The sequence below is a fragment of the Notechis scutatus genome, chromosome 3 (genome assembly GCF_049901735.1).
Source record: "Notechis scutatus isolate UNSWTSFEM ecotype Mainland chromosome 3, rNotScu1.2, whole genome shotgun sequence".
NCBI lineage: Eukaryota > Metazoa > Chordata > Lepidosauria > Squamata > Elapidae > Notechis > Notechis scutatus.
In genome coordinates, this window is record NC_142011.1 from 489,484 (window position 1) to 556,975 (window position 67,492).

Genomic DNA, 67,492 nt, shown 5'->3' on the forward strand with positions numbered 1-67,492 from the left:
CCAGATTGGTGGGGACCATTGAACAAGGGAAGAGATGCCATTGGACCAGCTGAGAGATGCCTTTGGACCAACTGGGAGGTTCCATTCGAACATCTGGGAGATTCAGTTCAACCAGTTGAGAGATGCCATTAAATCAGATTGGAGGATACCATTGAACCAAGTGAGAGATACCAGCTGCAAGACGCCTTTGGACCAGCTGAGGGATGGCATTGGACCAGCTGAGGGATGGCATTGGACCAGCCTAGAGATGCCATTGGACCAGCTGAGAGATGCCATTGGATCAGTTGATAGATGCCATTGGACTAGCTCAGAGATCCCATTGGACCACTTGAGGGATGCCATTGGACCAGCTGAGAGATGCCATTGGGTCAGATGAGAGATGCCATTGGAGCAGCTGAGGGATGGCATTGGACCAGCTGAGAGATGCCATTGGATCAGCTAAGAGATGCCATTGAATCAGCAGTGAGACGCCATTGGATCAGCTAAGAGATGCCATTCGATCAGTTGATAGATGCCATTGGACCAGGTAAGAGAAGCCATTGGACAAGGTAAGAGAAGCCATTGGACCAGGTAAGAGAAGCCATTGGACAAGGTAAGAGAAGCCATTGTACCACCTTGGTGATTACAATCTACCATCGGAGTTTCCATTCTACCAGTTGAGAGATGCCCTTCGACCAGATTGGTGGGGACCATTGAATAAGGGAAGAGATGCCATTGGACCAGCTGCGAGATGCCTTTGGACCAGCCTAGAGATGCCATTGGACCAGCTGAGAGATGCCATTGGGTCGGCTAAGAGATGCCATTGAATCAGCAGTGAGACGCCATTGGATCAGCTAAGAGATGCCATTGGATCAGTTGATAGATGCCATTGGACCAGCTGATAGATGCCATTGGATCAGCTAAGAGATGCCATTGGACCAGTTGAGGGATACCATTGGACCAGCTGAGAGATGCCATTGGACCAGCTGAGAGATGCCATTGGGTCAGCTGAGAGGTGCAATTGAAACAGCAGTGAGACGCCATTGGACCAGCTTATAGATGCCATTGGACCAGCTGATAGATTCCTTTGGATCAGCTAAGAGATGCCATTGGATCAGCTGATAGATGCCTTTGGACCAGCTGAGAGATGCCATTGGATCAGCTGATAGATTCCTTTTGACTAGTTGAGAGATGCCATTGGACCAGCTGAGAGGGGACCATTGAATCAGGCAAGTGATCCAACAAGAAAACCATGTAAGAGATCCCTTTGGACCAACTGTGAGATTCCATTCGGCCATCTGGGAGGTTCTGTCCAACCAGTTGAGAGATGCCATTTGACCAGATTGGAGGGGACCATTGAACCAGGTAAGAGATGCCATTGGACCAGGTAGGAGATGCCATTGGACTAGGTGAGAGATGCCATCGGATCAGCTGATAGATTCCATTGGATCAGTTGATACATGCCATTGGACTAGCTGAGAAATGCCATTGGATCAGTTAAGAGATGCCATTGGACCAGTTGAGGGATGCCATTGGACCAGCTGAGGGATGACATTGGACCAGTTGAGAGATGCTATTGGACCAGGTGAAAGATGCCATTGGAGTAGCTGGGAGAGGGCTATTGGACTATATGAGAGATCCCATTAATCCAGTTGGGAAGACACCATTGGACCAGACACAAGATGTCATTGAACCAGGTAAGAGAAGCCATTGGACAAGGTAAGAGATGCCATTGTACCACCTGGGGATTACAATCACCATCGGAGTTTCCATTCTACCAGTTGAGAGATGCCATTGGACCAGCTGAGAGATGCCATTGGGTCAGATGAGAGATGCCATTGGAGCAGCTGAGGGATGGCATTGGACCAGCTGAGAGATGCCATTGGATCAGCTGAGAGATGCCATTGAATCAGCAGTGAGACGCCATTGGATCAGCTAAGAGATGCCATTCGATCAGTTGATAGATGCCATTGGACCAGGTAAGAGAAGCCATTGTACCACCTGGGTGATTACAATCTACCATCGTAGTTTCCATTCTACCAGTTGAGAGATGCCCTTCGACCAGATTGGTGGGGACCATTGAACAAGGGAAGAGATGCCATTGGACCAGCTGGAACTTGCTATTGGACCAACTGGGAGATTCCATTCGAACATCTGGGAGATTCCATTCAACCAGTTGAGAGATGCCATTTAATCAGATTGGAGGATACCATTGAACCAAGTGAGAGATACCAGCTGCGAGACGCCTTTGGACCAGCTGAGACATGCCATTGGACCAGCTGAGAGATGCCATTGGGTCAGATGAGAGATGCCATTGGACTAGTTGAGGGATACCATTGGACCAGCTGAGAGATGCCATTGGATCAGCTGAGAGGTGCAATTGAAACAGCAGTGAGACGCCATTGGACCAGCTGATAGATGCCATTGGACCAGCTGATAGATTCCTTTGGATCAGCTAAGAGATGCCATTGGATCAGCTGATAGATGCCTTTGGACCAGCTGAGGGATGCCATTGGACCAGCTGATAGATGCCTTTTAACTAGTTGAGAGATGCCATTGGACCAGCTGAGAGGGGACCATTGAATCAGGCAAGTGATCCAACAAGAAAACCATGTAAGAGATCCCTTTGGACCAACTGTGAGATTCCATTCAGCCATCTGGAAGGTTCCGTCCAACTAGTTGAGAGATGCCATTTGATCAGATTGGAGGGGACCATTGAACCAGGTAAGAGATGCCATTAGACCCGGTAAGAGATGCCATTAGACCTGGTAAGAGATGTCATTGGACTAGGTGAGAGATGCTATTAGGTCACCTGAGAGATGCCATCGGATCAGCTGATAGATTCAATTGGACCAGCTAAGAAATGCCATTGGATCAGCTGATAGATGCCTTTGGACCAGCTGAGAGATGCCATTGGATAAGCTGATAGATGCCTTTTGACTAGTTGAGAGATGCCATTGGACCAGCTGAGAGGGGCCCATTGAATCAGGCAAGTGATCCAACAAGAAAACCATGCAAGAGATCCCTTTGGACCAACTGAGAAATTCCATTTGGCCATCTGGGAGGTTCCGTCCAACCAGCTGAGAGATGCCATTTGACCAGATTGGAGGGGACCATTGAACCAGGTAAGAGATGCCATTGGACCAGGTAGGAGATGCCATTGGACCAGCTGAGAGATGCCATTGGACCAGCTGAAGGATGACATTGGACCAGCTGAGAGATGCCATTGGAGTAGCTGGGAGAGGGCTATTGGGCAATATGAGAGATGCCATTAATCCAGTTGGGAAGACACCATTGGACCAGACACAAGATGTCATTGAACCAGGTAAGAGAAGCCATTGGACAAGGTAAGAGATGCCATTGTACCAACTGGGTGATTACAATCGACCATCGGAGTTTCCATTCTACCAGTTGAGAGATGCCATTCGACCAGATTGGTGGGGACCATAGACCAAGGGAAGAGATGCCATTGCACCAGCTGGAACTTGCTATTGGACCAACTGGGAGATTCCATTCGAACATCTGGGAGATTCCATTCAACCAGTTGACAGATGCCATTCAATCAGATTGGAGGATACCATTGAACCAAGTGAGAGATTCCATTGTACCAGCTGCGAGATGCCTTTGGACCAGCTGAGAGATGCCATTGGACCAGCTGAGGGATGGAATTGGATCACCTGAGAGATGCCATTGGGTCAGATGAGAGATTCCATTGGATCAGCTGAGAGGTGCCATTGGACCAGCTGAGAGACGCCATTGAATCAGCAGTGAGACGCCATTGGATCAGCTAAGAGATGCCATTGGACCAGTTGAGGGATGCCATTGGACCAGCTGAGAGATACCATTGGATCAGCTAAGAGATGCCATTGGATCAGCTGACAGATGCCTTTGGACCAGCTGAGAGATGCCATTGGGTCAGCTGAGAGGTGCAATTGAAACAGCAGTGAGACGCCATTGGACCAGCTGATAGATGCCATTGGATCAGCTGATAGATTCCTTTCGATCAGCTAAGAGATGCCACTGGATCAGCTGACAGATGCCTTTGGACCAGCTGAGTGATGCAATTGGATCAGCTGATAGATGCCTTTTGACTAGTTGAGAGATACCATTGGACCAGCTGAGAGGAGACCATTGAATCAGGCAAGTGATCCAACAAGAAAACCATGTAAGAGATCCCTTTGGACCAAGTGAGAGATTCCATTCGACCATCTGGGAGGTTCCGTCCAACCAGTTGAGAGATGCCATTTGACCAGATTGGAGGGGACCATTGAACCCGGTAAGAGATGCCATTAGACCCGGTAAGAGATGTCATTGGACTAGGTGAGAGATGCCATCGGATCAGCTGATAGATTCCATTGGATCAGTTGATAGATGCCATTGGACTAGCTGAGAAATGCCATTGGATCAGCTAAGAGATGCCATTGGACCAGTTGAGGGATGCCATTGGACCAGCTGAGGGATGACATTGGACCAGTTGAGAGATGCTATTGGACCAGCTGAAAGATGCCATTGGAGTAGCTGGGAGAGGGCTATTGGGCTATATGAGAGATCCCATTAATCCAGTTGGGAAGACACCATTGGACCAGACACAAGATGTCATTGAACCAGGTAAGAGAAGCCATTGGACAAGGTAAGAGATGCCATTGTACCACCTGGGGGATTACAATCGACCATCGGAGTTTCCATTCTACCAGTTGAGAGATGCCATTCGACCAGATTGGTGGGGACCATTGAACAAGGGAAGAGATGCCATTGGACCAGCTGAGAGATGCCTTTGGACCAACTGGGAGGTTCCATTCGAACATCTGGGAGATTCAATTCAACCAGTTGAGAGATGCCATTAAATCAGATTGGAGGATACCGTTGAACCAAGTGAGAGATACCAGCTGCGAGACGCCTTTGGACCAGCTGAGGGATGGCATTGGACCAGCTGAGGGATGGCATTGGACCAGCCTAGAGATGCCATTGGACCAGCTGAGAGATGCCATTGGATCAGTTGATAGATGCCATTGGACTAGCTCAGAGATCCCATTGGACCACTTGAGGGATGCCATTGGACCAGCTGAGAGATGCCATTGGGTCAGATGAGAGATGCCATTGGATCAGCTAAGAGATGCCATTGAATCAGCAGTGAGACGCCATTGGATCAGCTAAGAGATGCCATTCGATCAGTTGATAGATGCCATTGGACCAGGTAAGAGAAGCCATTGGACAAGGTAAGAGAAGCCATTGTACCACCTTGGTGATTACAATCTACCATCGGAGTTTCCATTCTACCAGTTGAGAGATGCCCTTCGACCAGATTGGTGGGGACCATTGAATAAGGGAAGAGATGCCATTGGACCAGCTGAGAGGGGCCCATTGAATCAGGCAAGTGATCCAACAAGAAAACCATGCAAGAGATCCCTTTGGACCAACTGAGAAATTCCATTTGGCCATCTGGGAGGTTCTGTCCAACCAGCTGAGAGATGCCATTTGACCAGATTGGAGGGGACCATTGAACCAGGTAGGAGATGCCATTGGACCAGCTGAGAGATGCCATTGGACCAGCTGAGAGATGCCATTGGAGTAGCTGGGAGAGGGCTATTGGGCAATATGAGAGATGCCATTAATCCAGTTGGGAAGACACCATTGGACCAGACACAAGATGTCATTGAACCAGGTAAGAGAAGCCATTGGACAAGGTAAGAGATGCCATTGTACCAACTGGGTGATTACAATCGACCATCGGAGTTTCCATTCTACCAGTTGAGAGATGCCATTCGACCAGATTGGTGGGGACCATAGACCAAGGGAAGAGATGCCATTGCACCAGCTGGAACTTGCTATTGGACCAACTGAGAGGTTCCATTCGAACATCTGGGAGATTCCATTCAACCAGTTGAGAGATGCCATTCAATCAGATTGGAGGATACCATTGAACCAAATGAGAGATTCCATTGTACCAGCTGCGAGATGCCTTTGGACCAGCTGAGAGATGCCATTGGATCAGCTGAGGGATGGAATTAGATCACCTGAGAGATGCCATTGGGTCAGATGAGAGATTCCATTGGATCAGCTGAGAGGTGCCATTGGACCAGCTGAGAGACGCCATTGAATCAGCAGTGAGACGCCATTGGATCAGCTAAGAGATGCCATTGGACCAGTTGAGGGATGCCATTGGACCAGCTGAGAGATACCATTGGATCAGCTAAGAGATGCCATTGGATCAGCTGACAGATGCCTTTGGACCAGCTGAGAGATGCCATTGGGTCAGCTGAGAGGTGCAATTGAAACAGCTGTGAGACGCCATTGGACCAGCTGATAGATGCCATTGGATCAGCTGATAGATTCCTTTCGATCAGCTAAGAGATGCCATTGGATCAGCTGATAGATGCCTTTGGACCAGCTGAGTGATGCAATTGGATCAGCTGATAGATGCCTTTTGACTAGTTTAGAGATGCCATTGGACCAGCTGAGAGGAGACCATTGAATCAGGCAAGTGATCCAACAAGAAAACAATGTAAGATATCCCTTTGGACCAAGTGAGAGATTCCATTCGACCATGTGGGAGGTTCCGTCCAACCAGTTGAGAGATGCCATTTGACCAGATTGGAGGGGACCATTGAACCAGGTAAGAGATGCCATTAGACCCGGTAAGAGATGTCATTGGACTAGGTGAGAGATGCCATCGGATCAGCTGATAGATTCCATTGGATCAGTTGATAGATGCCATTGGACTAGCTGAGAAATGCCATTGGACCAGGTAAGAGAAGCCATTGTACCACCTTGGTGATTACAATCTACCATCGTAGTTTCCATTCTACCAGTTGAGAGATGCCCTTCGACCAGATTGGTGGGGACCATAGACCAAGGGAAGAGATGCCATTGCACCAGCTGGAACTTGCTATTGGACCAACTGGGAGATTCCATTCGAACATCTGGGAGATTCCATTCAACCAGTTGACAGATGCCATTCAATCAGATTGGAGGATACCATTGAACCAAGTGAGAGATTCCATTGTACCAGCTGCGAGATGCCTTTGGACCAGCTGAGAGATGCCATTGGACCAGCTGAGGGATGGAATTGGATCACCTGAGAGATGCCATTGGGTCAGATGAGAGATTCCATTGGATCAGCTGAGAGGTGCCATTGGACCAGCTGAGAGACGCCATTGAATTAGCAGTGAGACGCCATTGGATCAGCTAAGAGATGCCATTGGACCAGTTGAGGGATGCCATTGGACCAGCTGAGAGATACCATTGGATCAGCTAAGAGATGCCATTGGATCAGCTGACAGATGCCTTTGGACCAGCTGAGAGATGCCATTGGGTCAGCTGAGAGGTGCAATTGAAACAGCAGTGAGACGCCATTGGACCAGCTGATAGATGCCATTGGATCAGCTAATAGATTCCTTTCGATCAGCTAAGAGATGCCATTGGATCAGCTGATAGATGCCTTTGGACCAGCTGAGAGATGCCATTGGATCAGCTGGTAGATTCCTTTTGACTAGTTGAGAGATTCCATTGTACCAGCTGCGAGATGCCTTTGGACCAGCTGAGAGATGCCATTGGACCAGCTGAGGGATGGAATTGGATCACCTGAGAGATTCCATTGGACCAGCTGAGAGACGCCATTAAATCAGCAGTGAGACGCCATTGGATCAGCTAAGAGATGCCATTGGATCAGTTGATAGATGCCATTGGACTAGCTGAGAAATGCCATTGGATCAGCTAAGAGATGCCATTGGACCAGTTGAGGGATGCCATTGGACCAGCTGAGAGATACCATTGGATCAGCTAAGAGATGCCATTGGATCAGCTGACAGATGCCTTTGGACCAGCTGAGAGATGCCATTGGGTCAGCTGAGAGGTGCAATTGAAACAGTAGTGAGACGCCATTGGACCAGCTGATAGATGCCATTGGATCAGCTGATAGATTCCTTTCGATCAGCTAAGAGATGCCATTGGATCAGCTGATAGATGCCTTTGGACCAACTGGGAGGTTCCATTCGAACATCTGGGAGATTCCATTCAACCAGTTGAGAGATGCCATTAAATCAGATTGGAGGATACCATTGAACCAAGTGAGAGATTCCATTGTACCAGCTGCGAGACGCCTTTGGACCAGCTAAGAGATGCCATTGGACCAGCTGAGAGATGCCATTGGACCAGTTGGGAGAGGACCATTGAACCAGGTAAGAGATGTCATTCGACCATTTGGGAGAGGACCATTGAAACAGGTAAGACATGCCATTCGACCAGTTGGGAGAGGACCATTGAACCAGGTAAGAGATGCCATTAGACCAGTTGGGAGAGGACCACTGAACCAGTTAAGAGATTCCATTCGACCAGTTGGGAGAGGACCATTGAACCAGGTAATAGATGCCATTCGACCATTTGGGAGAGGACCATGGAACCAGGTAAGAGATGCCATTGGACCAGCTTTGAGATACCATTGGACCAGTTGGGAAAGGACCATTGAACCAGGTAAGAGATGCCATTGGACCAGCTGAGAGATACTATTGGACCAGTTGGGAGAGGACCATTAAACCAGGTAAGAGATGCCATTAGACCAGTTGGGAGAGGACCATTGAACCAGGTAAGAGATGCCATTAGACCAGTTGGGAGAGGACCATTGAACCAGGTAAGAGATGCCATTGGACCAGCTGAGAGATACCATTGGACCAGTTGGGAGAGGACCATTGAACCAGGTAAGATATGCCATTGGACTAGCTGAGAGATACTATTGGACCAGTTGGGAGAGGACCATTAAACCAGGTAAGAGATGCCATTAGACCAGTTGGGAGAGGACCATTGAACCAGGTAAGAGATGACATTCGACCAGTTGGGAGAGGACCATTGAACCAGGTAAGAGATGCCATTGGACCAGCTGAGAGATACCATTGGACCAGTTGGGAGAGGACCATTGAACCAGGTAAGATATGCCATTGGACTAGCTGAGAGATACCATTGGACCAGTTGGGAGATGTCATTCGGCCATTTTGGAAAGGATCATTGAACCAGGTTAGAAATGCCATTGGACCAGCTGAGTGATACCATTGGACCAGTTGGGAGAGGACCATTGAACCAGGTAAGAGATGCCGTTGGAGGAATTGGGAGAGGACCATTGAACCAGGTAAGAGATGCCATTAGACCCTTTGGGAGAGGACCATTGAAACAGGTAAGACATGCCATTCGACCAGTTGGAAGAGGACCATTGAAACAGGTAAGACATGCCATTCGACCAGTTGGGAGAAGACCATTGAACCAGGTAAGAGATGCCATTAGACCAGTTGGGAGAGGACCATTGAACCAGGTAAGAGATGCCATTCGACCAGTTGGGAGAGGACCATTGAAACAGGTAAGAGATGCCATTAGACCAGTTGGGAGAGGACCACTGAACCAGTTAAGAGATTCCATTTGACCATTTGGGAGAGGACCATTGAACCAGGTAATACATGCCATTGGACCAGCTGAGAGATACCATTGGACCAGTTGGGATATGTCATTCAACCATTTGGGAGAGGACCATTGAACCAGGTAAGAGATGCCATTGGACCAGCTGAGAGATACTATTGGACCAGTTGGGAGAGGACCATTGAACCAGGTAAGAGATGCCATTAGACCAGTTGGGAGAGGACCATTGAACCAGGTAAGAGATGACATTCGACCAGTTGGGAGAGGACCATTGAACCAGGTAAGAGATGCCATTCAACCATTTGGGAGAGGACCATTGAACCAGGTAAGAAATGCCTTTGGACAAGCTGAGAGGTACCATTAGATCATTTCGGAGAGAACCATTGAACCAAGTAAGAGATGCCATTGAACCAGCTTTGAGATACCATTGGACCAGTTGGGAGAGGATCATTGAACTAGGTAAGAGATGCCATTGGACCAGCTGAGAGATACTATTGGACCAGTTGGGAGAGGACCATTGAACCAGGTAAGAGATGCCATTAGACCAGTTGGGAGAGGACCATTGAACCAGGTAAGAGATGACATTCGACCAGTTGGGAGAGGACCATTGAACCAGGTAAGAGATGCCATTCAACCATTTGGGAGAGGACCATTGGACCATTTGTGAGAGGACCATTGAACCAGGTAAGAAATGCCTTTGGACAAGCTGAGAGATGCCATTAGACCATTTCGGAGAGGACCATTGAACCAGGTAAGAGATGCCATTAAACCAGCTGAGAGATGCCATTGGACCATTTGTGAGAGGACCATTGAACCAGGTAAGAAATGTCATTGGACCAGCTGAGAGATACCATTGGACCAGTTGGGAGAGGACCATTGAACCAGGTAAGATATGCCATTCGACCAGTTGAGAGAGGACCATTGAACCAGGTAAGAGATGCCATTCGACCATTTGGGAGAGGACCATGGAACCAGGTAAGAGATGCCATTGGACCAGCTTTGAGATACCATTGGACCAGTTGGGAGAGGACCATTGAACCAGGTAAGAGATGCCATTGGACCAGCTGAGAGATACTAGTGGACCAGTTGGGAGAGGACCATTGAACCAGGTAAGAGATGCCATTAGACCAGTTGGGAGAGGACCATTGAACCAGGTAATAGATGACATTCGACCAATTGGGAGAGGACCATTGAACCAGGTAAGAGATGCCATTGGACCAGCTGAGAGATACCATTGGACCAGTTGGGAGAGGACCATTGAACCAGGTAAGATATGCCATTGGACTAGCTGAGAGATACCATTGGACCAGTTGGGAGATGTCATTCGGCCATTTTGGAAAGGACCATTGAACCAGGTTAGAAATGCCATTGGACCAGCTGAGTGATACCATTGGACCAGTTGGGAGAGGACCATTGAACCAGGTAAGAGATGCCGTTGGAGGAATTGGGAGAGGACCATTGAACCAGGTAAGAGATGCCATTAGACCCTTTGGAAGAGGACCATTGAAACAGGTAAGACATGCCATTCGACCAGTTGGAAGAGGACCATTGAACCAGGTAAGAGATGCCATTAGACCAGTTGGGAGAGGACCATTGAAACAGGTAAGACATGCCATTCGACCAGTTGGAAGAGGACCATTGAACCAGGTAAGAGATGCCATTAGACCAGTTGGGAGAGGACCATTGAAACAGGTAAGACATGCCATTCGACCAGTTGGGAGAAGACCATTGAACCAGGTAAGAGATGCCATTAGACCAGTTGGGAGAGGACCATTGAACCAGGTAAGAGATGCCATTCGACCAGTTGGGAGAGGACCATTGAAACAGGTAAGAGATGCCATTAGACCAGTTGGGAGAGGACCACTGAACCAGTTAAGAGATGCCATTCGACCAGTTGGGAGAGGACCATTGAACCAGGTAATAGATGCCATTGGACCAGCTGAGAGATACCATTGGACCAGTAGGGAGATGTCATTCAACCAGTTGGGAGAGGACCATTGAACCAGGTAAGAGATGCCATTGGACCAGCTGAGACATACCATTGGACCAGTAGGGAGATGTCATTCAACCATTTGGGAGAGGACCATTGAACCAGGTAAGAGATGCCATTGGACCAGCTGAGACATACCATTGGACCAGTAGGGAGATGTCATTCAACCATTTGGGAGAGGACCATTGAACCAGGTAAGAGATGCCATTGGACCAGCTGAGAGATACCATTGGACCAGTTGGGAGAGGACCATTGAACCAGGTAAGAGATGCCATTGGACCAGCTGAGACATACCATTGGACCAGTAGGGAGATGTCATTCAACCATTTGGGAGAGGACCATTGAACCAGGTAAGAGATGCCATTGGACCAGCTGAGAGATACCATTGGACCAGTTGGGAGAGGACCATTGAACCAGGTAAGAGATGCCATTAGACCAGTTGGGAGAGGACCATTGAAACAGGTAAGACATGCCATTCGACCAGTTGGGAGAGGACCATTGAACCAGGTAAGAGATGCCATTAGACCAGTTGGGAGAGGACCATTGAAACAGGTAAGACATGCCATTCGACTAGTTGGGAGAAGACCATTGAACCAGGTAAGAGATGCCATTAGACCAGTTGGGAGAGGACCATTGAACCAGGTAAGAGATTCCATTCGACCAGTTGGGAGAGGACCATTGAAACAGGTAAGAGATGCCATTAGACCAGTTGGGAGAGGATCACTGAACCAGTTAAGAGATTCCATTCGACCATTTGGGAGAGGACCATTGAACCAGGTAATAGATGCCATTGGACCAGCTGAGAGATACCATTGGACCAGTTGGGATATGTCATTCAACCATTTGGGAGAGGACCATTGAACCAGGTAAGAGATGCCATTGGACCAGCTGAGAGATGCCATTCGACCAGTTGGGAGAGAACCATTGAACCAGGTAAGAGATGCCATTGGACCAGCTGAGAGATACCATTGGACTAGTTGGGAAAGGACCATTGAACCAGGTAAGAGATGCCATTGGACCAGTTGAGAGATGCCATTCAGCCATTTTGGAAAGGACCATTGAGCCAGGTAAGATATACCGTTGGACCAGTTGGGAGAGGACCATTGAACCAGGGAAGAGATGCCATTGGACCAATTGAGAGATGCCATTTGGCCATTTTGGAAAGGACCATTGAACCAGCTAAGAGATGTCATTGGACCAGCTGAGAGTTGCCACTGGACAAATTTAGAGATTCCATTAGACCAGATGGCAGATGCCATTGGACCAGCTGGGAGATGCCATGGGACCCGTTGAGATATGCCATTGGACCAGCTCAGAGAAGGCCATTGGACCAGGTAAGAGAATCCATTGGTGATGCCCAGTTTCCTCCATAGCCAACAAAGCCTCACGTTCCTTCAGCTGTTCGTCTTCCTCCTCGGATTCAGACTGCAAGAGGTGCATTACACCATTCCCCCCTCCAGCAGGGCCCCATCCCCCAGGACCATGCGGTTGGGGATGTTGAGGAAACCAGGCATGGAAGTCACTGACCAGACAAACAGCATGGACATCTGTGGCATCTACCCAGGTGAGGTCCTTTGGCCCATAATCTTTCCATACCACCAGATACTGAAACCGACCCCACAACTGGCTGAATCTCGGATGCTGTTCACTTCATACTCCCCCTCTCCCTGAGGGCTACTGGGTCTGGCGGCAGTGAAGCTGGCCTATGAGGACTGTCAGCCATTACTGCTTCTAACAAGGACAGGGATCGGCAAAATGGCACAGGATTCATCACTGCCTCGACTGGAAATGGTCCCAAGTAGCGGTGATAGAGCTTTTTCAACAGCTATGTCAGAAACGTATCCACTGCCGGCACCAGGGAGTCAGACGGGGCCAAAGGGAAGAGTTGTGGATGAAAGCCGTAGTTGGTAAAGAATGGGGACATGTGGGTGGATGCATGCTGGGCATTGTTATAAGCGAAATCTGCAACAGCCACCCAATTGTCTTGTTGGGTGTTGCTGAAATAGCAGAGGTACTGCTCTAAGATAGCATTCACTCTCTTTGTACCCTATCAGTTTCGGGGTGATGGGCGGACAACAGACACACCTGTACCTGCAGTTCCACAAGTAGAATCTGCCAAAAGCATGGCATAAATTGAACCCCCCCTGGTCTGACACTATTCGGTCCAGTAGTCCATGCAATCAGAATACATGATATAACTGGGCCGTCATCCTTGCTGTAGGGAGACCCGAACATGGAATAAAGTGGGCCATTTTGATCAGCATGTCCACCATCACCAAAATGGTTTGGCGCCCTTTGATGGGGGGCAACTCAGTTATGAAGCCCAATGAGACTGCCCCCCAGGGTCTTTCTGGCATGGGTAGCGGCTGCAAGAGACCAGGGCGTGCACCCATAGTGTACTTGGCCTGTTGACAGATCCCACACAACGCCACATATCTCGATACATCATGCCGGAGTTGCGGCCTCCAAAACATCCTAGAGATGAGGTGCAGCATTTGAAGACCCCAAAGTGACCTGCTGCCGGGCTGTCATGGCATTGGCATAGAGTAACGCCATGAAGATGACCTCCAGGTACATAGATGTGATAACGGAACTGCAGCAGGTCCCCTGTATATGCCTAAGGAATGTCCCGTCTCGCATCCTCATCCAGTTCTCAACAATGAGCTGCTCCGAATGGATCCTGCCACTGCGCCTCCTGAATCCTGCCTTGAAGGTCCACAGGTTCCTCAGTGCCGCAAACCACTCCAACGGGATCACCGTCTGAGGCAAGAGTTTGTCCTCCCTTTGGGTATACTTGGGCTTCCGGGACAGTGCGTCAGCGTGCTGATTCCATCCACTTGGAACATAGGTCACCCGAAAATCAAATCGAGCAAAAAACAGCGACCATTGCACGTGATGCTGGCTCAGTGTCTGGGACGTACATAAGGGTTCCAAGTTGCGATGGTCCGAACCTCGACCTGGTGGCGAGCCCCCTCCAGATGGTGCCACCATGTCTCGAAAGCGACCTTAACCACCAATAGCTCCTTGTCCCATATCGTATAATTTCTCTCTGGAGCCAGCGGCCTCTGGGAATAATAGGCACACGGGAACAAGGTGCCTGCAGGGGCACAGGCCAGGAGGAGCACTGCCCCAGTGGCTACATTGGAGGCATCAGTTTCCACCACGAATGGCAGGAACAGATCAGGGTGTTTGAGGATGGGCTCAGAGGCAAAGGCGGCCTTCAGGACATTGGAGGCTTCCTGCTCCTCAGCATCCCAATGGAACTTCTCCCCTTTCTTCAGCAGATTAGGAAGGGGAGCAGTCAAGGCAGCAAAGTGGGGAATAAATGTGCGGTAGTAGTTCGTAAACCCCAACAGCCGCTGCACATCTTTGACCCGCTGTGGAGGTTCCCATGCCTGTAACAAGTCAACTTTTTCTGGGTCCATTTCCACACCGGCAGGTGAAATATGATGATCCAAGAAGTCGATCGTGGTTTGTGCGAACTTGCAGTTCTCGCACTTAGCAAACAGGTGGTTGTCCCGCAAGCATTGCAACACCAGCCGCCCATGTTGCCAGGGTTCCTGCAGGGATGCCGAGTTGATCAAAATGTCTCCAGGTAAACGACCACAAACTGATCTAATAAGTCACGAAAGACATCGTGCATAAAATGCATAAACATGGTCAACTGAGAGGCTGCCCTGCAGCCTAGCCAAGAGTGGACTTTGAGGCCCAGAATAATAGAATTAGAAGGGACCTTCGGGGTCTTCTAGTCCAGTGGTCACCAACCGATGGACTATGGCCCACTGGTGGGCCATGAGAAAATTTTGGTGGGCCGCAGAGAAATCTCACCCCCAGAGCACCCCCCAAAGCAATTAATCCTGGCTGCGCAGAAACATAAGGCTGCACCGCCCACATGGCCCGCAGGAACCCTCTCCTCCCACTCACTCCTTACCTGGTAAACTTGCCTGCTAAATTGCTATTTTTCCTTTTTCCGACCATCATCTGTTCTGCTGTGCCGGGAGATTGAGATTAGGTAGGAAGCAGGAAATGGTTGGATTTCTTGCTTTCTAGCTAGTCTTTAGATCTTCGGCTCAGCACAGCCGAACCTCTCTTAGGATTGAAGGTTTGCTTGCAAGCAAATTCAGTGCAGACTCATGGCAAGCAAATTTGAGAGACTGAGCTAGCTGATAGCAGATAGATAGATCACTGAATGATTCTGTGAGCAACTCAATGTGCCTGTCTGCTTTTCCTGATTTTGGGTAAAAGTTGCTCTTTTTTATAAAAAATTCAATATTTACATGCATGGTGTGTTGTGAGTTAATTTTGTGAGTTTGCTTGCAAGTAAATTTTATGTGACAGATTGAGCTAGCTGATGGCAGATAGATAGATTTCTGAATGAATCTGTGAGCAACTCAATCTACCTGCCTGCTTTGCCTGATTTTGGGTAAAAGTTGCTCTTTTTTTAAGTAAAAAATTCAATATTTACATGCACAAATTAGGCCACGCCCACAGAACCGGTTAGTGGTCCCTGGGATCTAAAATTATGGGTTTGGTGGTCCCTGAGGTCCAAAAGGTTGGTGACCCCTGGACTAGTCCAACCCCCGGTCCAAGCAGGAGACCCTATACCGTTTTAGATAGATGGTTTTCCAGTCTCTTCTCCAAAACCTCCACTGATGGAGCACCCACAACTTCTGAGGCAACTTCTGTTCCCCTGGTTAATGTTCTGTCAGGGATTTTTTTCCTTAGTTTTAGGTTGCTTCTTTCTTTGTTCAGTCCCCATCCATTGTTTCTTGTCCTGCCTCTTCTTTTTCTAACAGCCCCTCGATCCTGGAAGGCTGCTCTCGTGTCCCCCTAGTCCTTCTTTTCATTAAACTAGACCTACCCACTTCCTGCATCCGCTCTCCATTAGGTTTTAGCTTCCAGCCACCAATCCTCGTCGTTGCTCTTCTCTGCCCTCTCTCCGGAGTCTCCACAAGACTCTGTTTTATATTGTGGTTACCCAAACTGGATGGGATATTCCAAATGGGCCTTACCAGGGCATTTTAAAGCCGTCAGGGCAATGATGATTTAATAGCTGCTGTGACGTTGTAATACTGTGATGCTGCAAGGATGATCAGCAGGAGGATCCCACCTGTTCCACTACCGGTTCAGTGATTGCGCATGCATGGGCACCTAATGCGCCCACACTTAATGCGCAGCTTTCCCCACACCAGCTGAGACCAGCAGCACCAATCAGCTGAGAGGAGAAAGAAGAGAAAAGTGCAGGGGGGAGGGGGGGTCAGAGGCCAATCCTGCGCTTTTCTCTTCTTTCTCCTTTCTCAGCTGATCATCCGAGCTTTTTTTTTCTGCCTCTCAGCTGATCGTGGGAGGCTTTTTTTTTTAACACCGGTTCGGCTGAACTGGTAGGAATATTTGCTACCAGTTCAGCTGAACCGGGCCGAACTGGTTGCTTACCACCACTGATGATGATGCAATGGTAGAGGCCCTGTTGCTTCCCTGCTGTAAAAGCTGATTGCTGTTTGTTCAAGGCCTGCCTCAAAGTACCTGTATGTGTATATCCGCTTTTGTAGGGATAAAACCACTATATCTAAATACAGACCTCCGTGTATATTTGCTCCTGGGTTGTCTCACCTAATCACACAATGCACAATCTGCCAAAAACCGTATGAACACTTCATGTTAATGTCTGTCCCTCCGTTAATGCAGCCTAGGATTGCGTTTTTTGGAGGCTGCAGTACACAGCTGGCTCCTGTTTAAGGGATCGTCCACTCGGACTCCAAGGTCCTTCTCACAGTTACTGCGATTGAGCCACATTTCACCTAATCTGTATCTGTACATTTGGTTCTTCTTGTTAAGGATAAAACCTCGCTTTTCTCCCCATGGAATTCATTTTGCTAGATGGTGCCCAGGGTTCAAGTCTGTCATTCAAGTCTGTCTTCTGGGATGCGGCCTATTCCTGGCAGCTCGTGTCATCTGCAAATTTGTCTGAAATGGTCTAAGCCTCCCTGCTGGAGCAGCTTTTGGTCGTCCGCATTCATGAAGTCAGGATTAGAGACAGGAGCTGGCATCGTTTTTCCGGTGCTGCTGTGACCCTGAGGGAAAACTTCCTGTTCGAATTAAGGATCAGCCAATCTCTCTGAATGCTCCAGGAGCTCTTGATGAGCCCCCCTCATTTGATTGAATCATGATTATCACCATCTTTACTTGCCTTCTTTTTCCCTTTCCTCTCCTCTCCTCTCCTCTCCTTCCCTTCCCTTTCCTTCCCCTCCCTTCCCTTCCCCTCCCCTCCCCTCCCCTCTCCTCTTTTTGGTTTGTCTTCTAAAGATCCCTTTATGGGAGGTAAATCTTTTTATTGCCAATAAGCCAAGGTTACAAGGGATGCCAAAAGTGACCCACAGGGATGGTCATCACAAAAGGTGGGGGAAAGGAGGCCGTGTGGCAGCCACTCAGAGATGGTGACGAAGTGCTAAGAGAGCCAGAGAGGGCAGGATCCCTCAGCCAGCAGCTCTGTGTCCCAGGAAGAGTTGAAGGGCAGGACTCGGGCTGATGCGATCAATGGAAACAAGATCCAGGGATCTCCAGGGCAAGGGAGGGCTCCAGGCCGGCCTTGCCAGCATCTCTCGGGGCATCGGAGTCCGTGGAGGAGGTGCAGAGAAGGAGAGGAGGGCAGAGTTGCCCTCCTCTTTGGAAACTGGCAAAGGGAGCCTCAGCCACTTTGGCCTCAGTGCTGGGCAAAACTCCCAAACATGGGTCAACCGGTACCTGGGGGCCACCTGTGGGGGGCTTCCGTCTCGTCCCAGAAAGCAGGACAGGGAAGAAAGGGCCGAAGTGCCAGGGAGGCAACCTCTGGCTGAGCTCCAGAAGGAGAAGGAGAAGTTGGACTGGGGGGATGCGATTTCCTGGGAGGGGCTGGGAATGGGTTTAGGGGAGGCCGGACGTCTCCTTTGGCTTCCTGCACTGCCCAGGGATGGTTCTCTGTGGCTCTGGGGCAGGGATGGGGACCCTAAGGCAGATGAGTCAAAGGGGACACACCACAACGATTGGGGTGGCGTGCCAGCCTTCCCCAAGGCCTTACACTGAGTGCCCCTCTTCAGGGAGAGGAGGCAGGCCACTTTTTCCTTGTGTGTGTGTGTGTGTGAGAGAGAGAGAGAGAGAGAGAGAGAGACTGTCTGTCTGTCCTTCTGTCTGTCTGTCTTTCCAGATCCTGGATCGGAGGGGGCTTTGCTCTGCCTGCTTGCCAAGCCAAGGGCTGCTTCTGGAGACACCGGACCCTGTTTACTTTTCCCGCTTCACCTTCATGCCACCCGCCTGACTATCCAAAGACCTCTGCACCCATCTAAGCTGTTCTCCTTCCGCAGGACCCCCAGCCTCGTCCAAGAGGAAGGTGAGAGAGAAGGAGGTTGGTGGAAGGAGAGGACCCCTCCCCGTGAGCCCCGCTCTCCCTACTGTCCTTTCCCTGACTTCCTCTGCGAGCCTGGGGGGTTGCCTCCCCAGGGGCAGAGCTGCAGGGGGGGCTGAATCCCAGGGCTTCAGGAAGGGCAGGTTTCCAGAGGGGGGCGGGTAGAGGCTTGGCTGCTGGGCAAGACGGGCGATCGAGTCGTTCTGCCACCTGCCAGGAGCTCCTTGGCTCATGTCATCGCACAGTAACCCTGATCTTTGGGGGGGGGATGGAGGGGTCAACCTGTTGGGGACCCAGAGGTTACTCCCGTGTTTCATGTGGTTTTCCATCCAGCTGCCTGGGGGGCTGCCTGATTCCCCAGCCCCCCTCCCTGGGCAGACGCTGGGGCCACCCAGCCCACCTGAGCCACTTTGGGGTCTGCGGGGGAGGGGTGGGATGGGTGAAGGCTGGCAGCGGAGGGAAGCACCCCCCTCGGCCCAGGGATGGGCGGCCTTCTTCGGGGGCCACAAAGTGGGGACCCTGTTTGCTGGCTGGCCCTGAGGGTGCAAAGGGGGCTGGAAGGGGGGGACCAGGCGGAATCCAGCCGCCCCAGGAAGGGACGGAGGAGCCCCAAATCTAGGGACTCTTCGGTTAAGCGCAGTTTCTCTTGAGCTTCTTCACCAGGCCAGGACTGGGTCCCTGACTTATGACCACAATGAGCCCAACATGAATTTTGCCCCATTTCACGAACTTTCTTGCCACCATTGTTAAGTGAAACACTGCAGTTGTTCAGTAACATGGTTGTTAAGTGAATCAGAAGGTTGCAAAAGGCAATCACGTGACCCCGGGACACGGTGATCGTTGTAAATATGAGCCACTTGCCAAGCGCCTGAATTTTGGTCACGTGACTGTCGTGTGAAAAATGGTCACAAGCCACTTTTTTCAGTAATTTCGGTCACTAAATGAGCAGTTGTAGGTTGTGGGCTCCTATAACACAATTTGTGGAGCCATTTAATGTAAAATTTTCTAGTTTGCACGGCTGAACTTTTCTTTTTTTAAATTAAAAACGTGGCCTTTCTGAGCTGCAGGTTCTTCCACACGAGGCCCAGACTGGAGACCGGCACGAACCCCCTGAAGTGTGACGGACAGGACCTGGTTCCCCACCCGAGGGAGCAGTTACAGCCGAATGGACAGAAAACGTGCAAGAAATAAAACAAAACCAAATGTTTATTTCCAAAAAGACAGCACCGGGGATACGATGCAGGTTGCCCAATTTACAGCAGTCCAGGCAATGCTCCAAGCGAACCCCAGCAGGCCCTCCCCCAAATAAGGAGGGGGGAGGGAGGGGGAGGGAGGGAGGGAGAGATGGCACGGAAGCCGGGCATCAGCCCCCAAACAACCAAGGGAAAAGTAAACCCGGAATTTAGCCTGGCATCAGTTTGCTCAACTTCTGCAGGGAGAAGCGATCGAAGCTTCTCGGCCGCCCAGGCAGAAGGACGTTAAAATCTCCTCCACACGAAACGGAGTCAGAGCCCTTAAGGCTCCGCTCTGTCGCCTTCCTTAGCCCCAAAATTACTGGAGTAATTTCAGCAGGGGGCCGGACTAGATGACCTCCAAGGTCCCTTCCAACTCTCTCATTCTGTTTAAGCCAGATATCCAAATCACCCCCGATGGGAAGCAGCTCTTGGCAAGGCAGAGCCTGCGTTGGATTCCAGGGCAAAAGGCAGCAAAGTGGGGGGCAGACAGGAGCCCCCCCCTTTCAATAGCACATACTTAGTTCCAAAGCGGCAAAGAGCCCCCCCACACACACACACCCATGAGGTCTCCCTACCAGAGGCTTCCGGGGGAGGGGAGGGAGGCAAGGGGAGGGGCTCGTGGCCGGAGCTTCGCATCTGTGGATTTCCCCCCACCCATGCAGCCCCTCCCTGCTCCTGGCAAGTCTTCCGGAGGCCATGGGGGCCCGAGGGGCCAGGGCAGCGTTTGGCCCACCGATCAGAGAGGCAGCCCCATCAGCTGGCCAGCCAGGCAGGGGTCAAAGCTGCGCAGCGATGCCGCCTCCGTGTCCAGAGGCCTTTCGAAGCAGGGGGGGTGGTCCAGGTGGGATGCGTCTCACTGTTCAGGGCACTTCAGGACGTCCTGCTTGAAGTAGCCCACCCGGGTCACCTGGTAGCGGGGGCTCATTTGCCAGCAGTAGGGGTCGCGGCAGAAGTGGAACCGCCCTGGAAGAGGGGAAAGGGCTGGTGAAGGCAAGCAGGCACCGCAGAGCGGCCCCAAGGAGGGAACCTCAGGGGCCCCCAGAGGTCATCTCCTCGTGTCCAAGGAGGCCAGGCAGAGGAGAGGTGTGGGGTTCAGGGCAGCACCCCCATTACTGCAAAGGCTCCTGGGAGGGAGGGAGACACCTCAACCAGACCCAGAGCTCCCGGCCTGGGCTCCACCCCGCCCCCACCCCCTCACGGTGTCCCCCAAGGCTGCCTTATTCCCTTGGGGGGAGAAAGGCCCTTGCCCCCACAGCTTCCCCAGGGCCAGGCGTGGCCAGCAGACTCCTCCCCATCTGCTTTGCATCCCAGAAGGGAGTCAGGGATGGGGGGGCGCAGAAAGAGCCCCCAGACCGCAACCACCAAGAGTAGGAGAGGAAGGGGAGTTTCCCCCACCCCACACCCTGGAGGGTCTCTTGGGGGCTCTTCCACCGAATTCAGGCACTCAGGCATCCCCCTTTCTCTCCCAGGAAAGCCCCCACCTAAGAGGGGGTGCTCCAGAGCCAAACCAGAGGAGCTCCAGCAGCCCCACAATGTGTGTGTGTGTGTGTGTGTGTGTGTGTGTCAGTGCCCCCTACATGGGGGGTTCCCCTCCCCCCTCCTGCTTGGGCAGAACCAGCCAGCGGGCCAGCGGGGGTCAGGGATGCTCTTGCCCGCTGCTGCCCTCTAGTGGCCGACTCCCTCCTGCAGCCCCGATTCCCCACAGCTGCTTGCTGGGGGGGGGGGGGGAGAGTTCCCGGGCTGCCCCTGGCACAGGAGCCATGAGGAGGGGGCTGCTTGGGCCCCACCTGAGGCGGCTCCCCCCCCTCCCGGGCCCCTCCTGCCCCCCTTACCTTTGTACTGGAAGACCAAGTTAGAATCAACGGGGACTCCAGGGAAGAGGCTGTCAAGGTAGCGCGGATACCCCTTGTCCACCCGCTCCTTTTTCACGTCCAGCCTGGGGGGGGGAGGAAAAGTTAGCAAGGCCCCTAAAGATGCCCTCTAGATGCCTCTGAGGGAGCCTCTTCTCGGGCCCAGACTGAGAATCCCAGCTCCGCTTTCCTTCTCCCTGGGGCTCCAGGCGGTCTAGGGGACGCAGCCTCCCACCGGCCCAGGCAGGCCAGGCAAAGTAGCCGACGGGGCTGGGTGGGGGCAGCTCCGGCCAAGGAGGGGCTGGCTGGGGCTCCTGGAGGCTCCCAAAGGAAAGGCCTGGTTGGGCAGGGCCCCCCCACATTCAGCCCCGCCGCCCCCCAGACCACGCACCTCCAGAACTGGTCTCCGCTGAAGAGCAGGACCCTCCCCTTCGTCCGAATCAGGCTCCCCACAATCTTGCGCACGTCTCTCGCGATGCCCAGCTTGTCCAGGCTCCGAGGGCCGACCAGGCGTGGCCCCTGGGACACCCAGAAGCGCTGGCCTGCAGAGGAAAGGGTGGGAGGGTGGGTGGCTGAGCAGGGGCCCCTCCGCAGGGAGAGAGGCAGGGGGCCTCCTGAGGGTCCCTTGGGTGGGGAGGGGGCCTCACCTGAGAAGAAGAAGCGCTTCTTGGTCAGAGGGTCCTGGAAAGCCGCGTCAATCACATCCGGGAGGGCCGGCCAGGTGCTCTGGATGCGCAGGGGGCCCTCCAGGGGGCCGGCCCCAGTGCCCGACATGCGCCAGTATTGCCTGAGCAGGAAAGGCAGCTCAGCCTGGGCCCTCCGTGGGCACAGAGAGACCCCCGCCCCCAGCTCCGCCCGGCCCCTCCTGCCTCGCCTCTCACCCGTCCTTGAAGAAGTGCAGCACCTTCTGGATCTCGCCCACCCCGTCGAAGCCCCCCAGGCGGCAGGCGCTGCTCCGGCCGTCCCCAGCAGGGGTCTCGGTCACGGAAGAGCCATCGTCGTCCACGGTGGAGGAGTCCCCAGCTTCGGTGGGGTCCTGGGGAGGGGGGCTGGGCGGCGTGGGCTGAGGGCCTGATCCTCGACCTAGTGGGGGGGGCAGCACAAGCATCAGAGGCACAGAGTTCCCCTCCCCTGGTGCGGAAGCAGCTCAAGAGTGGAGCTCCTTTGATTGTGGGGACTGCGGTGCTTTGCAGGGGTGGGCTAGAGGACCTCCAGGGGTCCTTCCACATCATGCTAAAGTAATTTGGGCCTCCTGTTTTTCCTGGAAACGGCTTCCAGACCAAGGTCACTCAGGACACGGTCTCTGAATAGCCCCCCATTCCCTCGGGAGCTCCCAGGCAGGGCCAGAGGGCTGCCTGTTCCAGGGACCCCCCCACCTGCTCACCATAGAGATACTGGATTCCGTCCACATCATCTGAATGCAGCTGGAGGTCGGCCAGGTAGGTGTACATGGGGTACATGAGGGCTTCCCGGATGCTGGAGTGCTCCAGGCCCAGCGAGTGGCCGAACTCGTGTGCCGCCACCAGGAAGAGGCTGTAACCTGGGGGTGCAAAGCGGCAGCAGAGGCTGGACCGGGGCCCTCAGTCCCTGGGGCCCCTGGATCTTCCTCTCCCCCCCCCACCCTTCTTCTGCTGAGGAAGGCAGCCATTCCCCTCTCTTGGTGCGTGTGTGTGCGTGCACAAGTGAAGGGTACCCTGCCCGGTCATGTTCCGGGGCCACGGTGCTCAGCCCTGCCTGAAAGGCTCTTCTGGGGCCAGCCCAGGTGTGTGCCAAAGGCGCATGGAAATGGTCCCTATTTATCCGCTATTTCTCTACTACTCTGCCTGCTTTCAGACAGGAGCTGGGGCAAGGAACGGGCTGCTCTCCGCCTCGCCTGGCACTCGGGTGGGTGGGCTGAGTCCCCACCCCACCAGGAGGGCGGGGAGGCGGGCTTCCCCCTTACCTTGGTCAGGGCAAAGGCCCCACTTCTTGTCTGCATCGTAGTCGCTGGTGGTGGCGCACCAGAGCTTCCCATCAGTGCGTCCCTCGGAGGTGCAGCTGCTGTACGTCTGGCCCAGGAACTTGAAGGGGAAGGAGCAGGGCTCGCCCTGGGAGTTCCCTCCAGTCACGGCCGTGTCTGGGGGTGGGGGGAGAGGGAGAGTCAGCCTTGGCCCCCAGACCCAGAAGTCTGGGCAGCCCGAAGGCCTCAACGGCCAAGCAGAACCGCCTGGAGCGGAACAGGAGACGGTCAGGGCTGGTCTGGGGGCTCTGCAGCTTCAGCCCCCCAGTAATGCCAGGGCGTGTCCCTGGGCACAGGCAGAGGGCTTTCCCCACACTGCACCTCCTCCTGACCACCACCTGCCCCCCACCCCACCTACCTCTATTCGGGCAGAAGCCATATTTCTTGTCCTGGTCAAAGTTGGCGGTGGTGGCACACCAGCGGTAGCCGTCTGTGCGCCCATCGGTGGTGCAGCCCTGGTAGGATTTGCCCTCGAAGACAAAGGGGAAGACGCACTTCTGTCCGTCGCTGTTCCCGTCGTAGGTGAAGAGGACTAGGAGAGCCGGCAGGAGAAAGGAACTCAGCCAATAGTCCCAGGAGACCAAACTCCCCCCAGTTCTCTTGGCTATTTATTACATTCAATTGATACGCCACCCACCAGGGGCTTAAAGCTAAACAAGGACCAGGGGCTCCCAAATGGGTGGAAGGGGACACCTCCCCCAGTTAGAGTCTGAGTGGGGCCTGCTTGCTTCCCCCTCCCCTTTTCGCTTCTGCCCCTGGGAGGGGCTGGGCAGGTGCCCACTTTTGGACGCCCCCCATCTCCCCACACCCCGTGGGGGCAATCAGGGTCTCAGTCCTGATCAATCCACTCACAGGAGATTCCAGCCACTTCTCTGAAATGGTTTTGGGCAGGGGCCCCCAACCCCAGGCCACGGCAGGCCGGAAACCGGGACGTGCCAACCAGCGGAGCCCCTTCCAGCAGCATTCGAAACCAGGCCCCCTCCGGCCCACTGAAGAACCTCTCGGCGTGGAACGGCTCCCTGGGGCCCAAAGGTTGGAGCCTGCTGGGCCAGGGCCTGCTGCTTGAGCAGGGGGCTGGACTAGAAGACCTCCAAGGTCCCTCCCAGCTCTGTTCTGTTCTATACTCTGTTCTGCCCTGTCCTGTCCCGTCCCGTTCCACTCCCCCCTCCCACTTCCCGAGCATCGGCTGCTCACGTTCGCTGGGGCAGAAGCCGTATTTCTTGTCCCGGTCAAAGTTGGGGGTGGTGGCGCACCAGGGCAGCCCGTCATCTCGCCCGTCGGTGGTGCAGGAGGCATAGCTTCTGCCCTCAAAGGTGAAGGGGAAGCGGCAGGAAGAGCCGTTGGCGTTGCCAAAGTAGGTCTTCACCACTGCTTGGAGAAGAGGGGAAGCGGCCGTCAGGCGGGCAAGGCTCCGGGGCCCAGAGATGCACCAGCCAGCCCGGGGGCCACTCACCTATGCCCGTGCCCAGCGTCCAGAGCTCGTCGTCGTCAAAATGGGCGTCCCCGCTGAACCGGTCTTTGCCGGGAGGGAAGGCGTGGGCCAGGAGGTTGTCCTTGCCATCAAAAGGGTAGCCATCACCGTGCTCTGGGGGGGAGAAGGGTCACAGTCCCGGCGGGGATCCTGCCAAGCTCGGAGCCTCCAGGCAGGCAGACAGGGGAGGGGGATCCCAGCTGCCCCCAACCCTCTTCTCCTCCCCCAACTCACCTCCGGTTCCAAACTGGATGAGGATGTCCACCTCCCCCTCCTGCCGGCGGGTGAAGGTGAGGGGCGTCACCTGGCTCCACACCCGGAAGGCTCTGGCGAAAGCGTCTTCGATGATGGAGCCGTCCAGGTCAGGGGAATAGTTGACCACCCTGCCAAGGAGCAGAGGAGGAGGAGGAGGAGGCTCGGAGGCTGCCAGTCTGCCGGGCGCCCCCAAGCAAGCCCTGCCCCAGCCCCCTCCTCGCGCGCACACACACGCACGCCCGGGAAAACACGGGTCTGCCTCTGGGGGAGGGCAGCCTTCCCCAATCTGACTCTCGGGGTCCCCTCCACTTGCAGTCCGCCGCGGGGGGCTGTGAACCCGCCGACGGTGCCCGCTCGCTCACCGGTAGGTGAGGTCTGTGTGGTCCCACTTGAGGTCGCCCTGGAAGGTTTGGAAGCTACCCACGTCGGGCACTCCGCAGCGGGGCGCCCGCATGGCCGCGCGGGTGGAGGCGTCCAGCTGCCCTGTTTCCGGCAAGCCCAGCCGCTTCTGCATGGCCTTGAGGGGGGTCTCCAGCTTCACCTGTCCCCCGGGGTTGGTCGCCGTCAAGTACCCGTAACGCTGGAGGTAGCGCTGCGGAGGAGAGAAGAGGGCGCTAGCGGAGGGCTTCTGGCCGAGGAAGGCAGCCGGCGGAGGTGTGGCAAGCGGTGGGCGGGCCGCGGGGGGACGGGCAGGACCGTCTTGTTGACCTCGGTCACCCGGGGTCCACAGTCAGTCACTGGCACCCAATGAAGAGCCGGGTGGGGTCACAGGCGGGGTTGGTGTCTCACAACGGCGCCCGCACTTGCGCCACCTGACCTGGGCCGGGCGAGCGCAGCGCAGCGCCAGTTAAAAGCGCACGGGGCCTGCGGGGACTGGAGGCAGCCGGGCGCGCCGGAGGATCGCGCCGCCCCGCTCGCTCTCGCCAAGTACGAAAGGCGGCGGGGGCGGGGGGGCCTGTCCAGCGTAGGGCCCGCGAGAGCGCGCAGCTTGGGGACTCACGACGGCAAGCTCCCGGTCCGTCAAGCCGCTGACCGCGTCCCCGGGGAAGTGGACTACCAGCGGACCCTTCCTTCCAGGGGGCAGCCCTCGTGCAGGGCAGCGGCAGGAGCGCCAGGAGGAAGAGGAGGAAGGCCGGGGCTGCGGGGACCCTCATGGCTGCGGAGGCGAGGCGGGCGGGGGTCTCGGGTGCAACGCGTCTCTCCTGCTCGGGGCTGCGGGTAGTGCCAAGCTCAGCCGAGTACAGCCGTCTGCAGCCCGACCGCCGGCGGGGCCCTTTATGGTCCGCGGGGAGAGGGAAGGGGGGAAAGGCTGAGTCAGCCGCGGTCCCTCCCCCACCCCCGGACGAGGGGGAGAATCGGGGGCGCTGCCGCTTCCTGGACCTGTCTCAACAGGAAATGTGAAACACAGCCGGGACTGGCGGCGGGTTCGAAGAGGGCAGCCGTCCGCCTTGACGGGGCTCGCAAGCTGCTGCCACCGCTGGGATCCCACGTCCCGCGGCCCATCTGGCTTCCCTGCCCCCTCCCCCCGCACCTGGTTCCTGGCCCTCTGTGGGTTGGCATCGGCGGCTCCAGAGCCCCTTCAGGCGCTGCCCCACTGCCCCCTCGCTCCCTCTGACAGGGCAGGGTGGGATGGAGGCCCTCAGGGCGAGGGGTGGGCTAGGAGAAGGGTGGCCTTGGGCTGCTGGCTGGACCAGGGGGCTGCCTGCCCCAGCCTCCAACCCAGGCCCGCTGCCTGGGCGTTCTTCTTCGTCTGGCCAAGCCCCAGACACAGGCCCAGCCCTGGGGGAGCACTCGGGGCAGCCCTGGCTCTGTCTTGGGGTCCACGGAGGAGGCCGGGACACTCCCAGAGCCCTCCCCTTTCCTTCGTGCCTCCCCCAAGAACAGGGCAGGTGCCTCTCTGCCAGACCAAGGGCCCCGGGGCCTGAGGCAGGGGGCTGGCCCGTGAGGAGGACCCTGGGCGGTTTTGCCCAGACAGGCTGACCAGGAACTTATTGGACATCCTGGCTGAATTGGGACTGCGGACAGAGCTTTCACGCTGCAGGCTGCCCTCCCTCCCTCCCAGCCAGCTCTCCCCAAGTCCCAGGAGGAGGAGGAGGCAGGGTGGGGGGACCTGGGCCCCCTAACACACCTCTCCCCTCGCCCTGCTGGCTGAGACCTTTGGGCCCATTGGAATGTGGCACTCAAGGTCGGGGGCCCGGCAGCCTGTGGTTTCATCCTGCTGAGCTGGAGGCACTGAGCACAGCGCGGCCTGTCCAGCTGCAGGGGAGGAACCGCTCCCTCCCTTGTGGGGCAACCTCTGCTGACACCTCTCAGAGCTCCAGGGCTCTTCGTCTCCCTTCCAGGAGGAGGCAAAGGGCCCCCTCCCCACCCTGGGCACGTGGGGGGAGGGGGCTTGGCATGGCAAGTCCAAAGGCCTCCCTGTATAGAAAGGCTTTGTCAAAGCGAGAGCACCCAGGGAGAGCCACGTCCCACACACACCCCATCCAGAAGGAGACTCCGGTTGTCTGCCCAGGGGAAGCTTATTCTGCAGGAGCCCCGGAGAGCTGAGGTCCCCCAGGGTCATCCTGTGACTCGAGAGGGGCAGGGAAGCCACCACCCCTCCAGTGACCCACCTGGAGTTTCCCTCTTCTGCTCCCAGACAGGGCAGGGGAGGCCTCCTTTGTCTCCCTGCTCCCTTCCACGGTGTCTCATGGGGAAATCCCCAGGTGGAAGGTGGGAGTTTTCATGCCACCCAATGCCCAGCCTCTCCCTCTGGGCGCTTGGGGCTCGGCGTGAAGCAGGAACCAAGGTTCACCCCTTGCCTGCTGCATGAAGAGCCTGGTGTCCTGCATTTATCTGGGCTAGCGGGCGTGTGAATGCAGCCCTGGTGACTTGTGCAGACAAGCGTTTCAAGGAGAGTGTGCTGGGAGACTGGTTGGGTGTCGATTAATGCTAGATCCAGGTCAATCAAGCACTGATTAGCAGAGTTGCAGAGCTGGGAGGCAGCTGGGGGGGGGTCTTCTAATGCAACTTCCACCATTTCAGACCAGCTCTGTTTAGAAACCTCCAGCGTTGGAGCATCCACAACTTCTGGTGGCAAGCCGTTCTGCTGGTGAACTGTTCTCACCGTTGGAACGTTTCTCCTCAATTCCAGATTCCTTGATGACTTTTGTTTCTTCTTCTTCCTTCGGGGGCTTTGGAAAATAAGTTGGCCCCCCTCTTCTTTGGGGCAGCCCCTCAAATACTGGAAGACTGCTATCCTGGGGTCCCTGGTCTTTCTCTTCACTACCCAATCCCAGCAACCGTTCTGGGTATGTTTTAGCCTCCAGCCCCTCATCCTCTTCGTTGCTTTTCTCTGCGCTCTTCCCAGAGTGGGCTTGGCAAAAAACAGGATGCCCAAATGAGAACACAGGCTAAACCTATTTATTTATTTTAAACCTTTAGATAATATTTGCACCGTATCCAAGGAGGATGTCAGATCCGTGTATCTGCCATTCTTCAATGGAAGAAGTGGGAGAAGTTGGTACAAATAATCCTTTATGATGTAACCTGAATATAGTAAATCCTATAACTTGCACATGATATACATGATATACATATACATTGAAGAGATAACAAGATGAGAAGGAGCCATAAAAATTCCAGCCATGGAAGACACGGGAGGGGGAATTACCTAGTGGGTTCTTTGTTTGACTAAATCCACATCTGAATGAGAGGAGGGGTTTTAACTCCCTTTATCTATGCCTGCACATATCCTAGACTCTGCTTTGCCTGGTGTTCAGATAAAGTCCCTTCCAATGAAGGGGTTCCTTTTGGACCCCCTGCTCTTCATCCTTTTCAGTTGAAGGGGAAAAGGCCCAGTGCTTACAAGGATGCCTGCATGCACTCAACCCCTGGCCTGCCAGGCCTAGGCCTCCGTGTGTGGGGGGAATCCCATGGGGGGGGGTCTTCTTTGAGTCCTTGGATCTGCTTTCCGGTTTTTCTCTTCTTTCTCTTCCCATATTTGGCCCTTTGCAGAGGGCGATTCCACTTCCCGTGGAGCCTGGATCTTGTGGCCCATTTTGCTGACTACCCCTTTCCTCTGTGGGGCAACAACTGAGACTTTCATGGGGGGCACTGCCAGTTGGATGTTGAGACACAGGATGAGCTCATCGTCCCCTGGGACCCGACAGCCACGCTCATCATCTCCAACCAAGGCCCAGGAGCGGCCTCTCTGCCAGCCAGGCAGAATCCTGGCCGGCCTTGGGAACGTCCGGGGATCCGGCAGTCCGGGAGGGGGCTAGCCTGGTGGGGGCCGGAGAGACGTTCTGGGAGGGGTGGGTGGGAAGCCCACCCGCTAGGCCATTTGTGGGGAGTCCCCAGGGACCCAAGAGGGATGCAGCCTCATTCCCCCCACCCCCCCGCCGCCCAAGGCCTGGGGTGAGTCGGCCGGCTCTGGCTGGAGAAAAGGGAAGATCCCCGTGGGAAGTAAGCTGCCACTAGCCTCTGAGTCACGGCGGGGCCTTTGACTGGTCATGGGGGATTCCCCTCCACCTCCTCCTCCTCCTCCTCCTCCTCCTCTCTGGGGGTAGGAGAGGACAGGCCTGCTCAGGCTCGCAGGGGCCGGACTCGGCTGTTGGGAGCGGCCTGGGGACCCCGGATGGCCTCCCCTCTCCAGGCGGATGCGATCGGGCCCATCACAGCGTTGCTGTGGGTGCTCTCACAAAATGGCGGTGGGGGCTGCCTGTGTATGCAGCTGCTGTTGTTGGGGTCCTTCTCCCTCCACTCCCCCACCCCACAAAGGACCCCTCCCCCATCAAAGACCCCCTCCTGAGCTCCTCTGCACTGGGCTTGTTCTGTGCAAAATGCCAAGGCTACAAAGGAGAGGAAAAAGTCCTCGACTTACGACCACAACGGAGCCCTGAAATTCTGTGGTGAAGCGAGACGTTTGTGAACTGAATTTAGCCCCATTTTACAACCTTTCTTGCCACCGTTGTTAAGTGAATCACCGCTGTTGGTAAGCCACATGGTTGTTCAGTGTGCCTGGTTCCCCGTTGGCTTTGCTGGTCCAAAGGTCACAAAAGGGGATCACGTGCCGCCCCCCCATGGGACACCGAGACCATCATAAATGTGAGTCAGTGGCCAAGGGTCTGGATTTCGATCCCGTGACCAGGGGCAGGTTGCAATGGTCGTCAGCCCCTCCTTTTAGTGCCATTGCCACTTTGAACAGTCACTAAACGAAATGTAAGTTGAGGGCTGCCTGGACAGGGAGGGAGGGAGGGAGGTTCCCCATTCAGGGGACCATTTGCTCAGCAACCCATTTAAAGCTGCCACTGCACCAGAAAATGCGGCTTATGGACGGTCTTCGCCCGTAACAACCGTCGCAGCATCTCCGGGTCCCCTGATCAAATCTGGGCTAACCGCCTGCATTTACGTCACTCAGAGGGTCGGATTCGCCCTCCGGGGCCTTCCCAGCTGCCTTCCCACAAACAAAATCAAGGGGGGGAGGGGAGCCAGATCTGCTTAACGACTGAGTGATCTGCTTAACAGCCATGGCAAAAGAGGTTGTAAAGTCAGGCGTGACTCACTTGCCCTGCTTAAGAATGGAAGCCCCGATCCCACGTTGGGGTCGTAACCTGAGGACCCCCTGTGGGTCTCTGCCACACTGACTGAAAGGTAAAACAGCCATTACCAGAGGTAACCCAAACGCACCATAAAGGCTGCGGCTGGGCCTGAACAAATTCAGTTTGAGAAGAAGTACGAAAATATTCCATTTATAAAGTTGGTGGCTTTCTGGGGGCACCTTTAAATCACACGGGGGCTCCTGGCCCAGTCCACCTGGCTTCCTCAGCCACCCTCTTGGAACGCTGGGCCTTGTCGTCTTCTCCCCGGGGCTGACCCAAAGTCCCCCACTTGGCTCTTGTATGTCAGGCAGGACTAGAACTCGCAGCCTCCTAATTCTGGAGACTTAATCGTAGATCGAACCGGCTGTCATAAAAAAACATGGGTGTGTGTGTGTGGGGGGGTAATTTGGTGTCCAGAAAGCTGGGATCTGGGGTTGTGGGGATCAGTGCCAGCAGGTGGGCTCTTTTGCCCCTCGGTGCCCAAATCGCCCTCCTGCTGAGACTCCCAGCCGCTCCCAGCCCTGGTCAGCCTGATACAATCCATGATGAATGACCCCCCCCCCACACACACACACACCCTCTTCGGTCCAGTAAGTGCAACCTCCTTGCAACCAAGGAGCGTGCTGTCCCCGTTTCTCTTCCCCCTTTGTTAGTTTCCGCACCCCTGCCGCCACTCAAAGAACACCTGCAAAGCCAAATGGATCAGCCAAGCCAAAACAGGACAAGAAAAACACCTGAGTGGAAAGGAGCCGCTTTGGCCGAAGGGGGAACCCGGTCGGAGCTCCGGGGGTGCCACCTGGGCGCTCAGCTATGCAAACCTGGGCAAGGAAAGTCATCGTTTTGTGGTGACTTTGCCAGGCCCAGCCAGTGGCCGGGGGGGGGGGGCATTGGTGGGCAGCTCCTTCTCAACCTACAGAAAATAAGAGGAGGGGGCTCCTTGGACAAGTTAAGGCGTTGCAGGATTTACGGGGCCTGCCAAACAAATCAACCCTGACCTGGGGGCCAGTAATCGCCTTCTTCACACTTAGGGTGAGCAAGGCCTGGTTCCCAGGGTTTCACTTAGTCTAGCCCCGAAATCTCCAAACTTGGCAACTTTTAAGACTTGTGAACAAACTCCCAGAAGTGCACAAATCTTAAAGGTGCCAAGTTGGAGGACACCTGGACTCTAGTGTGTGTGTGTGTGTGTACACAATTATGAAGTTCACATCTCCTTCCAGAACCGATGGCAAAGTCCCACCCCAAGGGAGGTCCATCCATCTGCAGGGTTCCATCAGCGGGCAAGGAGGACATCCAGAAGGCCCCACCTCCTGAAGTTTGGGGCTGGCCTGGGGCAGACAAGCTGCTAGGCCCAAGACCCTGGAGCCCCGGGCCCAAGGCTGGGCCGCAAGAGCCGCGGGTCAGACCGCCTGCCTCCCCCCACCGCCCCTTTTCTGCGGGGAGCTCTCCCTGAAGAAGAGCGCAGAAGCTCCAGGTGGGCCCTGCCGGCCTCAGGCCCCGCCTTCCCCCGGTTACCTGCCCCACTCGAGGCAAGGGACAGCCGGGGAGCAAACGGGCGGGGCCTCCTCATCCTTTCCCAGAGCCGGGCTGAGGTCTCGGGAGCCGAGCGGCCTTTCAGGCCTTCAAAGGTGCCACGCGCGTGGGGCGGGGAGGCCCACCCGGTCTCCCACGCGCGCAAGAGCCGGTGCTTCCCTTGGCCGAAACGTCCTTATTGCCCAGCTTGGCAGCCGAGGCGCGCCCGCCACTGCGGCCGGCGGGGGAGCCAAGCGGGGCAGCGTCGCCCTTCCCGCCGCGACCCCTCCTGCGCGTTTTGCCGGGAGGCATAGTCGCGCGTGGCGGGCGGAGACGGAGGAACTGACGGCTTGGGCCGCAGCGCGAGTGGCAGCCGCAGCAGCCCGGGCCGCTGGTCCTTCGGCCGCTTCTCGTGACCGCGGGGCACCTGGCGAGCGGGCGGCCCTCCTCCGCCACCCGCGGGTGGGAGGTCAGGGCGCAGGCGGGAGAGAAGCCGGGCCTGGGAGAGAACGAAGCGGGACCCCCCGCCCTCCGCAGAAAGCCTCGGGCGCCAGAGGCGGCCGAGAGAAGCCCACCAGGCGAGGGGGGGGCGGTCAGAGGGGGCTCCTTCCCATCGCGGGCCAGGTGCACATGAATGTTGTCGCCCCACAGTGGCTGGCAGGTTGTTCCAGCTCCCCCCACTTCCTTTGGAGGGGGTGTCCCTGAGCAGCAGAACATCAACTCCTTGCAGCCCTCAACCCCCAACTCCTCATGAAAGGGCGAAGCGCCCCCTGTTGCGCCAAAGGGATTCAGTGGAACCTGGGGGGTCTCTCCCTGGGCAGCAGAAGGCAGAGCCCCCCAGGCCACCTGTGAAGACCCCTGGCGAGGAGGGGGCAGCGGAGGGATGGGGCAGAGATTGGCGACTGCTGGGAGGGCTGTTCACAGCCAAGCAGCCCAGCCAGCAGCCTCCCAGGAGAGGGATGGAGGCAGGGGCTGAGGGGTCCTGGCTGGAGGGAGGCAGGGCCCCACAAGGGCTCCTGTTCACCCCCAGCGGCTGCCCTTGTTGCCCTGGGGAGCTGGGAGGGAGAAGCACGGTGGCAGTCGTGGTGGCCCAGGCGTTGCCCCCAACCCTCTGCCTGGCTGTGCCTCTCCGAAGGGCAGGTCATGCCACCTGCACAGGTGAAGCTGCCCCAGCGACCAAGGCAAAATGGCGACCAACAGGAGAGGCACAAGGAAAACAGACAGCCGGGTTCCTGTATCAACTCTGCCTAGTTCCCACAGCACTGGAAAAGGGGCTCCTGGCTGTTTTTCACAAAACCGTCACAGCATCTCCGCAGCCACGTGACCAAAATTCAGAGGCTGGGCAGCCAGCTCGTATTTATGACGGTCACAGTGTGGGGGGGTGGGTCACGTGATCCCCTTTTGCGACCTTCTGACAAGCAGTCAATCAGGAAGCCGGTTTCATTTAACAAGCAGGTTACTAACGTTAACACCAGTAGTGCTACGCTTGACAATAGCGGCAAGGAAGGTCGTAAAATGGGGCAAAACTCACTGAATGGCTTAGCGACCAAAATGTCAGGCTACATTGTGGTTGTAAGTCAAGGAGTAACTGTGCATTGAGCAACAAAGGAAGCTCTTCTGGCTTCAGGAAGGTCTCACAAAAAGCAGCTTTTTTAAGCCTTTCAGAATTTGTTTCCTTGTTGTGGTGCAATTATTGTTTTAACAGGCTGGAGATGGTTGACTCTCTTAGCGGGGACGACCTGAAGCTTTCCAGTCAGAGGGGAAACAAAGTTTGTGTCAGTATTAAACTGCAATTTGAAATGTGGATGCTAATAAATATAAGGTTGATTTTTCATCCAAAGCTCAATGCCAATAAACAAACATGAGCTATATCAATAAGCAGACCACAAAATTTGTTGCACAGTAAACATATTTTAAGTTAGTAGTGAATGCTAAGGTATTCATTATACCATTGTTTATGACATGTACTTGCTAAAGAGAAAAACAAAAAAGTAGACAAAACAAACTGCCAAAATACAGGTTGATTTTCAAGTTCCTCTTTTTTGCATCTTCAGTAGTTTGCAGTGTATATACTTGACGTGCTGTGTGTTGCACAGTATGTACGGGGACTATTCCTGTTTAAATTTGATTTAAGCTGTTCATCGTACCTGACCTTTCGGATTCCATGAACTGGCACTCCAGGTGGAAGCTGTGGGGCGCGTAGGATAAAAGTCTAGGGTGGCCTCCTGCCTAACAGGCCCGGCAGCCTGACACTGATCCTCTGGGGCTGCACACCAGGTGGAACACCGGCCCCCTCGCCAGCCAGGTTCTGAGATGGCCTCATCCCAGGTCAGCTTCCGGAATGGGGCAGAGATGGGGCAGCAGGGAGCAACTGCACCCCAGAACTGGCAGCCACCCCCAGCATCACAGACTGACCCAGCCTAGTTGTGCTCCCCCCACTCAGCACCTGCCCTCCACGGTGGGGCAGATATTCGCCTCCAGGTGGTGGTGGGGGCACAGCCAGTGCCGGGACCTCTCCCAGCAGCGGCCCAGGGCTCCATGGTCAGCTGGCTCCAGAGGTTCCTGGCAAGGCTGCAGAGGACACCTCAACGCAGTTGGGGGCTTCCTGGCTCCAGCCGGGCCTTGCGGTTTCTGCCTTGTTTTGCACAGAACCTGAGTGATGAATCAGCCTCTCTGAGGCTGCAGGCGGCCAGAAACCGCAGAGGGGGCCTCAAAGGAGCCAGGAAGAGGGGAGGCGGCCAGGACGCTCTGGGGGGGCAATGGAGGCCAAGACCAGCCCTGAACTCCTGGCGCCCCTTCCTCACCTCTGCTGGGCCTGGAGCTGCCCAGGCACAAGAGCCAGCAAAGGAGGGGTTTGAGACTGACCTCCCCTGCCTGCTGGGGAAACTGAGGCAGCTCCACTCAGATCAGGGACCTGCCCGGAGGAAAGGGGGGGGGCTTCATAACCCGGATTTTTATGCCAACAGCATGCTTTCCGTCTCCCCAGGACTTTGGGCAAGGCAGCCCTTCCTTCCGTGGCCTTCACATCTCAGCCAGCCCCTTTGGGAGCGGATGCCATACGTGGCCTTCCACTGTTCCCAGGCGACACGGGCTCCCCACCAAGGGGAAGCAATGATCCCATGCCACGGGAAGGGTCCCCAAACCCTTCTTTGCAGTCCCTGGACCTCCAGCCACCCCCCTCCTTGTGGAACAACATGGCATGTTCTGCTATCTAGTTCGAGTCCCAGCAGAAATAAAGGTTGCAAGAAATGCACAATCTGGAAAACCTCTCCACCTCCCCCCCTTTTGTGCAGACAGTTTGTGTTCCCAAAATATGAAAAATGCAGCCAGACTCGAGGCCGGCCTCTCCCTGTCCTAAAAAAACCACTCAGACCCAGGAGGGGGGAGGGGTCCCTGGAGGGAGGGGAGACACCCAGTTAGCCTCCTCTGTTCTCCGTTTGGGGCGGCAATGGCTTCAGGGAGAAAGGGGGCTTGCGGGACACCCCCCCCCCCAATCCTTGGAGGAGAGGCTGGGGAAAGTATGAAGCAAGGGGCCGGGGAGGCCGGACTGTTCCTGGCAGCTTTGTGCAACCTCGGATGAGGCAAGGCTCGGGCTGAGCCAGCCCCAACCGCCACGGGAGGGACCCTCGCCGGGGGCTCCTCATGAGGCAACCGCTCCGAAGGGCTGGGGGAAGCGGAAGCTGCGGCCGGATTGGGGAGGCGGCTGAAGGACAAAGCTCGGCGCACCCTCCGCACCCAGCGAGGGGGAGGGAGGGGCTGCAGGCGGCGCCCCGAAGCTCCTGGGCGGTTTGGGTGCGTCCCGTCCCCCCCCGAGTGGCTTCCGCCTGCAAGGAGCGTCCCCCAGCCCGTCTTCCCGCAGAGGAGCCCAGAAAGAACCCGAACTCGGGGGGGAGGACGCGCAACGGACCACCGCTCCCCTCCCTCCTCCAAGGGGGCGCCGGGGCGGAGAGAAGCCCCCCGGGCAGCCCAGCTCTCCTTCTGGGGAGACCCTGCAGGGACCCCGCCGGACCCCCGCTCAGTCGGAGCCCGGGAGCTCCGCGGGGCCCCAGGGCGACCCTTCCTCCTCCGCCCGGAGGCTCCTCTCCCGTCTCCCGCAACGGGAGCGACGAACCACGGTTGGCTCAACCGGGTTGTTTTTTCTCAAAGAAGCCACGATTGTTGGCCTCCCCATCACGCAAACCGCGGTTTGCAAAACACACCGGCGGCAGAAGGCTCCCCCCCACCCCACGCCGGCTTCGTCCGCTTCGCCCTCCTGGCGGCGAACTCGCCCATCCGGCCTTTAGACCCGAGTTACGCACAAGCCATGGTTTACCGCGAGCGCCGCGGGCCCGGTACCGATTCCGGCCCCGCCCCTCGCGCGCGCAGGCGCGGCAAAGGCCGGCGACGCTTATCGCGGAAGCCGACGAAAAATAGATCCGAGCGTAGAAGCGCGCGGTCTTCGCGTTGGCCACAAACGTAGTCCCGGCCGCAGCGGCGCCCTCGGCGGTGGAGGTCCCGAGCGCAAAATCCCTCCGCCGGGCGAGAGAAGCGGCCATGGCGTCTTCGCGGGTGCCGGAACAGAAACCAGAGTCGCCGACGGAGCCCCGGAGCCCCGCGGCGGAGAGGCCGGCGGTGAGGCGAAGGGGGCGAAGGGGAGGCGCGTGTCCGCGGCGGCTCCCAGCCGGCGGAGGGGCGAAGGGCCCTCGGCAAGATGGCGGAGGGGCGAGCGGGCGCAGGCAGCGCCAGGGGCAGCCCGGCTCGGACAGGCCCCGCCGAGGCTGGGAGGGGAGGGGAGGGAGGGCGGAGCGCGGGGGTCCCAGACCCCTCCCCCGCCTGCCCTGGCGCGGCCCCCCGGAGCCCGGCTGACCCCCCGCCCCTGCCCCCCCAGGCCCTGCCCCGCAGAGCGGCGGAGGAGACGGCGAGCCCGGGCGGAGGAGGGGGGCGGCGGCAGCAGCAGCAGCAGGAGGAAGAGGAGGAGGAGGAGGAGGATGGGCCTGTCCCCCGGGTGAGCCTCCCCCTCCCCCCAGCCCGGGCGGGGGTCGTGGGGTCTCGGCGAGTGACGGCCGCCTCCTCTCTCCTCCCTCTCTCTCCCCCGGCAGGCGAGGGCGGCTGGCGAGCGTCGGCCGAGGCGCTGGTGGAGGTGGTGGTGGTGCAGCGCTTCCAGTGCCGGCGGTGCCCCTTCCGCAGCGCCGCCCGCCAGACGCTCCTGCGCCACGTGCAGCGGCGGCACCTGCAGCCAGGTAGGCGGGGGCGGGGCGGGGGCGGGGCGGGGGGCAGCGGGGGCCCCACCGGCGGCTGAGCGGCTCTTCTGCCTGCAGGCGGCACCCCCGGGCCCAAGAGGGGCCGCCCGCGCAAGGGGGCTGCGGGGCCAGAGGCCAAACCCCGCAGGAGGAGGAGCAGCAGCAGGAGGAGGAGGACGACGTGGTGGACGCCGGAGCCATCGATGACCCCGAAGGTAACGGGGCGCTGGGAGGCAACGGGGGGCTTTGCTGCTGCTGGTCTCCGACCCCCCCTCTGCCCCCTGCAGTGGACAGCGACTACAACCCGGCGGAGGATGAGCCCCGAGGACGCCCGGCCAGGATCGGCCGCTTCCCCCACCCCCTCCCCAAGCAGGGACTGCGCCGGCGGCCCGGGAGGCCCCGCAAGTTCCCCGCCTGGAAGGGCCCCCGGACGGAGGGTAAGGAGGGGCAGTTTCGGGGCTTGTGGCCCGTCCTCCTTGGGCCCCTGGGGCCGCCCTCCGTGCTGAAGGCTGCGCCGGGGTTGCAGCCTCCTGAGCGTGGCCCCTGCAGGCAGGCAGGCAGGCGGCCCCGCTTGGGAGGAGAGCCCCGGAGGGCCTCCCCTCGGGAGGGAGACCGCCTGCTGCTGGCAAAGGATTGGACCCTTTCCCCTCTTTGGCGGGTCCCCTTGCGCGGTTCCTGCTCTGTCCAGGTGGACGCAGCCAGTGAGGCTTTGCCGGTCACTTCCTAGCCTTTGGTCACTCCTGGCACCAGCTCTCCCTTGTGGCCACTCAGGACGGAGGCTCTCTGGCCCCAGCAGCCCCTTTGCTTTCCATGCCGTCCTCTTGTGCCAGGGGGTCCCATTGGGCAACTGGGCAGCTCCCCCTGCCCAAGACAGGATCCTCGGAGGGCCTCCCAGGCGGAGCTTTCCCGGGGGATTCCCGCAGGCCTTTGCGACGTCTGCTTGGAGATCCAGGGCTCTGCAGGGCTCCCATTGCTGGATTCCTCCCTCGGCAGGCGCTGAAGCGGAGCCAGCTGTCTCCTCGCCGTGTGTCCCGCAGGGGGAGCCACAGAGCTCCGAGCCAGCCAGCTCCTCGGCCTCCGTCCCTGATGGCACCGCTCGCCTGGCAGAAACGGCGGTGAACCAGTCGGACTCAGAGAACAGGGACCCGTCCTCCCACAGCCAGCCTGAAGCGCCTCCCCGCCGACGAGGCCGGCCCTCCCACCGGTTCCTGGGCAAGAAATACCGCAAGTACATGGGGCGAAGGTGAGAGGTGGGGCTGCGCTCCAGGAGGAGGCCTCTGGCTGGGGCCCCCAGGTGACAACCCCCCTGTGCCTCCCCACAGATACTGCTACAAGTCTGCCAAGCCCTTGATGCGGCCCTACCTGTGTCGGATCTGTGGCTCCCGCTTCCTGACCCACGAGGACCTGCGCTTCCACGTGAACTCCCACGAGGCCGGGACCCCCAGCTCTTCCGCTGCCTACAGTGCAGCTACCGCTCCCGGCGTTGGTCCTCTCTGAAGGTGAGCCCCCGCCCCCAGTTTAGCCCCCTCCCAGCAGGGGAGCCTCCGTTGCCAGGAGCCGCCAGCCTCCCTCCCTCCTTCGCCTCCTGCAGGAGCACATGTTCAACCACGTGGGCCGGAAGCCCTACCAGTGCGAGGAGTGTGACTACACCAGCGTGTACAAGAAGGACGTCATCCGCCACTCTGCGGTGCACAACCGGGACAAGTGAGTGCCGAGGGGAGGGGGCTCCCTGGACCCCCTCGTGGCCCCTGAAGACTCTGTGCGGGGGGGGATCCTCCCTTCCGTGTTCCGGTTTCCTTACGGAGCCCCTTTCCTTCCTCTGCTCTGTTCCAGGAAGAAGCGAGTCGACCCGGTAAGCGCGGAGGGTCTCCTGGCTTGGCATCTCCCCCGCCCCCCCCCCACTGCCTGTTTCCCTGGCTTGGGGAGTGGGGGGCACCAGCTTGGCTCTTGTTTCTGGCCGGGCTGGGAGCAGCGGAGGGTCCCCCTCCTCCCTGCCTAGCGGGGACTGACCCAGTGGAGCCTCTCCCCCCCCCTCCCCAGGCGCCCAAGCGGAGCTCCTTCCCCTGCCCGGTCTGCGGCCGAGTCTACCCCATGCAGAAACGGCTCACCCAGCACATGAAGACGCACAGCTCCGAGAAGCCCCACATGTGCGACAAGGTGGGTGCGGGGCTGCCTGGGTGGGGGCTTGGGGGCCTGAAGCCTGGCCCTGCAGGTGACCCCGCCTGGCCCCTCCCCCCTCGCTCTCCCTCCCTTTCTCGCAGTGCGGGAAGTCCTTCAAGAAGCGCTACACCTTCAAGATGCACCTGCTGACCCACATCCAGGCAGTGGCCAACCACAGGTGAGTGTGGCTGGCGGGCCCTTCCGGACCCTTCCGCCTCTTCTGGGCTGCCGGTCACGGGGCTCCCCTTCTCTGGGCAGGTTCAAGTGCGAGTTCTGCGACCACGTCTGCGAGGACAAGAAGCTGCTGCTCAACCACCAGCTGCTGCACATCAACGACCGGCCCTTCCGCTGCAGCCTCTGCCCTTACGCCACCGTCCGCGAGGACTTCCTGCTCTCCCACACTGCCCGTCAAGCACACAGGTGCGGGGGAGGGGAGGCCTCCGGGAGGGCAGGTGAAGGCTTTGTGCCGGATCCCAGCCTGGGGCCCCTGATTTGTGGCCCTCTGCAGCGGGGGCCTTGGGGGGGGGCAACGGCTTTTTACTCGCGCCCCCCCCCTCCCCCAAACAGTCCTTGAGCCTCCAGCTCCTCCTGGCTACACCCGCCTGCTTTCCTGGCCTCCTGCAGTGCCCGTAGGAGGCTGAGCTGCACCAATAATAATAACGATAATCAACGTAGGTGCCCTCGGAGTGCCAGCATCCTGGCCGCTTCCAGCTGCTCAAAGGCCTGAGAGCAAAGAGGAAGCTGAGGAGGCGGAAGGGGGGAGAGGGCATTGTCCGGGCAAAGGGGCAGCTCTTCGCGGCTTTTGGAATCCCGCAGGGCGGGAGGCCTTGGCATTGCCAGGGGCAGGGCCCGGTCCCTCTGAAGGGGGAGAGGAGGGGGCTGCGCAGTGAGTTCAGCCGTCTTGTAGCCCAGACCCTGGGGAGGGCTTGCCTGCCTCGGTGCCATCCGTCAGCCTTTGGGAGCGGGCACAGCCGCGTCTTGGGGGCACCCGTTGTGGGGTTTTCGGTTGTGCCGCCTCGTGCGGATTGGGGGCTGGCGGGGGGGTCGAGCCGGGCGGAGGGCCTTCTGCTCAGCCTCGGTGGCCCCTGCAGGCGGGAAGCCCTTCGGCTGCGACCTCTGCCACTTCTCCACCAAGCACAAGAAGAACCTGCGCCTCCACGTCCAGTGCCGCCACCCGGAGAAGTTTGAGGAGTGGGTGCAGCTCCACCCGGAGGAGGGTCCCTGCCGCCGCCGCCCCTTCTTCACCCTGCAGCAGATCGAGGAGCTGAAGCAGCAGCACGGCCAGGGAAATGCAGCCCCGCGCCCAGCCCGCCCGTGAGTGGCCAGAGCCCCCCGGGAGCCCCCCGCTGCGGCTGCTGCTGCGGCTGAGATGACCTGCTGGCTCTTCCCGCAGGTGCTGGGACCCCGGACCCTCCCCAGGAGCCCTTGCAGGGAGCCATCCTTCTCTTCGAGCCAGGTGAGGGGGGGGCAGTGGGCAGGGGGGAGCAGCCCTGGAGCCCCCATGTCCAGAGAGGGTCTCCCGTTCTCTCGTCTGGGTGCCGGGGTCTGAAGGGGGTTACCCCAGAGGCCCCTTCAACTCCCAGAGTCCTCTGCCTCGGGGGTTGAAGTCTGAAAGGGGGCCGTTTGGAGGCCTCTGGGGCAGAGCCTGGCAACTGGGCCCGATTAGAACCGAGGTGTTTCGCTCCTCACCCAAACGGAAAGGTTGGGGAGGCGGAGGGAGTCCTTGCAACGAGCCCACTCTGGCCCTACAGGCTGCCCCGGGGGTCTGGTGCGGAAGGCAGCCTGAAGCCAGAGAGAGACCCTCCCCTCTTTTGGGGGAGAACGGAAGCTGGAGGCCGCAGTCCTCGTGCGCTGAGAGACCCCCCAGCTTCACGAAGCAGCTCAGAAGCCGGGCTGTGGGGTGCAAGGCTTAACTATGATATCTCTCTCCCCCAACCCTCCCCCCCAGAGGTGGAGGGCTCGGCAGAGGTGAGCACGCAAACCGCCCTGGACCTCCTGCTGAGCATGAGCGGCCAGCGGGAGCTGCCGGCCAGTGCCCTGGAGGTGAGGCTGGGGCTTCCCAGCTCCTATTGGGGGGGGGCAGAGCCTTGAGCCTGACCTGGCCCTGCTCCTCCCACAGGTGGCCCTGGTGAAGGCGCCCTTGGAGTCCCGGGGCCAGGAGGAGGAGGAGGAGGAGCTGCAGGGCAGCCTGCTGGCCACCCAGGGCACGGATCAGAGGGAGCCCCTCGTCCAGCCCCCCACGGGCCCCTCCGAGGTCCAGCACATCACCCTCCCCTTCTGCAGCGCCCCCGAGTACAGCGTGGTCTCCACCAGCGGGGAGGTTGCCGGCACTCTGTACGGGTGAGACGGGGGGAGGGGAGATCAGAGACGGGGCCTCCCCGAATCCCTTCAGCCCCTCAGCTGAGCCCCCTCCTCCTCCCCCGTGCCCATCTCCCACCCTCTCTCGGCAGCCAGGAGGTGGTGCAGGTCCCCGAAGGTGCAGCCGCCCAGACTGTCATCCAGGACTCCCTGGAGGAGGCTCCCGCAGTGCTAGAGGGGCCCCAGCAGCCCCCACCACCTTCCGGGAGGTGAGCAGGGAGCCCCGGAGGGGAAGGAGGAGCCTCGGCTGGGGGGCGGCTGGGGCCCCTCCTCCTCCTCCGTCGTCCCTGATGAGTCTCCCCACCCCCGCAGGCCAATGGGGATCCCCTGCCGAGCGCCCAGTGGCCGGTGGTGCGCTGCCTGGCCTGGCAGGCCCAGGAGCAGCCGGAGGCCGGCGGGATCTCCCTGGTCCCGGCAGAGCAGCCCCCCGGGCAGGAGGCCCCCGCCGGGCCAGGCCCCCGGCCAAGAAGTTCTCCTGCAAGATCTGCAGCGCCTCCTTTGCGGGCCGGGCGGAGATGGAGAGCCTGCGGGCCCACACCGGGCCCAGCGGCTTCAAGTGCCCCGACTGCCCCTTCACGGCTCCCGCCTGGCCAGAGGTCCGGGTAGGTGCTCCGGGGGAGGGGGCGGAGAGGGCGGCTCTGGGGCGGCGGTGGGAGGGGTCTTCCTCCGGGAGGAGTCCCACTCAGCCCCCGCCCCCATCTTCCCCCCTCCCCCAGAGCCACCTGGAGCAGCACGCCAGCCTCCGGCCCCACAAGTGCCAGCACTGCAGCTTTGCCTCCAAGAACAAGAAAGACCTCCGCAGGCACACGCTGACCCACACCAACGAGAAGCCCTTCGCCTGCCCCATCTGCGGCCAGAGGTCAGCCTGGGGGAGGGAAGGGGGCGTCTTCCTGGGGGGGCAGGGTCCGGCCCTGGCAGCTGAGTGAGGGCAGCTCTCCCCCCCCCCCGGCCTGCAGGTTCAACCGGAAGGGCCACCTCAAGTTCCACACGCAGAGGCTGCATAGCTCCGAGGGGAGGACGGCCTCCGAGCCCCTCCCCAGCGCCCCCCAGGCCCTCATCCTGAACAGCCACGAGGAGACCCTGGCCACGCTGCAGAGTAAGCGGGAGGGAGGGAGGGAGGGGAGGGGCCTCCCCCACCCCGGGGACAGCAGGTGGGTGCCAGGCGCTTTGGCCCCTGGCTGTCTTGGGGGGGTAGTCAGGCTGGCACCCTGGACCACCCCCCTCCCTCCCTCCCTCCCCCGTGGCGGCCCTGCAGTCCGGCCCAGAGCGGCTCCAGCAGGCCCTGGAGCAGGAGCACATGATCGTCACCCAGGAGGAGCAGGAGGAGGAGGAGGGGGACCCCAACGAGGTGAGGGGCCCAGCCAGGCCGAGGTGGCCGGGGGGAGCTTTACCTGGGGGAGGGGGCAGCCCAAGGCCAGGGGCGGTTCAGGGAAGGCCCCCACCCGGGTGAGTTTTGGGGGCCAGGAGAATTGGGGGAGGTGCAGCTGGGTTGATGGGAGGCTGCATTGACCCAACCTGAGCTCAGGTGAGGGGGGCGGGGGGCTCTTCTGATCTCTCCTGCCTGTGTGGGAGCCTCCAGCCTGGGCCTGTTGGAGGAATCGGCAGTCATTTCAGCCTCTCGCCCCCCTTTGCCCTTGGCCCCCCTCCCAGCCTCTCCCTGCTTTGGGGGCTGGGCTGGGCCAAGGCTGGGCGCTTGCTTGCTTGCAGGAGGAGGCCACCTACATCCAGGAGATCATGGCCACGGCAGACGGGCAGATGGTGCAGCACCTGGTGACCACCGAAAACCAGGTGAGTCCCCGGCCGGACCCCCAGGAGGGAGGAGCTCTGGCTGCCAGCCCCCCCCGCCCTAACCTTCCCCGCCTTCATTCCGAAGGTGCAGTACATCATCACCCAGGAGGGCGTCCAGCAGCTGCTGCCCCACGAGTACCTGGTGCTGCCTGAGGGCCACCACATCCAGGTGAGGAGGCCGCCCTCCTACAAACGGGGGAGGGTCCCCTCCTGTGCGCCCATGTCGCTCACTCCCGGCTGCCGTTGCAGGTGCAGGAGGGCCAGATCACCCACATCCAGTACGAGCAAGGCGGCCCCTTCGTGCAGGAGCCCCAGGTGTGAGGGGCAGCAGTGGGGGAGGGGGACCAGGCTGAGCTCCTGAATGGGCTCCCAGGGCTGGGGGGTTGGGGGGGGTCTGACGGACGCCTTCTGCCCACACAGATCCAGTACGTCCCAGTGTCCCCCGGGCAGCAGCTTGTCACACAAGCCCAGCTGGAGGCCGCGGCACACTCGGCCGTGACGGTTATCGGCGGGGCCGGGAGCAGCAAAGAGACCCCTGCGGAGCAGGAGCTGCTGCCCGTCGCCTTGGACCGATCGGCTGCCAGTTTGGGCAAAGGGAAAAGCCCTGGTTGCCTCTTCTGCACAGGTGCCGCAGGGCAGTCTGGGCACATTTGGGGGGGGGGGCGAAGGGGGGGGCTGAATCCTCTGGGCCACCCCACTTCCCGAGGAGGAGGAGGAGGAGGGGTCTCCAAAGGCTCCCTCTCCCTTTGTCAGGGTGGGCCCGTGCCACCCTTGCCCTGCCCACAAGTCTCCTGCCCTCCGTGAGTGGGGTGGAATTGGGACCCCCTCCCCTCCCCTCCGCTCATTCGCTTCTCCCTCTGCAGCAGTGGCGGACGTGGCCGTGGCCCACGCTCCCTTCGGCACGGAGTCTGGGCCGGAGCAGCTGCAGCCGGGCATCCACTACGACATCATCACCCTCGCAGAATGACCGGCTTTGGCCCCCCCGGCCTCTTTGGGGACCCTTGGGGGCAAAGGGGATTGTGCCTCCCGCTCCGGCCGTTGCTCCAACCTGCCCGCCCCGCAAGTCACCTGGCAGGCCAGGTGGAGGGGGGGCTCTTCCCAGGGACCGCCTGGAAGTGGGACGTCCAGCCCAAGGCTGGAGCCAGCAGCCTCACCCGGGGATGCCTGGTGGATGCTCTGCTGAATAAAAAGGGCCCCCGCCAGGCCTGGACATGGTTGCGGGTCTGTGTGATGGATGGCTTGGGAGAGCGGGGCCCTTCACACACACACACACACACACACACACACACACACACCCAGCCACTCCACCCCCTTCCTGGCTGCCCAGGCGCTGCTGCTGCCGCCTCTCCATTTGGCAGAGTTCGCACCAGATTAGGTCTGCTAATCCGGGAATTGAACGAGGAGGCGCTCTGGCCTGATCCCCTGGCACTCGACAGGGCAAAGGCTGCCTCGCCCGAAGGGCACCTTCAGCCAGGTGCCAGGCAGGGCTGGGCAGGTGGCAGAGGATTCCCCCCCCCTGCAGTCTGCACCCCAGCTGTGCCCTTGCCTGGCTCAGCCCCCAGCCGCTGCATTAGCCGAGGCCAAGCAGGGATTACCAGCTGTTAGCTGACCAAGCCCCCTCTTCCTCCGTGGGACAAGGTCGCGCTCCAGAAGGAGACGAGAGGCAGGAGCCAGGCGGGCCTTGTCCCCATCGGGGCTGCAGCCCTCAAGGAGGGGAGGCCAGGGACAGCCGGACCACGGCCGGGATCCCCTCCGCCTCTGCCCCCTCCCGGTTGCTGGAGCCAGGAGGCGGCTGGTGCAGGGTGGGGGCGGAGGATGGCAGGGAAAGCAGGTGGGGGGAGCTTGGCTCTTCCGGCTGGGGAGGAATCCCTGGGCTCCCTTGGGCTGCGGGGGAGGGGCATGGCACTGCAGGCGCCGCGAGATGCTCCATGTCTGCCAGGCTGCTGCAAACCAGGACGGCCCCTAAAGCTTGCAGGCCCCCTCGGGTGCAGAGGCAGGTGGCTCAGTGCCCAGGGAGGCCTTGAACCCCGGGCCATAGTTTGGCTCTGCCCACCTGAAGAGCCCCAGTGGGGAGGGGCGCCTGGTGCCTCCCGATAGCCGCCATAGTTGGCAGCAAAATAGAGGAGACTCCCTGGCCCCCAAGAGCGAGCGAGAGTGTGGCAGTCGTGGGAGACCTTGGAGGGTGGACTGGACCATTTGGCGGTTCCTGGGGGGTCTGCGCTGCCTGCCTCACCTCCCCCTCCTCAGTGGGCTCAGCCTTTGCTCTGGAGGAGATTCTCCCCAGGGAGGGATACTGAGAATAGCCCCTTCCCCACCCTGGCCCTGCAGGAGGGGGGTTGCGGTGGTCCCTCCTGAAGCCTGCCTGCCCTGAAAGGGGGGTCACAAGGGCTTCACCTGCCACCCCAAGGGGGAGGGGCTCCATCGCCCAGCAGGGTCTTTGCAGCTGCACTGGAAGAGGCGGGCCCTGGACTTCTGCCCCCCAGCTAACTCACAGGTGTGTTTTGCCCACTCAAGGGCCGTCGCTGAGTGCCCTTCCGCCCAGATGGGTGACCTGCTGGGCCTGCTTAGTGTAACCAACAGAAACATGGTTGAAATGCCCCCCCCCCCTCTGCTTTCCTGGAGCCTCCGTGCCCAAAAGGGCCGCTGGGGTCGGGGGGACCTTCCCTGGGCCTCCCTGCTGCAGTGAGCCCGAAATTCACCCTGCGAGGGAGGCGGCTACATTCACACCCACCCACCGAGGAGGGAAAGCGGAAGGCGGGCATGCGAGGGGGCTGTGGAGACGGGGCAATGGGTGCTGGGCGTGGAGCCTGGCCCAAGAGCCAGGGCCTTTCCTGCAGCCTGCCCTGGGCAAGAGCCTCGCCCCTTGCACAGCTGCAGGCCAGGGTCAGCGTGCCAAAGCCCCATCTGGGTCCCCCGTCTGGAGGAGTTTATACAGGCCGGATGCACATTAAACCAAATCCCCCAATTTAGGAAGGGGGGATACCCAGGGCGAACCAGGGGCTGCACCTGCTGGACTCTGCTCTCCATGCTGTCCGGTCCCCCGTGCTACTTGTTGCCCCAGAGAAGAACCGTTGCTATAGGGGACGCATCTGCCCGTGTGGACTGCTGGGAAGGCTCTTCCGAGTGGGCCAGTTGGGGGGGGACGGGACGGGGGTGTTGCACCTCCTGGGGGCTGGGGCTCAAAATGCCAAGAAGAGCACCCAGCGCAGACTCGCCTGACAAAATTCAGGAGAAAACCACCTTTTGACTCCGACCAGTAAAGCCACCTCTGCTGAGTCCTGCTGATTGCTGTGGGGTCCGCTGCCGTTTGCCCCTCACCCCCCAAAAAACCCTTCCTGGTGGTCTCCCACCCAGCTCTTCGTGAGATCTGATCCTGCCCGGCTTTGGGAACATCCTGCAAAGTTGGGCCAGATGTGCCTTAAGCACAAGAACAGCTGGCTCTTGCTTCTCCCCTGCTTTGGCCAGAAGCCCTGAGCCTCCCAGCTGGTGGGCGCGGAAGGGGGGGGCCTGGCTGGCTGACCTGCCTTTCCGAGGTGGCGGGCGATGGGGTGACCTTCTGGCTGAATGCAGAAATGGCCTTGGCCGCCCTGCGCAAAGGCCTCTCGGGAGAGGCAGGATCCAATTCCCTTCCAGCTTCAAGTCCTTGCATCCTCTGGAGCCGGGGTCTCCAACCATGGCCGCTCTAAGACTTGTGGGCTTTGAATTCCCCGGCTAGCTTTGCTTTGGTGGCTGGGGGATTCTGGGAGTTGAAGTCCAAACGTTGCTTAGGTTGGAGGCCTCTGCTTTACCCCATGTAAAGGGCGACTACCATCCATTGGCTTTTATCTCGTAGGGACCAGACAGTCCTTGGTCCGTCCCCAGCTGGTCCTTCCGCCCCTCCCCAGCATCAGGGCCTCCACCAGTTTGCTGCCTCTTTGCCTTTGTCCAATATGTCCAAAATAGGATATCTTGAGCCTGCTCCTTTAGGTCTTGGGTGACCCTGAGGTCTTCCCCATCCATTTGGTTCTGGTCCACCCACCGTCTTCTCTGGAGTCTCCACCAAGACCAAACTCAAAAGGCCCAAGACTCTGCCCTCCTTGTCCACAAAAGAGAAGGTGGGGGGGGGGACTTGCCTGCCATGTCCTGGTGTTGGGCGAGGTGCACCCTAACACCCTAAAGATCTTTCCCAGGCCTTCCTGGCTGCTCTGCAGTGTTTTCCTGGATTGCTGGTTCCTTGGGTGCTGATGGTTAACCAGAAAATAGCTGGAAGGGACCTTGGAGGTCTTCTAGTCCAGCCCCCCGCTCAAGCAGGAGACCAGAGACCGTTTCAGACACGTGGCTGCCCAGTCTCTTCTCGAAGACCTCCAGTGATGAAACACCCACAACTTCTGGTGAAGGCAATTTCTGTTCCACAGGTTAATTGTCCTGCCTGCCAGGAAGTTTCTCCTGAATTCCAGATTCCTTGATTCGTTTCCATCCATTGTTTCTTGTCTTGCTTTGTGGTGTTTTGGAAAATAAGTTGACCCCCTCCTCTTTGTGGCAGCCCCTCACATCCTGGCATGCTGTTCTCCCCAGCCCTTCTTTTCTCTAGACTGGCCCAACCCAAATCCTGCAACTACTCTTCTTCGCATGTTTTAGCGTCCAGGCCTTTAATCGACCTAGTTGCTCTTCTTGGCACTTTTCCCAACATCTGTTTTTGTAACGTAACCGGAGGCAGGACTCCAGGTGTGGCCTTGCAGAGGCTTTATAGAGCGGTACAAGTACTTCACGTGAACAACACCTGACGCCCCCAACAGGTAGGAGCCCCCACCACTTTGCTCTCTCCACTCTCCGTGGTTCTGCTACGTGATGTCAGTAGTTTGAACTTCCTTACATTTCATTTCCGTCCCACCTTTCCGCTCTGCTCTCTGGCCTTCCCTGCTGGGGCTCTGCGTGTTCGGACGTCCGAGGGTTCTTTCTCATCGGCAGAGATTGTAGGGATGGTCCGTCCTCCAGTCTCTCTTCCAACCCAGCCTCTCTATCACCTCCTTTTCTGCAGGGAGTCCTCGACTTACAACATTTTGCTTAGTGACCGTTCAAAGTTACAACGGCACTGAAAAAAATGACTTAGGGCCGTTTTTCATACTTACAACCGTTGCACCATGCCCATGTTCACAGGATCCAAATTCAGGCCCTTGGCAGCTGACTCACATTTATGGTGGTTGCAGTGTCCCCACATCACGTGATCCCCTTTTGCGACCTCCTTACAAGCAATGTCCATGAGGGAACCTGGATTCACTTAATGACCATATGACCAACTGATGAATTGCAGCCACAACTGTGGCTCAAAAAATGGTCAAATGCAAAATTCACTTAACAAAGGTTGCAGTTAGCAACAAATACGTTGGCCTCAGTTGTGGCTGTAAGGCGAGGATTAGCTCTGTTAGAATACAAGACTTTCCTTCTTGTGCAGGGAGTTGGACTAGATGACCTCCGAGGTCCCTTCCAACTCTTTCACTCTCATATATTCATCTCAGAGGCTGAATAAATAAGGAGAGAGAATTCAGGTGGTTCTCAAATTAGAAGAGTTCATTCAGTGACTTTTCAAAGTTACAACAACACTGAAAAAAGGGACTGACGAATGTTTTTCATATTCTGTGGTCAGAATTTGAATGCTTGGCTCACATTTACGACAGCCGCTGTGTCCCAGGGTGACGCGATCCCATTTTGCAACCTCCTGACAAGCAAAGCCAATGGGGAAGTCACTTAACGACCATGTCTCTCCCTGAACTGCAGTGATTTGCTTAAGAACCATGGCAAGAAACGTCGCAAAGTGGGGCAGAACCCCTTAAGCAACCTTCTCAATTAGCAACAAGAGTGTTGGGCTTGATTGTGGTCGTAAGCCAAGGACCAGCCGAGAGCCTCTACTGAGCCTGGGGCCGGTCAGTTTCCCTGCTTGGCCCGAGACCCACGAGGTGCTCTGGGAGCCCCGTTTCCCAAGGCCTCCCAGTCAACTTGGCCCCTGGAGGCTCCTTTCGTAGCCCAGGAAGCTGCTCTCTGGGGCTCCCAACTACCTGGCCGGGCTGGGCATTAAGGCCGCTTGCTCTCCCGCCTTTTCTAAAGCCAGCTGGAACATCTGGCCTCCCTCCCCTCTAATCCGTGCGGGGGGGATCCCAAGCTGGCTGCCAAAGGAAGGATATCGTGCAAGAGTTGCCCCCCCCCCCGCTAAGCCCCCCCCCCTTTGGTTTTGGAAGGCAGCCTGGCCTTTCCAGTCTGGGGGCCGTTCTGCCATCCGCCCCTTTTTATTCCTCTTTTTTGCAAAGGTGTCTAGAGCCCACCTGCCCTTGGGTAGAATCTCAACTTGAGTTCCTGCTTCCTGCCAGGTTCTGCCGCCTCTCCCTGCAGCCTTCCTTCGGTGTGGCGAAGGTCGGAGAGCTGATCTCAGCACAAGAGGTACAGCCAGTCCTCAATTTACAATCACAATTGAGCCCAAAATTTCTGCTGCTAAGTGAGACAATTGTTCATCGAGCTTTGCCCCCATTTTACGACCTTTTGTGCCACCGTCGTTAAGTGAATCGCTGCAGTTGTTCAGTTAGTAACATGGTTGTTGAGTGAATCCGGCTTCGCCCCCATGGACTTTGCTCACCAGAAGGCTGCAAATGGTGAACACACAACCACGGGACACTGAGGCCGTCATAACTACGAGTCAGTCCGAAATTTGATCGTGGGGATGCCGCCACACTTGCAACAGGGTGGGAAGTGGCTGCCGGTGGTCCCTTGTTCTTGTGCTGCTGGAACTTTGCACAGTCACTGCCTGGACCGTGGTCAGCCAAGGAGGCCACGCCGTGCTCGGAAGCAGGGAGGGCCTCCCATGGCCGGAGCCCCCAGCACCTCCCAGTCACTACCTGGGAAAAGTGTCCTCAGACGTGGCTGGGTTTTGCCTCCCCAGCAGGGCTCTCTCCCCTTGAGGAAGGGGGGGGGGCGGTGGGAACAGGCGGACGGAGGATCCCGATTGGCCAGTCCTGATCCTGTCCTTTAAGGGGAACTGCGTGACCTCTAATCCCCCCCAGGCCCCCCCCCCAAAAAAACCTGCTCCTATAAAAGCCGAAGGCTCCTCTCCCAGCAGCCCGTCTTGTCCTGCCGCCCCATGGCCTCCGCAACAGCCCCCAAGCTCGCTCTGGAGCTCAGGGACCTGGAGGGCTTGTGGGGCCCCTTGAGGGGGTGCCCCGCTGCCCTGCTGCCCCCGCTGCCCTACCTGTATCCTGCCCTGCCTTGCTACAGCTGGTACCCGCGGGCCACAGGCGCCATCCCCCAGCCGGTGAGTCCAGGGGACGGGAGGGTCCGGCAGCCTCTGCCAGACAGGCCGCTTCGGTCTCTGGGGGGGGGACAGAGGCTCAAGGGGGCTTCTCCCCCCATCACGGAGGGCAAATGAAGGGCCTGGGAAACCTACAGAGACTCTTCGTTCTCCAGGTCCTGGCTGTCCCAAAGGGGCCTTTTTCCCCCCCCAAAAGGCACCTGGAGTTTCTGTTTTTTTCTTTTTAAGACCTTTCGCTTCTCATCCAAGAAGCTTCTTCAGCTCTGACCGGATGGTGGGGAAGGGAAGGACTCTATTGGCACCATTCAGGTGACCCTGAGGACACAGCGAAACCCCCCAGTGGCCTCAAGGACCCTCTGACATGATGCAAAGGACCAGCTTTTCTGCAAGGAGCATAAATCCTTCTATTCCCCACCATCCAGTCAGAGCTGAAGAAGCTCCTTGGATGAGAAGGGAAACGTCTTCAGAGAAAAAAACCAGAAAGTCCACTTGCCTCTTGGAAAAAAGCCCTTCTGGGACTAAAGGAGAATTCAACGGAGGACCCAAAGAAGCGCCTGATCGTGCACCTGCTTCTCCGGGCATCTTCCTCGGGGTTTCGCCCCCTCCCCACCGCCAACACCGGCATCCCTGTCCGGGGATCCGCCGGCTGCTCTTTGCAGCGAACCCAACCAGTCTAGTGGGAGCGGCGGAGGCGGAGGCGCGGGACAGAGCGCGGATATCCCTCCTGGGATGAGGCTGGATCGCGCCGGGCTTGGGCGCGGCGGCTCGTTTGTCTGCGGGGCTCCCCTTCTGCAGGGCCGCCCCGGTGGGCTCTTCCTCGCGCGGGGGTGGCGCGGCGCAGGGAGAGCCCTCGAGCGGGTTTGGGGTCCCCGAGCGCGGAGCGGCGGAAGGGCCGTGCGGGTCGAGGGGGCAGCGCCGCCTTCGGAAGCCGGAGCGGCGAGGAGCCGCCGCGGGAAGCGCCCAACTGGATCGGCCGTTGCCTGGGACTGCAGCCGCGCGTCCCTCCGGACTCCCGGGCGGCGTCTGTTCTGCGGCCGGCCGGGTTCGGGAGCGCAGCCGCTGGCCGGGATGCCGGCTCCGCCCGGGGAGCTTCTAGCCGGGTCTCCCGCCGCGGCCCCGCTTCTGCCGCTGGTCTCTTTTCTTACGGGGGTCCCAAGCGGCGGGGAGGGTCCCGCGAGGGCCGCCTGCGAACTGTCCGGCCTCGTAACCGAGCGGCGGCCCTGGACCCGCAGAAGGGCTTCGCAGGGACGGGGGGACCCGACTTTTTGCCCCACTCCGACCCTGCAGGGCCCCCTCGAGAGAGCCGGGAGCCAGTTCCTGCGTGGGCATTTCACGCGGGAGAGAGGAAAGGCGGCTGAGCAAATCTAGGCTAAGTGGCCAACAAGTCAAATAACAGAATCGGTCCCGTTTTGCAAGCGAGAGATATAAAATGGGTAAAACCAACATAAAACAATCGGTTCTTTGACTGCTTTGGGAAGATACAGAAGTAGTTGTGGAAACAAATTCCATTTTCCTCCTCATTAGTGCCAGTTATTCCCCAGTAATGTAATAAAGCTCTTGATTAATATGTGAATTAATTTGAACATTTTTTAGATTAAAGGGGCTATTTTACATATTATCAAATAATGTCAGGAAGTATTTTAAAGCAGAAATTGGCATGCATAAATCTGGACTGGTTACGATGAATGAAATGAGTCTTTTTGTTAAAAATGTAATCTGTAAGATTGTGACCAGAAGCAACAGCTTGTGAAAATCTTATGTCAGAACCTTCCAAGGGCTCTAATATCCCAAAGATATAATATTCTGTTAGAAGTTGTTGGAGTGGGATCAGCATCTCCCAGAGAAATATGGGAATCAGATTAAAGACATAATTTCTCTTGCATGCTTCGGAATTGGGATCAAGATCAGGGGAAATTCCTTAAAAGGGATTGGGAGGTGGTAGTGACACGTCACTACAGTTACCGAGAAAGGGCCATAGGAATATACTGAAGATATTATACTGCACTGGTAGGTGGAGTATTTCATCTGGTTTTGGTCACCACAATATAGAAAAGAGGGCAGAGAACAGAAGACGGAATAACAGGGTTGGTCCAGCAAATTGCACAACTCGCTGGACCCACACACCTGTTGATAGGTGCCTTTGCTTTCATCATATTTCTATCATTACAGAACACCAGAGTTGGAAGGGACCTTGGAGGTCTTCTAGTCCAACCCCTGCTCAAGCAGGAAACCTATTTCATTCCATTCTTAAAGGCCTCCAGTGATGAAGAAGCAGCCACAACCTCTGGAGGCAAACGGTTACACTGACAAATCGTTCTCACTGTTAGGAAGTTTCTCCTTAGTTTGAGTCGCTTCTTCTCTCCTTGTTTACTTTCCGTCAAAAAAAGTTATTTGGAAATGAGAATTTAGAAAGGTTTTGCTTGTCTAGCTCGCATTCCACAAACTTTTTGTTCTCCTCTTAAATAGTTTAAGTCTGATAAATGCATAGGACGAACTGTTGCAGGAATCGGGTGTGACCAGTCTAGAGAAAAGAAGGACTGCGGGAGACGTGATAGCAGCGTCCCAATATTTGAGGGGCTGCCCCAAAGAAGGCGGAGATCAACCTCTTCTCCAAAGCACCAGAAGGCCGAACAAGAAGGCAGCGGATGGAAACTGAACAAGGAGAGAAGCAACCTGGAACCAAGGAGAAATGTATTGACTGAGAACCATCAGAGGAACAATTTCCCTCCAGAAGTGCTGGGGGCTCCATCACTGGGAGGTTTTTATGAAGAGACTGGACAGGCATTTGTCTCGAATGGGGCAGGGTCTCCTGCTTGAGCAGCAGATTACGCTAGTCCAGGGTTCACCAGGCTCATCATTTTAAATCCCACGGACCAGAAACCCTGGGAAAATCCCCCAAAAAGTCTGCAGGAAAATTATTTATTTGGGATCGCAGGATCCCATCTCCAGCTCCGTTCTCAGAGGGAGAGAGAGGGAGACTTTTGGCTTCATGCAAGGAAAGCAGAAGCAGCAGAAGTCTTTCTTTCTCTCCCCCAAACTCTGCCAGAAATGAGTCTTTGCAGCCTCTTGGAGCAGGAGGCCTTGCAGGGTCCCAAAGACTCATTTCTGGCGGATTTTGGGGGAGAGAAAGAAAGACTTCAGCTGCTTTCCTTGCATGCAGCCAAAAGCAGGAGAAAAAAGAAGCGGAAAGAAGCAGCCCGGTGGCCAGGCCAGGCGCGTGGGGCAAGTGGGGCAAGTCCCCCCTCCCCCTGACTACCTTGTATTGTTCGCAGTGCAAGTGACGCAAGCCTTGTCTTCCCACAGGCCATGTGGGCAGTGCAGCCTTATGTTCCCGCACAGCCCGGATGAATTGCTTTGGGGGGGACATTTTTCTGCAGACCACCAATTTTTTTTGGCAGACCACCGGTGGTCCCCGGTCCGCTGGTTGGCAACCACTGGACTAGAAGACCTCCAAGGTCCCTTCCAACTTGGTTATTTTGTAATGAGAGGCATGTGATGGAAGCAAGGGCACCCAGTAGCAGGTGTGTTGGTCCAGTGAGTGGTGCAAGGATTCCCATTAGAAATGATTAGTGTCGTCATCTTGTGGGTTTGAGGCAGTGGGCTTGGTCACAGCCCCCACCCTCTGGAATTTCCAAGGGTCCTGGAAGCCTCTTAAGACCCAGCTGTGTTATGTTAGGAATGTAGTTTTACTGAGTTGTGTTTTTAATTTAGGCGATGGACATGTTGTAAGCTGCTGAGAGCCTTTTTAGTGTTGTGTGGCTTTAATAAATTCAATTAACAAATCATGGAAAAATGGATGTATTGGAAAAAGTTACATGACCAAGATGGGAGTTTGGAAGATGTACTAGAAAAAATATTTTTGTTTCAGTTTTGGAAAAAAGTAATCCTTTTGGTAAAGCATAATAGACCTAATTCCTCTTGTTGTTTACACCAGTGTATACAACAATTGCTACTGAAATCTTGACTTGTTTTAAGATCTTTTAAATAAGTACCGTATATTAGAATCAGACACGACTTTGCAACTAACAACAACAACAAATTGGCATTTAAATCAAAAATGTTTTTTAAATGAACCAAGGGGTCTATCCAGAGGTTGTTATTATTATTATATACACAAAAATGTGAAATTGCAGCTGCCAGATGACTTTCACTCTCATACACGGTGAGTTTTCCCCAAGCAGCTCAGGAAGGCAGGATTCATAATGCAGTCCTACTGTCCTTGCGTCCCGATCCAAGCAGGGCAGGTGCCTTTTTTTTTTTTGGAACTGACAGATAGAAAGTTTCTCACTGTGCAGATTTTTTAAGCATTATCCAAAAAAGTGTTGGTATGACACCCCGTGTGCTGATAACCACTGGGACACCACAGCCAGTTTCTGCCACAATCTACCTCAATTCTTCGCCTTCTATTTATTCTCCTGATATCATCACCACATCAATGGTCCCACTTTCTTCTTTCCAAGCCCAGGTAAATCTGGGGTGTCCAGACTTTATTCAGTTTCTTATTCAGAATCCACTATAGTTTAACCTGTTTATTTTAAACTACTTTTGCATGGGGTTTTTTGTTTTTTGTATGCATCTTTTTGATATGTTTTCTAGGTTCCCACCATCTTTTCAGTCCTGGCATGTGATAAGTTCTATGGCTGTTCCAGTAAATCCTTTTTTTTTTTTTTGCCATCCTCTTTCACCAGACTGAGTAACTGACCTCCTGAAGAGTCTGGGGACCCCCTGACCTCATCTGGCCCTCTGCAGGGGGCAGAAAACCCCTGTGAAACCATCATCCACAGCCACACCAGGAGAGGAAGGGCTCCTGCTCCTTTTCCAGTGGCAAAAGGCTCCTCGGGGCTGGGTGGAGCAAAAGAGAGTGGCCTTTAACAGATGAACAGAGTGGGGAGGGCCCTAGTAGGTCATCTAGTCCAACCCCCTGCCCAAGCGGGAAGCCCAACCTCTTCTCGAAGAGCTCAAGTGATGGCGCCCCCACGACTTCCGAGGGCCACGTCTGTTCCATGGTGGGTAGTTCTCACTGGCTTTGGGCCCAATGCCACCCAGGCTCACCCGCGCTCTGCCTTGTGTCTTGCAGGTGCCGGCCCCCTGTTGCGAGCTGCCTGGAGGGGTGCCCCTCCTGTGGCCGGTGCCCCCGCTGGGCAGCCCCCTCCTCTGTGCAGGCCCCCCAGAGGATCCACGCTGGGCCAAGACGGCCGTCTGGAGGGAGAGCACGGGGGCCCTCCGGGCCTGGTTGGGCCAGCATCTCCAGAACCCCTACCCCAGCAAGGGGGAGAAGGTCCTGCTGGCCGTGCTGAGCCAACGGAGCCTCAGCCAGGTCTCCACCTGGTTCGCCAATGCCCGTCGGCGTCTCAAGAAGGAGAACCGGCTCCACAGCGGCCCTCGGCTGCTCATGGCTTCGGGCGAGGAAGAGGAGGAAGAGGAGGAGGAGGGCAAGAAGGGCCACGCTGACTCAGGCAGGACTCCCCAGACCTCCTGGGGGAGCTCCAGGGCTGCAGATGCCTGGCAAGGACCCAGACAAGACCCAGGTCCCTCGGCCTCCCTCGACCGGGCTGCCCCAGAGAAGGCCCCTCCCGAGCACCGGCTGTGGAGCATGGCCGAGCCAGCCCCTTGCCTGCTGCCTGGAAAGCCTCCCCAGTGGGTATGGGGCCTCCGTCCCCTGAGGACTCTCTCCTCTGGCCTCCAGGAAACTCCCCTCCCCAGGGAGGGGAGGGGAGAAGGGCCACCCATGGACCCTGGGCTCCGGGGCCCTCCTGAGGAGTCGGCGCGGCTGAAGGGGGCATCGCACTGCCCTCTCCTGGCTGGTGCACCCTGGAGGTGGACTACAATCCCCAGGAGGCTCAGCTGGCCTGTCAGCTGGTCATGCAGACGTGTGGCTCCGCACACCCGGAGTGCCCCAGGCGGGGAAGGCCAGGGCCAGCGGGGGGGGCTGTGCTGCAGGGCCCTTCTCCATGCGTGCACGGAGGGCGACTCCAGGACAGGCCAAGCTGCCAGGCAGAGCAACCCTCTCGGCAGTGGGTGCCACTGGAGTAAGCCAGGCACAGGGCCCCATCCTCTCTCCCGGCCAGCAGGGCGAGGGGCAGACCCCCTTCTCCAGATGCCACACTCCGTCTCGGGGGCCGCCTGGCACGGGGAGGGACCCAGGGCTTCCCATTGACTTCTCTTGGGGGATGTGGTAGGAAGTCGCAAGTCGCAGGCGTGTGCGGTCCTTGCTTAATGACCGGCATTGCTCTTCCCAGCCACATCACTTGACGATGGAAATTCCACTCTCCGACCACCATCATTAAGTGGGGATTGATTCCCTGTATGACTCCCCAGGTCAGGACTCGACTTACGACCACAATCGAGCTGTCAACTCATAAAACATTCCTAGGCCTGTTTTAAGTAATTGCCATAAAGAAAAAATGGGGGGGGGGAGAGGAAGGAAATCTGGAAGAGCAGTTTGGAAGCAAAAGTCCATTCCAACTCTTATCTTTAAAAGAGTGTAACTAAACTACCAGGGCTTTTGCCCACGAATCTATTTGATTGGAGAACGTGAACGACAAGACCCAGCCTTTGAATAGGCTCAATGGGAGAACCTGGTTTATGAGACACTGGGCGGGGGGGGGGGGGAAGAAACAGGGTCCCAGAGGACTGTAAATAACATAGGCCAGAGTTGGCTTCATGCAGGGCAGGGCCAGGAGGTCGCCTCTAATGAATCCTTGGAAGTTTTTGGAAGTTTGGCTCGAGAATCATGATTTCATTGGGGCGATTGTTGGAATCCCGACAGCAAGCCAACTCTGACATGAGCCTAACATTTCTGTTGCTAAGCAAGATGGCTGTTAAGTGAGTTTTGTCCCATTTTACGACCTTCCTTCTCACAGCTGTTAAGTGAATCCCTGCAGTTGTTCAGTAACACGGTCCTTGAGTGAATCTGGCTTCCCCACTGCTTGTCAAAAGCTCCCAAAAGAGGAGGGGGCTCATGTGACCCCAAGGGCTCCGCAACCATCATAAATACGAGTCAGTCGCCAAGTATCTGGATTTTGATCACGTGACCCTGGGGGTGCTGCCACAGCCATAAGTGAAGTAAAGAGCCACAAGTCCCTTCTTCTAGTGTCATTGTAACTTCACATGGTCACTAAACAAATCATTGTAAGTTGAGGACTACCTGTAGATAATCTGGTCAGCAAGAGTTTGGGGTTTTGTGGGGAGAGAATGTCAGTTCTGGATAAGGAGGTTCTCCAACCAAGTGGAGTCGATTCAAATCTAAGTCCAGTGAGTTTTCTGTTATCATTTCTTCTGAGGCAGCTCAGGTATCGCCAAGCAAGAAGGTAGCAATTTATTTAGAGTACCCACCAAATTTTATAGGGCTCCCCTCAATATCGTACAAAACTCTAAAATACCTCCCAATATAACATTTATGTACAGTTTCTATGTTTTTCTTGTTTTAACCCTACGTCGCTCAGAGTTGCTCTGTGAGGGAGACAGACAGTTTCTCAATTTGATATATAATTAAATAAATAAAAACACGAGCGCTTTTCCTTAAAGTCTTTGTGCGTGTATTAATCAAAATTAATTTTTTATTAATTAAAAAAAAGGTCTTTCTCGCTTGTGTTGGTGAAATTGCACGCACGTTTTTAGATGTTAGTAGCTTCCCTTTATTCCCCCACTTTGGGGGAGGGTCTTTAAAGACATTGGAGAAATTGCATCATAACCCTTAGGAATTAATTAGATTAATTCTAGGGTGATTTTATTGCTCACTCCCTGCCCCCCCCCATTTATAAACTGATGCCTCGTAAGGAATTGTATCAATTGTTTTATTGCCAGAGGTACCATACCAAAACATCAAAAAATGTAACACTGTAGGTGCAAACAAACATGAGAATGATCTCACGCGTGAATCGTCACGTTGGACGTGAGAGGGTGAGAAGTATCACTGACAGAACAGTCAATGTAAGAGGAAGCGTCCTCATTCCACCCACCGCCTGTTTCTCCAACCCTTTGATTGATGGGTGCCCACAGTGTTACTCATAGCAAGTGACAGGGCAGAGCCCCCTGATATTGTTGGGGTGGGGGACACACTGTTTCCCTTCCTCTGACTCCCGGTGTCCCGAGGCAGCCCCCCACCAACCGAGAATGAGGCTCCAGATGTTGCACACCGTAGCTGGTCTCCGAGTGGTGAGACATCCTCCCTTGTGGGTATTTGGAGTGGGGGAGAGGGACCCAAGCCCAGTTTTGCCCCCCTCCCCACACCAGGGCCACAGTCGTAGCCCCCCCTCCTGCCGGCCATCCCTGAGGGCCCTCAAGGGCCAGGATGCCCCTCACTCAAGGCGGCTTCCCAGGGCAGCCTCAGCTCACGACCCCCACCGGCTCCTCTGCCTCCTTCAGCTGCTCCTCCCAGGCGGAAACTGAGTGGCTCAGGGAGGGGCTGTGTGGAAGCCCCCACAAAGCCTCCCACAGGGCAGCGCCCAGAAGGACCTTCAGCCAGAGGAAGGCAAGAGGTTAGTGGGCCTGAAGAGTAGGGGGGGCTGAGCTCCCTTGCCCCTGGGATGCCCTCCTGCGTTGTGTGGGGATGGCCTGGATGTCCTCAAGGGTCCCTTCTGAGCCTGGGATTTGGCAGCTTGATCAGCCTTGGCAGTGTTGGAGGCCCTGATTGCTTTCCTGAAGGGGACCTCCGGGGGAGGGGATGCTGGGACACGGGATTCCAGGGGTGCCCTGAGTGCTCAGCCGGAAAAGAAGGGAGCCCCCACCTCCCTTTCTGCTGCCCCAGGGGAAAGGAGCCAGACAAACCCGGGGGGTGTTCCAGGAAAGATGCAGAGCCTTGAGCTGAATCGCCAGGGGACTTTTGGATGGCCTCTGGCACCCCCACTTGAGGCCCTTCCTTTAGCAACGGGGGGAGCGCTCTCAGGAGGGCCCTGGCACACCTCCTCCGCTGCATCAAGGACTTGCCCAGCCTGGCGCAACCTCTGGGGAGTGGTGGCAGGGTCGGGGTGCGAATGCTGCCCAGGAGCTGGGAAGGGCGGCCAGGCGAGACAGGCAGGGCCTCCTCCAGGTTCCTGCTCAGGTTTCCTTCCCGCCCAGACCTGCCACCCGCAGCCCCATCGGGGTGAGGAAGCAACAGGCTCTTCTCCTTCCCCCGAGAGGCCTTTATCCAGAGGGATCCCCTGGGGCATCGGCCTCCTGTCCACCAGCTCCAGCTTTTCCCAAAGTCTCCTCATCCTGAAAGGCAGCGGGAGGACGCCCTCTGCAATACGGGGTGTGGTTGTCAGGTACACTGCCACTAGGCATGGAGGTTCAGCTTCTGGGGCCAGGAATGGTTCCTTGGGGCTGCTTCAGAGGCTCTTCTTGGCCTGCAAGGCCCCCTGCGCCGTTGTCCATCTGAGCCCCAAACGGGTGGGCTGTTCCAGCTGACAAAGGCATCCCCAAGCGAGAGAGGAGGAGGCCGTTCGCCAGGGCATCCTCTCTGCCACCTGGGTGGCCTCCTTCAGGAACGGAAGCCACCCCGCCCCCTGCCGTGAAGTGGGGGCCAGGAGGGGGGCCTGGCAGGCCCTGGGGGCAGAGCAGGGGGTCTGTGTGAAGGGCAAGGGGCGTGGGGGGCGGCCTCCCAAGGCAGCTCAGGCGGGCAAGTGGAAGATGTCCTGGCAGAGGCACTGGCAGAGGCTGTAGAAGACGCAGAGCAGCAGCGTGGAGGGCACCAGGCTGACCAGGCCCAGGCCCAGATTGGGGCGCTCCACCAGCAGCAGGTAGATGCCCAGCGGCAGGGAGCTGAAGTAGACCAGGCCCAGCAGGCCCAGCAGGAACCGCGGGAAGGCGCGCTGGGTGCCGCAGGCCCGGCAGAGGGGCAGCGGGCCGTGGCAGGGCAAGGAGGCCAAGCTGGGCGGTCGGTAGAAGCGCATCACGTCCACCAGGTCCAGCGCCTCGGGAGCGGCCGCCGCCTCCTCCGGGACCTCCAGCAGGGTGATGACCAGGCAGTCCGAGGAGCGGTGCTTGCCGTCCGTGAAGGGCTCCAGCCCGCCGGGGCAGAGCAGCACCTCCGGGGACGGCGGGGGCTTGCAGAGCAGCGCCAAGAGGCGCCCGTTGTCCGGCAGCCGCGCCACGTCCTCGCCCGGCACGGCCGTCTCCTGCCGGCAGAAGGGGCAGCAGAGGCGGCCGGGGGAGCCGCCCGCCTCCGCCATCCGACGCAGGCAGCGGGCGCACACCTGGTGGCGGCAGCCGAGCACCTTGGGCCGCCGGCCGCGCCCGTCAAAGCTCTCGCAGCAGATGCCGCACTCCGTCTCGGGGGCCGCCCGGCCGAGGGGCTGCTCCCGCTCCCCGCCCTGGGCCCTCGGGAGGCGGGACATGGCGGGCCCGGAGGGAGGCGGGGCGGGCGGCGCCTGCAGGGGACAGAAAGCAAAGGGGCGTCAGGGGCGCTGCGGAAGCCCCCGGCGGTTCTTCTGCTGCCTCGGAAGGGGCCCCGGGGGTCGCTGGGCGGCGGCAGGCCGACCTCCAGGAAAGAGCCCGGCGACGGGGCCCGATCCCGCCGGGCACCCTACACGCTCCTCCTCCGCGCCCGCACAGCAACCGGTCCTTAGCGGCGCCCCCACTGGCAGGAAGGCTCCGGGCCCTCGGCCGGAGAGGCCCCTCCCTGAAGCTGGCCCGGGCACAGCCTGGCCCGCCCGAGACCCCCGTCCCCACAGCCCGCATTGCAGGAAAGGGGGGCGCTCCGAGTCTGCCCGGGAAGGACCTGGGGATGGGGGGGCGCGAGGCGGGCAACCTGGGCATCCTCAGCCCCGCACCCTCTTCCTCGCCCAGGGAGACCCCCCACCCCCCACCCCGCGGCTCAGCCCTGAGGCGCAACCGGACCGCTGAAACCCAGGTGGGAGGAGCGTCGCCTGAAAGACCGCAGAGCCCCCGCCTTCCCTCCCTCCCTCGGCCCGCAGGGACCCCGGGCTGGGTCTGCCGCCTGCCTGCTTACCTCGCCGCAGGCGCGAAGAGAACCGGCCGCCCGGCCGCCTCGCAGGGACTGCCGCAGCGCCAGCTGGGCGCTCCCGGGCCACGGGCATCCGCCTCCCCGTTGCCAGGACGACGCGGACCGAGCCGGGTGGGGGCGACGCTCGCTCGGGACCGAGCCCCTCCCCCCCGAGGCCGGTCGACCCCGGCCCGCTCCCTTCCTTGCTCCCGGAGCGGGAAAGGGGCGGGGGGTTTCAGGCACCGGTGGGCAGGAGGGACCTCCGCCTGCTACGTGCCCCCCCGCCCAAGCGGGTGCAGCGGCTTCGTTTGCGGGGGAAATCAATGTGCGGGGCTCTAAGGGAGAAAATCCGTGTCACTCGCTTCAGACACTCGGCGGGAAAGAGCTCCCGATCCCGAATGCAGGATTGACAAGGCAGCTGCGTCACCAACGCTGCCCCCCCGCCCCGCTCCCCGCAGCCCCTTTTCTGCCCTTCACAGGACAACATTTAGCCCCGACCCGCGTCTCCACCTGTTGCTGCCCTTCCACGGAAGAGAGGATTTCAGGAGCCCCCGGAATGAAGGAGATGCCAGGCGGGAGACCCAGGCCCGACCCAGCGGCCAAAGATGGGAAGGGAGGGGGCACAAGCACCGCAGAAACCCCCCCCACCTTGAGGGTTTGCGTAGCGTGGACCGCGTCCTGCGGGGGAAGCTCCGAGGGGAAAAGGTCCAGCAGCTGCGGAGAAGGAGGTCGGAGGGTGGGGGGGTGTCCCAGCCGCCCCCCATTCAGCTCATCCCAGAGAAGATGGAGGGGCTTCGGAAGGAGGCCGCACCAGCCAGACCCCACTGGAGGGGCTTCCCCCTCCTCTTGGGCTCCAAAGGGGGGTCGGCTGAGCCAGCAGGGGGGATCCTGGCCTTCAGCGAGGGTTGCATGAGGGTTTCATTCACCCACTGACAGACGTTGAGCCCTCTCCCAATACCCGAGGGGCCGCCCCAGAGAGGAGGAGGAAGGGAGTCAAGCTATTCTCCCCAAAGCCCTTGAAGGTCAGACAAGGAATAATGGATGGAAATTGAAACAAGGAGAGATTCAACCTGGAAACAAGGAGGAATTTTCTGACGGGGAGAACAATCAACCAGTGGAACAGAAGTTGCCTTCGGAGGTTGTGGGAGCTTCATCCCTGGAGCCTTTCAAGAAGAGACTAGACTGCCATTGGTCAGAAATGGTGTAGGGTCTCCTGCTTGGGTGGGTGGGGGGTTGGACTAGATGACCTACAAGGTCCCTTCCAACTCTGTTAATCTATTCTAAATAATTTTGCCAACGTGTGAATGTCCTGTCCTCCCTGGATAACAAAATGAAATTTCCACTGGCTTAAAAGAGGGTATTTTGGGCCAGCATCAGAGCTCGATGGGCCACAGGTTGGGGGGTGCATTTCAAAGGCCTTTTGTTCTGGCGGAAGGGGCCCCCTTCCTCCCCCTGCATGGCGTGTCTGTCGGAGGGAGGGAGTCCTTTGCCAGGGGCGCTCAACCGGCCTTCGAAAGGCCGCTGGGGGGATGAGCATCTGGGACCCCAACCCACAGGGACCCACCAGGCGGGAGAGTGCCGGGTGGGGGTCAGGGCTGGGAATGCAGCCACGCAGCCCACCTAAAGGGTACCCACCACACACCCTCCCGGCGCCCAAGAGGGGACCTCTGGCAATGCTTCCTCTTGGAAGACCCCCGCCCGCTTTCGGGGAGGGGCTGCCTTCCACCCCCAGAGGCCTGAGCCCAAAGCCCCTCAAAGGTCCACCCAGGCTGTCCTGCAAAATGCAGGAGGGGAGGCGGGAGGTCGTCCTTGACTTACGACCGTTCATTTAGCAACCGTTCTAAGTGAACAGCAGCACTGGGGGGAAAGAAGACGTAAAATGGGGCAGGACTCACTTAGGAGCTGTCCTGCTTGGCCCCATTGTGGTCCTAAGTCCAGGACCGCCTCTCTCTGCCTTGGGGGGGTTCTGGGACCGGATGGGCACGGCCCAGATTCCCTCCCCCCCTTGGATCCTGGGCGAGCTGGGCAGCCACCCAGCCTCCGTGTCAGCCACGGGGAGTCCGTGGAGAGGCCTGTTTGCCCCCCCTGACCCCCCCAGGAAGACCTGACCTCGTGCTCCCCCCACTGGGCTCCCCAGCCCGGAAATGGGGCTGACGGGAGGAGGGAGCGCTGGGGGTCCCAGAAGGAAACGGGGGGGAGAGAAACCTGGCGTCCAAGCCGGCCGAGAGTCTCCCTGCCCTGTTGGCACCTCAGGCCAGAAGGTGCCACGTCAGGTGCCAACCACTAAGGCCACGGCTAAGGGCCCCCCGCCTGACCCTCCCCTCAGAAAAGCCACCACCAGTCCAGGACAGGTGATAATGCTGGTTTTAATGTTCCTAAGAACTAGAAACAAAATCCAAAATAGACATTTTTCCTTTACTCTTCCATCCATAAAAGTCATAAAACGGTTAGCATAGTTAAATTAAACCCTTTAAAAAAAAAAGAACAGGAACGAAACCCCCAGGAAGCCGGGAGCCTCAGGTGGAAACAAGACAACGACCAAAAGGGCTGCCCAGGCCAGCCGCTCGGGCGCACCCAAGTCCTCGGCTCTGCGACGGCCAGTCAACGGCCCCGGTTGGGCCTAGGCCCGGGGACCCTCGGGAAGGAGGGAGGAGGAGGAGGAAGGAGGGGGGAGGAGGCCACGAGGGCAGTCACCACCACAGGGACACGTATTTACACGACCGACGGTGCACCGGCACCCCCACCCCCGCCTGCTCTCCCCCTTCTGCTGTGCGGGGGGCAGAGCAGCCCCTCCCCAGGCTCTCCTGGCCCGGCTGGGGGAGGCTCGGCCCGGCAGCAGGCGCCTCTCTGCTGGGCCCAGCCCAGGGCGTCTGCAGCCCCCTCCCGGCCGGCCCCCAGCTGCTCCTCTCCTGCGGCCCCCCTCCCGGCCTCTCCGCTGGCTGCCCTCAGTTGGGGTGGGCTCCCGGCTGGTGCTCTGCTCCCGGACCGGCTCCGGGTCCTTGTCCGGGGCGGGAGGGGCGGCCGGGGTGGTGGGCTGGGTGCGTCCCGAGTGCTTGTAGGCGGAGAGCAGCTCCTGCAGGCGCTCCGGGCTGGGCTCCCACTTAGAGAAGCCGGCGTTGTTCTGCAGGAAGAGGACCGTCGTGTTGTGCACGGCCTTGTAGTACATCTCCTCCCTGCAGCGGCAGAAGGCAGAACGCTCAGAGGCCCCCCCCCTTCCGCACCCAAGGCAGCGCTGGCTCTCCACGGGGCAGGGCCAGGGGGGAGTGGAGCTCAGGCCCTCCGGCTTGGACCCGGACGGCCCCTGCAGGAAAGGCCCCCCCCCGAACCTGGACCCAGAAGGCCGCCCGGCCGGAGAGCGCTGGGCCAGAGGCCTGGGAGTGTCCGCTGGGCAGACGGACCACCAAGTCCACCCAAGGCAGGCAGGCCCAGCCGGGGGGGTGGTGTTCTGGCACCCCCTCTGGGGGCTCCCTGGGCTCCTGGCTGGTTTCGTGCAGGGAGTCCCACAGCCAGGGCAGCCTTGTTGGGGGGCTGCCCAGGGACCCCCGAGACAGGCTACGGTTCCAGGGGAACTGTGGGGAGGGGGAGGAGGGGACGACCCTGCCTGGGGGCTCTCAGCCAGTCTGGCCCTGGGAACAGGGGGAGCCCCTCAGGGCAGCTGCTCCCCAGACCCGGGAGGGAAGGGAGGAGGGAGGGCGGTTGGTCTAGTGGGGAAGGAAGGAGCCGGGGGAAACTGGGAGGCCCCAAAGCCGGCTCTCTCCCAGCCCACCTCGCAGGGCTCTTGCTGGGGGGAGGGAGGAGGCGGCAGGGCTGGGAGGTTCCGCTGGGGCCCCCGGCTTACTTCTTGCACAGGTGCTGGGAGCCGCTGCGGTACTCGTGGTCAAAGGCCGGCAGGACGAGCTGATGCCGCTTGAAGGGGCTCTGCTCCATGCGGGTCAGGGCTGTTGGCGGGGGGTCCCGCCACTCCGGGATGAAGACGATGAAAGACAAGGGCTCGCCGGAGGCCTCCAGCAGTTTCTGGGGCGGAGGAGGGAGGCAGCAAGGCTGAGCCCCTCCCTTGCCCCCCCACAGCCCTCCCCCCCAGGGCTTACCTCGAAGTGGGTCACCATGGCGTCCATCAGCTCCTCGCAGAAGGGAGGGTTGGCCTGGAAGGAGCCGCTGATGGGGAAGAAGTCCAGGCAAGGCCTGCGGGGGGAGGAGGGGGAGGAGGCGGTAGCCCAGGGCGGCCAGGACCCTCCCCAGCCCAGCAGGCCGTGCCCCCTCCCTCCCCTCCCCGGGGTGGGCGCTCACCCTCTGGAGCCGAAGTAGCCGTCGGTGTCCGGGAAGGCCGAGCAGTATTGCTTGAAGTAGCAGTTCAAGGGGGAGGCAAAGCACTCGAAGCTCACCCCAAAGAGCTTGTGGAGGCCTTCGAAGACGTGCACCGGGAGCGCCCCCTGCAGGCCGGTGCCCTCGTAGAGCCCGATGCCAAACATCATCTGAGGAGGGGGACGGACGGGAGCCCTCTGGGAAGCGGGGCAGGGCCAGGCCGGACCTCCTGCCCCCCTCCCCCCCCCACCCAATCCCAGTCGGCCGTACCTGGTACCTGCGCAGAAGGCACCAAACCCTCGGCAGGAAGTGCTCAAAGCCGGAGTCGTCGATGCAGCTGTAGCGGTAGAGCAGCCACTGCGAGGGGGGCAGAGGGGGGCTCCGTGAGGGCAGCCCAAGGGGAGGGGTCTCCCCCCCGACTCCAAGCCCCCCCGTCCCCGAAAGCGGCGCACCAGCTTGCTGAAGTAGCTGCGGCTGACTTTCAGCACCTCGCCCTTGTAGCGCACGCAGACCAAGGCGCTCTCCACGTGCATCTCCGCGCTGGGCAGGGGGGCCGACGGGACGGCCAGCCGCACCGGGTAGCAGTACACCAGCCGGTCCTGAACGTCGGGAGGTTCCACCTCAGCTGGGGAGGATGGGAGGTTAACTCCAGGCGCCCTGGGCCTCCTCCCCAGCCAAGAGGCTACCCAAGCCAGACCCCAGAATCCGTCCCACCTCAAGGGAGCCCCGGCTCGGCCTCCTTCCCCCCTCTCCCCCCGGCCTCCTCCCTGGCAGCTACCGGAGATGCTGTGTTCCTTGAGGAGGGCCAGGTGCTTCTC

The 67,492-nt window shown here is 58.4% G+C and overlaps 5 protein-coding genes across 5 annotated transcripts in view; 2 read left to right on the plus strand and 3 right to left on the minus strand.

Moving 5' to 3' along the window:
• Positions 1 to 19,934: 19,934 nt before the first annotated feature.
• On the minus strand, positions 19,935 to 26,813 carry MMP9 (matrix metallopeptidase 9). Its single transcript, XM_087959074.1, is given in 16 exon segments — positions 19,935 to 20,944; positions 21,814 to 21,917; positions 22,223 to 22,283; positions 22,286 to 22,343; positions 22,345 to 22,373; positions 22,479 to 22,618; positions 22,713 to 22,914; positions 23,216 to 23,371; positions 23,774 to 23,947; positions 24,189 to 24,362; positions 25,025 to 25,198; positions 25,284 to 25,415; positions 25,536 to 25,684; positions 25,919 to 26,148; positions 26,557 to 26,626; positions 26,628 to 26,813. Coding segments are annotated over 16 exon segments (2,046 nt in total). The 5' UTR covers positions 26,711 to 26,813; the 3' UTR covers positions 19,935 to 20,834.
• A 10,321-nt stretch (positions 26,814 to 37,134) lies between these two features.
• ZNF335 (zinc finger protein 335) lies at positions 37,135 to 45,387 on the plus strand. The gene is given in 28 exon segments (XM_087959075.1): positions 37,135 to 37,258; positions 37,515 to 37,866; positions 37,945 to 37,998; positions 38,001 to 38,081; positions 38,154 to 38,303; positions 38,860 to 39,109; positions 39,189 to 39,298; positions 39,301 to 39,365; positions 39,458 to 39,570; positions 39,700 to 39,718; positions 39,907 to 40,023; positions 40,128 to 40,204; positions 40,285 to 40,432; positions 40,434 to 40,446; positions 41,118 to 41,340; positions 41,420 to 41,482; positions 41,975 to 42,069; positions 42,146 to 42,366; positions 42,697 to 42,832; positions 42,835 to 42,986; positions 43,101 to 43,243; positions 43,341 to 43,480; positions 43,629 to 43,732; positions 44,092 to 44,172; positions 44,258 to 44,341; positions 44,422 to 44,487; positions 44,593 to 44,797; positions 45,036 to 45,387. Coding segments are annotated over 28 exon segments (3,444 nt in total). The 5' UTR covers positions 37,135 to 37,180; the 3' UTR covers positions 45,140 to 45,387.
• Positions 45,388 to 51,272: 5,885 nt separating this feature from the next.
• Positions 51,273 to 58,961, plus strand: LOC148131035 (uncharacterized). Its single transcript, XM_087959078.1, has 2 exons — positions 51,273 to 51,448; positions 56,523 to 58,961. The coding sequence occupies exons 1-2, from the start codon at positions 51,278 to 51,280 to the stop codon at positions 57,600 to 57,602; spliced, it is 1,251 nt and encodes a 416-aa protein (XP_087815204.1). The 5' UTR covers positions 51,273 to 51,277; the 3' UTR covers positions 57,603 to 58,961.
• A 1,317-nt stretch (positions 58,962 to 60,278) lies between these two features.
• Positions 60,279 to 62,489, minus strand: LOC113427140 (E3 ubiquitin-protein ligase RNF182-like). The gene is made up of 2 exons (XM_087959079.1): positions 62,379 to 62,489; positions 60,279 to 61,797 (listed from the first exon to the last, which is right to left on the minus strand). The coding sequence occupies exon 2, from the start codon at positions 61,762 to 61,764 to the stop codon at positions 61,039 to 61,041; it is 726 nt and encodes a 241-aa protein (XP_087815205.1). The 5' UTR covers positions 61,765 to 61,797; positions 62,379 to 62,489; the 3' UTR covers positions 60,279 to 61,038.
• Positions 62,490 to 64,720: 2,231 nt separating this feature from the next.
• Positions 64,721 to 67,492, minus strand: part of PCIF1 (phosphorylated CTD interacting factor 1) — a 9,839-nt gene continuing 7,067 nt past the window's right edge. The window contains exons 10-16 of the mRNA XM_087959076.1: positions 67,453 to 67,492; positions 67,127 to 67,299; positions 66,945 to 67,031; positions 66,660 to 66,844; positions 66,461 to 66,554; positions 66,211 to 66,386; positions 64,721 to 65,545 (exon numbers count right to left, since the gene is read on the minus strand). The exon at positions 67,453 to 67,492 is cut by the window's right edge and continues 123 nt beyond it. Of these exons, the coding sequence (XP_087815202.1) occupies positions 64,993 to 65,545; positions 66,211 to 66,386; positions 66,461 to 66,554; positions 66,660 to 66,844; positions 66,945 to 67,031; positions 67,127 to 67,299; positions 67,453 to 67,492 (1,308 nt within the window). The 3' untranslated portion in view covers positions 64,721 to 64,992. The remainder of the gene's footprint in view (positions 65,546 to 66,210; positions 66,387 to 66,460; positions 66,555 to 66,659; positions 66,845 to 66,944; positions 67,032 to 67,126; positions 67,300 to 67,452) is intronic.

Excerpts from the sequence above, each read along its gene's own strand:
- LOC148131035 (XM_087959078.1), top strand. The coding sequence starts at position 51,278 with ATGGCCTCCGCAACAGCCCCCAAGCTCGCTCTGGAGCTCAGGGACCTG. Across the intron at positions 51,449-56,522 it reads CAGGCGCCATCCCCCAGCCG|GTGCCGGCCCCCTGTTGCGA; the intron begins GTGAGTCCAGGG and ends TGTGTCTTGCAG.
- LOC113427140 (XM_087959079.1), bottom strand. The coding sequence starts at position 61,764 with ATGTCCCGCCTCCCGAGGGCCCAGGGCGGGGAGCGGGAGCAGCCCCTC.